The sequence below is a fragment of the Dermacentor variabilis genome, chromosome 11, assembly GCF_050947875.1.
Source record: "Dermacentor variabilis isolate Ectoservices chromosome 11, ASM5094787v1, whole genome shotgun sequence".
Taxonomy (NCBI): domain Eukaryota; kingdom Metazoa; phylum Arthropoda; class Arachnida; order Ixodida; family Ixodidae; genus Dermacentor; species Dermacentor variabilis.
In genome coordinates this window covers 11,944,714-12,016,802 of record NC_134578.1, presented here as the reverse complement: position 1 = coordinate 12,016,802, position 72,089 = coordinate 11,944,714, and the positions used below count along the sequence as shown (strand labels likewise).

General features: G+C 43.4%; 3 protein-coding genes and 1 long non-coding RNA gene across 4 annotated transcripts in view; 1 reads left to right on the top strand and 3 right to left on the bottom strand.

Annotated features, from left to right (window-relative positions):
* Positions 1 to 1,809, bottom strand: part of LOC142564762 (uncharacterized) — a 7,521-nt gene extending 5,712 nt beyond the window's left edge. Inside the window, exon 1 of the mRNA XM_075675911.1 lies at positions 1,662 to 1,809. Within this exon, the coding sequence (XP_075532026.1) occupies positions 1,662 to 1,772 (111 nt within the window). The 5' untranslated portion in view covers positions 1,773 to 1,809. The remainder of the gene's footprint in view (positions 1 to 1,661) is intronic.
* LOC142564764 (uncharacterized) overlaps positions 1 to 9,405 on the top strand; it is a 16,008-nt gene extending 6,603 nt beyond the window's left edge. The window contains exons 2-4 of the long non-coding RNA XR_012824671.1: positions 3,475 to 3,555; positions 3,895 to 3,977; positions 9,253 to 9,405. This is a non-coding gene — a long non-coding RNA (uncharacterized LOC142564764). The remainder of the gene's footprint in view (positions 1 to 3,474; positions 3,556 to 3,894; positions 3,978 to 9,252) is intronic.
* Positions 9,406 to 16,038: 6,633 nt separating this feature from the next.
* On the bottom strand, positions 16,039 to 22,229 carry LOC142564763 (uncharacterized). The gene is made up of 5 exons (XM_075675912.1): positions 22,110 to 22,229; positions 20,057 to 20,232; positions 18,948 to 19,021; positions 18,054 to 18,134; positions 16,039 to 16,289 (listed from the first exon to the last, which is right to left on the bottom strand). The coding sequence occupies exons 1-5, from the start codon at positions 22,218 to 22,220 to the stop codon at positions 16,114 to 16,116; spliced, it is 618 nt and encodes a 205-aa protein (XP_075532027.1). The 5' UTR covers positions 22,221 to 22,229; the 3' UTR covers positions 16,039 to 16,113.
* An 18,316-nt stretch (positions 22,230 to 40,545) lies between these two features.
* On the bottom strand, positions 40,546 to 47,454 carry LOC142563886 (uncharacterized). The gene is made up of 5 exons (XM_075674572.1): positions 47,323 to 47,454; positions 43,985 to 44,160; positions 42,860 to 42,933; positions 42,582 to 42,662; positions 40,546 to 40,804 (listed from the first exon to the last, which is right to left on the bottom strand). Exons 1-5 carry the CDS (start codon positions 47,440 to 47,442, stop codon positions 40,629 to 40,631), a joined length of 627 nt encoding a protein of 208 aa, XP_075530687.1. The 5' UTR covers positions 47,443 to 47,454; the 3' UTR covers positions 40,546 to 40,628.
* Between the last annotated feature and the right edge of the window lie 24,635 nt (positions 47,455 to 72,089).

Sequence of the window (72,089 nt, the reverse complement as noted above, 5' to 3'; positions counted from 1 at the left end):
GGGCGAAACATCCTCCAGAATCTCGGCATAAACTACGAGTCGATGCAAAGCATTAAAGTAGACATTTCTCACGATCAGAGGCGCCATCTCAAAATTAATCCACTCCCTAAAACATGCACCCCGAATTCCACAAGGAAAGGAGGGCCGAGCGGTCCAAAGCCCTACATCAGAAATTCCACTCCTTCAAAGACGTAGTCTATGTCGACGCAGCAGAATACATAGAACGCAACTGTATGTCCCTTGCAGTGGTGGACTCCTCAGGTCAAATACGCGCTGGTGGTTCAATTCGCACCAGAAGCTCCGAAACAGCGGAAGAGGCGGCTATCGCTCTGGCAATAGCCTGCACACATTGTCATTACATTATTAGCGATTCCAGAGCAGCAGTACGCAGTTTTGCGAAAGGTCGAGTCTCGGCTCCCGTAAAACACATAATAGACACAAACCAACACCCACGACCAATCCAGATCATTTGGGCACCAGCACACTCCTCCCTACCCGGCAACGATGCCGCCCACACCGCCGCTCGAGGACTCGCCAACCGAGCACCCGGACGGCTCACGCTAGGGTCAGGGAGGGATCGCATGGTCAGTTACCAGGAAATAACTCAGCACTACAGGTTAGCCAGGGCAGTGTACCCGCCAGCACAGAAATCGCTTAACAAGCGACAAGAAGTAGCTTGGAGACGACTTCAGACGAACACCTACCCCAACCCCGTAGCCTATCACTACTACTACCCGGACCAATACCCTAATACATGTAAGCATTGTAAGCAAAAAGCGGATCTATTCCATATTATGTGGTCGTGCCCAGCCGAAAATCACACAAATCACGAAATAAGTAGTACTGAGCAGTGGGAGGCCGTGTTGCTCAGCTCCGACCCTGACCTGCAGGCCAAGGTCATCGAGAGAGCTGAAGAAGCCGCCCGGGCCCAGGGGCTCGTGGCTGCCTAACAACAAGGTCATCCGTCAATACCTTGTTTTCAAATAAAGTCTTTACTCACTCTCACTCTGATTATAGGAGACGCGATTTGGATACCGCCCAGCGCCGGATGAATTTTAAATATATTTTTTGCCATTGAAGTGTGGTTCATACTAAGGCACACAGTTGTCCAAGTTCGCGTCAAAGTGGTTAATTGAAGAGAAGCAGATGGCCTATTGGCGCATGCCCAGTGACACAGGCCCAACGACCCAAGTTGACGTCAAGGAGGTTCGCTGCTGAAGAGCGGCAGATACCTAATGACCGAATTTGGTGTCTGGTTCACTGAAGAGCCACATACTACATTCAGCGACACATACGCCGTGCCATATACCCCGTGAACAAAGTTGTTGCAAAGGTTGGTTTCGAATCCCGTTCCATCAGCACAGCAGCCCGATGAGCTACTCAATATTGCATGGACTGCCCACTCCCAGTAACACAGGTTGGCGAGACACGGGTTCACTGATGAGTGGCGCGTGACCCAAATTTACTCGACGCTTGGTTTCAAACCGGTCTCCCTCATCACAGCTGAGCGATGGTATAACCACTACACCATGGACTGCCTAATGACTCAAGTTGGCGGAAAAATGGTCGAAGACATCGCCAAAGACACCGTCCCCGGGAAGTACACGAATGACTCCAATAACGCTAATCGCATAAAAGAAGAATAGAACGTCAGGACTTACGTTTTGGAATATTTCCAGTTGTGGCTGAATTTCCGGATATGATTGTAATGAGGTGCTCCGTTGCAGAGCAAATATAGATATGGTAACCAGAAAGACGGGAAGGGCAGACATTGTTACGGCCGGCCAGAGGAAACTGGTGAAGGCTCTCCACGATGGAATCCTTTTTATTTGCAATATCAGAGAAAGAGGGGAAGAGGGTAAAGCAGCTGAAATGAATATCGAGTGTTACCACTGCTCCCGGTATAATTTTAGCTGCCGTATGTCGTTGCTTAGTTTTTTATATGTTTATTTGTTTTTCGTAGGTCAGTGTCTGGTTCATTCGGCGCCGAGCTTTGGATGTAAGCCTCTCGAGTGACAGGAAAAAAAGAAGGATGGCTCAACAAGAGTTGGAAAGACAATATGGAGAAAGGTTTTGCCTATGCAATAAATTTGATTGATACACATTGTATGTTGGGGCTGAATAAAAAGAAATACGAAAGCGTTTTGTGCAGAAATGATCGACAATGATTGACATTGCAAGTGAGTAGCCGAACGCTCCAAGAATGCTGTGCATTAATAAAGGAACGGTGCTCTTGACGACACGTATCTGTTGGAGTCAGAATATATACATAGTGTTCGTTGTTTTGTATGTGTAATTCCGTAGCGAATAGATTCCTTAGCCAGCACTTCCTCGGCGGTAGTATAGGTAGACAGCGCGTGCTTTTCAAAGAACTACGACAATTGACTGTTGGCCCTAGCTCTCCTACGCACAACCTTTGCGATAGAGAATTGGGACCCCAGAAAGTATGGCCCGGGAGAGTGACGTGGCAGAAGGCGTCTCAGCTATCTCATTCGTTCGTATTCCCGATTGATTTGGAATACACTGAAGGCTGATGATGAGTGTGGGACGGGCGGGCCGGTGTTGGTTCAGTGTATTATTTAGGGTATGGAGAAAATTGCTGGATATGAGAGCGTGGCATGCAGCCTTACTGTCCCTGTGAATGCGCATTGTACGGGGGGTGCAAGGTGGACAAAGTGGCGACATTAGCAACGGCGACGAGTTTTCCTAGAGTGTTCTGAAGTTAAGTTGAATTGTTAACTCCGCGAGAGAAAACCAGTCTTGTCCCCAATTCCTGTCTGAAAACCTCGGCCTTACGGGCAACGGGACGCAACGTGTAGACGACCCATTCTTCTGGAGTGTTTGCTACGTGTAGCGCACGAGTTCTTCGTCTCTCGAGATTAGTGTGCGCTGCGTGTGACGCCGGATGGATTCAACTAGGATCTTGTAGAGCGTAGCCGTAGGGGGCTTGTGGCGGTGGACACTGAGAGAGTGGCCCCATTGCAGTTTCGTGAGGAAAGTGTGGCCTCGAAATGTGTTCATGGGTCGCATGAACTGAACTTCTTTATGCAATTGGAACAACTAGCTTACTTCTAATTTTAATTTGAAGTAGGCTAGTTGGCTTGTGTCTTAGTGATGATGGTAGGTAACAGTTGCTACATGGCTTGCGGAATAGCGAGAGCCATGCGGAGCAGTTGGTGCTCTTTGATGCTTCGGAGGCGTCGAGTAGTGGTTGTGAGAAGCCGATAGACCTAGAATAATTGTACCGTAATTTTTCTGTGCCATTCGTGCGGGTAACGGTTATCTTGTAGCCAGAAGCACAGGGCTTTGATATGGTGCTTTCTGGGTATGGATTTGAAACTCTGTCAAGAAGGTGTCAATTTCTGCGCATGGGTCTTGATCACCCGTCAAAACAAGCATCGCCCTCAAATGCAGTCAGATGACGATGAATGTTGATACGTTCACAACCTTCCACAATCATAAATTTAATTACAGCCCGCTGTTTCAACCGGACGCTACCACCGGACACCATGGATTGATTGATTTCTCTGGAGCAAGAACAGATAGGAAAGTGAGGCGAGTGACATTCTATACCTTAAACATCAGTGCGTTAATGGCAGACTTCAAAATGTTTGCAGTACTGTTGGAAAAGTAGGCGACTTGAAGGCATTACCTTCTGAATCGCCCACGTATAATAGCGCAGCCTGTCTCTCCTATACTTATGACGTGGCAGTATTGAATGCCTTATTCTTTCGAAATACAATTTCTTGGAAGTAAGCACTATCTGTGCTTGTGTTTTCTTTATCCTGGTCTTCGTGGGATCTTGAAATATTAAAGTGAATTATGCAGGGAAGCCCTACTTGCCATGTTTCGTGTAGTTTTCCTGACATCAAACTGCGACAAATCATTTTGCAGGCAGAAAACAAGCACATGGCTACAGCTATCAATGAAGAAATGATTTCATCTATGAGGGCCCGCCCTTGGACAAAAGAATGAAGGTACACAAAGGCATCACCAGCCTTGCCTGTGTCTTGGAACATTGGTTTGTGTAGCATGGCCACAAGACTTGTCACCACATACAAGTCTTAGTGCAAGATCTTAATATTGTACGGGAGGCTACAATGAACCTCCCTCCACGCAGTCACTCCTACTGTATGTGTGGTAAATAGAGACCATTTCAGGCAGAACACTCATTTCTGATGACGTGCTTTTTGTCAAAGTTGTTATGCCGTGCATTTGGGAACACATTACCTATTCTATGCAGACCATACACAACATTTCTGTGTGCTAGCCTGACTGTAGACTTACAAAACATACAATGAAGTGCATATGTACCTTTTACAGCACTCTGTACTTCAACACCCTTATAGCACGGGCTATTATAATGCTCATAGCAGCCTTACACCCGATAGGTGAATGGGTAATATATCCCTGGTTACACCCTTACGCCCCATGGGTCAAAGCGTAATATGTTGTTCAAAACACCCTGTTATTGGAAAATAGAACTGTCATAAGGGTGTAATTTCCAATAAAATCCAGCTTTTTCAAGGGTGCTAGGGGGTTAGTTATAGGCACTCAAAAAACCCTTAGAGTTGTAAATTATTTCACAGTACAATGCGGCGACCTGTAAGGTTTATGCCCGTCTAAAGCGTGTGCTGTACTTGAGCCGGAGTTATCCTAGGTTCCCTCAGGGTGCCGCCTTCTGTGTAGATGACGAAGTGTAGGTCTGTAACACCTCTAATTTGATCTTGAGGAAGTTTAAGGCTAGCTAGAATAGAGTAGGTGAGAGTATCGACAATTTGGGGACCACCTGCCGCCGGTATCTGACCTGGGCATCGGTCTCTTGCACCTGCACTGCAACTATTCGGTTGGCTAGGAAGTCAAGGATACAAGCATACATCATTTGCACTGGGCGTAGTGCCAGCATATCTTCGAGAATGACATCATGCGAGATGTTGACGGCAACTTTAATGCCCAAACGAACGATGGTGCGAAGTTCTGCCGTCCTGTGGTCATTGCGGAGTGCTTGTATGACGAACAGGGTGTCCTCCGTGCACGTGTGGTTGCGGAAACCAAGTACCTAGGGATCGACTGGTTGTGAAATCTCTTGCAACCACAGTAGGCTGTTGTGAAGCATCAGTTGCGTCACTTCACCAGCGCACTAAGTAAGTGATATACTGTGAAGGTTGGCATTTTATGGTGGTTACTGGTGTGGTTGAGGGATATGTAAGACCATGTCATGGTTGCCTGCCGCTGAAAAAACTACTTTTTTGTGGGCTTGATGGAGTCAAGTCAGAAAGGTAGCGGCGAATCAGATAAGTTTGTGAGCCCCTTGTTTGTGCTTCCACGGGGTTTTGGAACTTAAGCTTCCTTGCAATTTTTATTGAAGGGCTTAACGAGCTCAAACCCCGTGAATGTGGGTTTAGAAGTGCTTCGATGGGAGCTAGTCTGGTTGCTTGGCATGGCTTTATGTCACAAGTTTCGCGGCTTCAGTGACACACGCATGGGGACGCAAGACGTAAATGTGTCTTGGTCGTTTCTGTTTACGTGACAATGTTCATGTCTATGTGACGTGAGCTGCGCAACTTGCGCGATAAAGTTCGACAAGTGGACGGTAAATCTCTCTTGACCATGGCGCTCATACCCTTTGATATTGCGAAGAGTGAGCGTCTCAATAGCTACTTTCGAGGCCGATTTATGTGGTTTAATCTTGAGTAACAGAGACGCTCTATCGCACGTTGTCGGATTCCGGAATGATTTGTATCACCTAGGCTTCTGCGGTCGGCACCTAATGGTTCTAAAACGAGTGCCATTGCCCCAAGGTAGGCTGTGGGTGTCTAAGCAGTGGCCTCTGCCCTGTTTCCTATCTACTGAAACTAACATTAGTGATCATTATTAACGTTCAACACTACGGAGGAACCATGATTCAAGCGAAATTGCAAAGCCCCAGTATATAGAACAAAACATTTATTTTAATGACTCTGAGGAGAAGTTTCATTCTGAAATCGCTACGACGGGAACAATTCTTCAGTGCTTGGTCATTCCTTTCAGGATCCGTAGTCAACTGCTCGTGAGCCAAGCAGCCGGCTTCATGGTGGTTCATAGGCATAGTACTGTGGAGTACCGCCACAGAACACGTCGAAGATGAAGTTGCAGTAGTCGGTGCGTCGGTTCATAGTGTGCGACATAGGACGCCACATGGCGCAACCGTATCCTGCCGGGAAATAAATGAATGAACCTTATCGCATCTACCTGTTTCATACGATTAATTAGCTCAAAGAAATTATTTGATCACGCCTAATCGTGCCTACTACTTACCTTTCTAGGCGTATAAATCCTTCTTATAAGGTTACCACAGCGCATCAAAGCACTGTCACCTATTCCCATCTATTTCCTCTGAAATCTTTGCAACGAATGGAACCGCCTGTCCGACTCATCAGTCACTATAACCGACATTCACAGACTCTGCTCCGCACCCAGTAATCTCAGTATTGTCTGGAGAAGGGGAAATTTACCAAGTCATTCGGTTTTTTCGTTTTGATTGCTGTTGTGCGTATTGAGCAGCCAGTGTGGTAGATCTCATTTCGTGGCGCTCTATCCGGCGGCGATGAATGCTGCGCCCCATGTGTAGTGAAATTCTCGTGACACGCTTTACGTATATCTCGAAATTTTGTTAGCATGAATTTTTAAACACAGACGTATACTTGAATAACTGCTAGCGTACTCGGATGAAAGGCCGTATTTGCGGGGCATGCATCAGCAGTGTGTGCGCTGCCGTTATCACATAGTTTAAACGTAGCAGTCTTCTTAAGCTTCTTGGCAACCAATCTAAATAATTTTGGTTAGTTACACAAGCAAAACACGAGATTTGAAGAAATATCTAGCAGAAATATCTAGATTCACCCTATCTAAATATATGCAACCCCTAACGCTTTGGGAGCATGAAACCTGCGATAAGCTCAGTCTCTCGCACCTTAATTAGTCGCTATAAATTAGTCGCTGCGGGAAGCACATTCACAGGTTTCAAACTGAAGGCATTGCGTTTGACGGTAGTTAGAAGGTTTTCCTTGTCTATTTTATAAACAGTTTAGCAGCAGAAGTTATCTTTCGGGCTATATGAAAAGCGTTAAACGCCTTTCCATGCTTCGGCGTTATGCAGTTTACGTGCTGTTAATCCCTAGGCAGCTACTGGCGCATATTCGCATTGTGCCAGTCGTGCATGGTATAAAGCCCTTCAAGTGCGTAATAAGTTTTCAGGTTTTCATTACTGTTACATTTAGCGCCCACAGGCTGTATAATATATGCGCTGTACTAAAGAAAAAATGGCTAGGTTTTCCATTTGGTGGTGTTTTCTTAGTAGATAACGTACAGATTATTCAAATAATTTAGTGGATATTGCACTTGTTCTACCCTTAATAACACACCTAAGAGGTCGTAACATGTTTTAGTTGGTAAGTAACCTTATCACTACATCCCCATTCATGTGCATTATACTGAAAGTGTTGCAAATGTATTCATCTCGAAGTATGAGAAAAGAGACATTGCCGACTGTTCTAAGCAGAAATAGATTGCAATTATTAACATGATTGTTCATAACTGATGTCACTATGCCTAGCATTTCTTTCGGCACGGGCATATTGCATTAACACCGGAAAATTGTGCACAGTCTAGCCGTGTATCTTTGTTTCAACAATTATTATTATAGGAATCGTCTGGGATTCTCGCATTTCCTTTATTTTTATATGTACACTGCGTTCCACATGAACCTGTCTTGAAACGAAACGTACCGTTGCTTGAACCGGCGACCAGTACGGTTGTCTGACTGCTTATTGTACTGTAATATAACGAAACGTCATAATGGTACTGATTCATATTGCCATGTAATCTTTAGTCAGAGGTAAACAATGTTAACTAGAGGCAAAAGTGATGAGAGCAAATTATATAGAAAACTAGTATTGAACCGTAAAAATAACTCATTGAATAATTTTCCCTCACCTTGTTGCATTTGCTTTACGTTTGTGTCTCTGTGCCCTTGTCTTCCGTGTTGTACTCGTGTTTCCATCAATTACGAACTTGCCCAAGCCCTTGTCAGCTTTATTAAACACTGGATTCAAGTCAGTTGGATCTAATACTGCATGTCAAGTGACTGACCTGTTGTTCGTTTTATCTAAATACTGTGGACGGGTAGTACTTGGCAATCATTAAACCACAATATTTTTTATTGCACTTAAGCTGCAGGCGTAATAGATTGCAAGAAAAGTTTCATGAAGACAGCCAGGGAAGGCTTAGAAAAAGATCGGGAAATTTTAAAGTGACCGCATAGGTATGCTTTCTTGTTATATGTCATACAATGTTTCCATAGAATCTATCTGGTAAATATATTTTTAAAATGTTTCACCTCATAAGAATTTAAGGAAAATTTGTCCATTTATTGAAAAAAAAATGAAAGTCAGCCACACTACACAGGTATTTCTTACTGAATTTATCTTTTTTTGCGTTAACTAAAAGTCCTGAACCTCGAAACCCTAGAAAAAATTTCATCTTTGAAAGCGCCTTAAATAATTTACTGTGATAGAATTCATTCGAACTATAGTATCCGTTCCGTTTCCTAGGAGGTGCATGTCTGTCGTGCCATGACACAAAGTGCTCGCATGGTATTTCGGGTGCTGATGTGGTATTCCTAACTTGGAAACCTGTTAGCATGCCCAAGATGCCTTATTACCTGTAAGAAACTAAGTGACCATATCGATACAATCAATCCATCTGCTTTCCATTGAAGTTATAGCCCATGACCCATTTATTTAAGAGTAGGAGAAACACATTTAAATGTGTATTAAGCAAAATTAATTACAATATTTGGCATGATACTGTGAATACTCCAGTTACGTCTTCTGAGCACATCCCTCTGCACGGGCATACTTAACTACCAGCCAAAAAATGTCCAGACAGTCCAGCTGGTAACGTTTCAGCAATAAATATAGAGATCATTTGGCAGATGTACATTAATGCATCATATATAAATTTGTGATAAAAGGGAACATACTGTTGCTGGCACGAGCAGCAGTTGTGACTGTTTAATTGTTCACCATACCATAAAATAAAACATAGTATAATGGTACTGATTTGTACTGACAAGCCGCCATTAGTCATAGTTAAGCCTCATGAAGTATTGTCTTATATGATTTGAGCAAATATATTAAGCTGCTTAATGAACATACAAAGAATACACACTTTTAATTTTTGTCTAATATTGCTGCATCTACTTATTTGCAGCATACACCTGCATTACCTTTGGGTCTAATGACGCAAAGGTCAAGGCCAGCCTGGCTACCATGCTTGCCAAGGGGAAGTGCTGCAATTATTTAGCCTTTTCAATAATAGCATGAGACATGTATTTTAAGAAATTCATCTTTTATATCGTGCAATAAAAACAGTTAATTCATTGCCGGTGCATTTGTTTTCTTTTTTGCACTGCATAATTCCGCACTCAATTCTTTCTGTTTAAGCAACATATATGGACGTACAGCTGGTTCAAGAGCATTATTAATCTACTAACGTTAATGCATAAGTGCAGATGAAAAGTAACAGGTGCACATTCATAAATACATAAAAAATTTTTTGCTACCACATGAAAACAAAAATGTAAGCTAACTTGTATATAGTAGATTGCTATGGACTTATGGCCTTATGCACTCTTTGTAGACATGTCTATAAAATGTCTGTGTCGATAGACTGCCTATCGATTAATGAAAATTCGTGTTTACAAATATCTGCATAATGTCATAGAAGAAGATGTATAGGAATTCAAAGTTCTGTTTTTGTAGACTGAAGTCTATAGAATATCCATAGACTATCTATAGACATTTGTCTTTAGACATTCAATAAACTGCAGTCTGCAAATGTGGAACTGTAGATATAGTTCTACGTTTGCAGATTGAAGCGTTTAAAATGTCTATAGATGAATATCTATAGTCTATAGACATTTGTCTGTAGACATTCTATAGACTTCAGTCTACAAAAATAGAACTGTATGACGATATACACGTTTGTCTATAAACATTTTGCGGGCGTTTGTCTACAAGCTTGAATTTTCCTTGATCTATAGACAGTCTATCGACAGTCTAAGACACAGGCTTTTTATAGACTTGTCTGTAAAAAGTGTATGGCCAGAAGTCTATAGAGTGTCTATAGACTGGTCCATAGGAATAGTCTATAGATAGTCTATAAATATTTTTCTATAGACATTCTATAGACTTCAGTCTAGAAAAGTAGAATTCTAAGCCTACACACTTGTCTATAGACATGCTGCAGACAATTGTCTACAAACATGGATTTTCAATAATCTATAGACAGTCCATAGACAGTACCTAGACCGTCTATAGACTCAGACTTCTTATAGACTAGTATATGAAAAGTGTATGGCCATAAGTCTATAGACTAGTCTAAAGAAACGTCTATGGACAGTCTATAGACTTCATAGACAAATGTCAATAGAGAGCCTATAGACTTTCTCTAAATATTTTTTAAAGGCCCAGAAGGGGATGCGCACACAAAGCTCGGCCACACCTGTCACCGAGAGGGGATGAATGTCTAGGTGTCAGTCAAGCGTCCCTAGGCAAGAGGGGGGTCATGGTTCAGCGTAAAGAGCGGCTTTAGTTCCACGAGGGTCAAGGCGAAGCGGGTGGATTTAAAGAACGTTACATGCCTCTCCCGCGCATGCGCACAAATTTGACAGTGGTCCGAGTCGAGGCAAAGAGGTAGACCATCGCAATCTCCATCAGTTCCTTTGCGACGCCGGCGTGGTATCGTCGGTGCGTGTACGTGTTTGGTCACGTATTGTAGTAGCAATGTGGCTATTTGTGCCGCTATTTATGCTTATGCTGTGTTGTGGCTGATTCATCGATTCAAGTCAACCAGCAACGTGCTTGCGAAGCCCAGGGTGCTTTCTTCATTCCGTGATGTGAACGTTTCTGCAACTTCTGTGCCAGCTGCAATGCAGTGTCGTGTGAAGTGGTTTATTATTGGCACTGTCCTTGTTTTAAACTGGACACAGCAGAAATAGCGAACAGCTGTTCCTCAAGACAGCACTGCACCGAAGTATTGTCCATCTTCAAATTATAATAAAAGGTATGTTCGGTTCCATCATTTTTCATGAACATATTATTTTGATGTTATTTTGATTTCAGTTTTTGATGCCGCATTTTGGCAGGTTATTCTAGCGCGAACTGTAATGACGTGAAATGTTTTAAGAACAATTTTCTTACACACTAGAACTATGGTGCGTCATGCGGTTCGCTTGAAGTTGCTGTAAACACCAACTGTAGAAATACTTCGTTTTCACAGCGGTCGCAATGACCTAATATCTGGTAAATATTGTCTGATCATGAAGTCCTTCGTTGCTTTTTCCTACTCTGGCTGTACAGGATGAGAGATAGTGAAATATTGAGCGTATAGTTTCATGGTTCAGAATGACATATGTTTCAGGGAACGGATTCACAATGACATAGGTTGCACTGGGTAGACAAGTGCGAATGTGAAAGAAAATCATTCGCATTTGTTTAACCACTGCAGCCTATCATAAGAAGCGAACAAACCTGACACCAAGGTCCACATAGGGGAAATTACTTGTGCTTAATAAATGAAATAAAGAAACGATAAATTAATGGAAATTAAAGTGGATGAAAAAACAAATTGCCGCAGGTGAGAACCGAACCCGCAACCTTCGCATTTCGCGTGCAATGCTCTACCAATTGAGCTACCGCGGCGCTGTGTCCCCATCCACTTTCCTGGGTATTTATGTGTATTAGTAGAACCCTGGGAGTGTTAGCCAGCGCCACCACTCACATACATTGGCAGCGAAGATGGAATATCCTATTTGCCGTAGGCGTCACGAGAACGTGATCTTTTTGTGTGAAGGCAAAACCTTGCCTTCACCCAAAAGATTTCAATTGAATTTGGTAGGCTTTACAACAGCCTACCAACAGACATTGGATTTCAATTGTCTCTTGGTAGGCTCTAGACACAATAGTATAAAGGCAGTCTAAAAGTTGTTGCTAGAAATTTTTATGCAGCAAAGCTTCGTTTTACGCCGCGTCACTACGTCACAAGGCTACTACGTCACATTGCTAGCCGCGCTTTGTGGTTGGTTCAACGTGCGTAATGAGGTAAATTCAACAAATAATTTCACGGCAGTTACTTTGCCTCACAGACCACTTTAAGTGCAAGAACACAGAACTATACTTTGATGACGATTCTCTTCATATTTATAATATAAACATGTACTCTAAACTATGATCTAAGAAGTCTATTAATGTAATTAGATTTATTAGCAAATGAATTGCTTTAGATTTTTGTTCTGCGCTCTGGCCGCACGCTTGTTGCAGGGTATTGGCGGAGATTTTCGGCTTATGAGGTGAGGAACGAGAAAAAAAAGCCGCTGTTTTGATCCGAGACATCGCAAGTACAATAATGAACAGTAAGGGCTAATTAGTGTGGGTTAATTGGTTGCACAGGCTGAAACGAAACGTGCCACTCAGCCACGAGGAAGAACAACAAGTGGGCTATAGCGCGCTTGCACGTACTGCACGGGTTGTGTGCGCGTGCTTTCTGTCTCCTGCGTTCTCGGTGTTCAGTAGCGCGTTTCACTTCAACGCCTAGAAGGGATGAGAGAAAACTTTGTAATCACCCCGTAATAAAATGCAGATTTGAATTGGTTGGTATATATTTCAACGTGATAAACAGCTCAGAAACGAGGCCATAAGACAGAGCACTAACGAAGCGCCATCTTCTGTCCGTGGCGCATGTTTAAATCTCACCGGTTATCCTGTATAAGTATGCCTTGTTCGCCGAAATGTACTGAGAGAATATTTGATTTGCGTCACGTGTATGAAATTACACTGATAGAAGATGTTTGTTATTGGGTAATCTACGTTAGAGATACATAATATGTGCACTTCCTTGAAAATGATAGTTCATCCTTATCTATCTCACAGTAAAAATATCTTTATTCCGAAAACGGCCTGTAACCATCCACAACCATGAAGGGACGTGGTAAAGATATTACCATAACTAATTATGAATGTATTTCACGAAAATCTGTTTAAGTCTTTGAATCAAACCTGCTACCGTTGCTGTGCCAGGAAGGACATTCTGCTAACGAGTTAGCCGGGCGGTACAACTAATGTCCCTGTGCGATGGCCATGAAACATCCGAGAATGCGAATATCAGTGTTGGCATTGTAAGACCAGTTGTCTTTACGCTATATAACCCGTCGTGGTGGCGTAGTTGTTGTGGCGTTGCACTACGAAGCCCGAGAGCACGGGATGACATCCCGGCCATGGCGGCCGCATGTAGATGGGGGCGAAACGCAACAAAACGCCTTGTACCATGCATTGGAAGCGCGGTAAAGAACCCGGGATGATCAAAAACTTCTCTGTAGTCCCACACTACAGCGTGCCTTACAATAATATCGTAGTTTTGGTATGTAAAATCCCAGTACTTATTTTTTTCTGGCTATCTAGCTTTCTAGCTACCCGTCGAAAATGCGGGCCGATCCCGAAGACATTCAAATCTAAATATGTGGGCCAATGCCGAGGGTTGTGCATTCTACAATATGGGAGGTTCATGTGGGTATACGCCATAGGGTATGCACCCTTGGAGACACTCGACATATGCCACTTTGTATGTGGCGTTGTTGAATGAACCTCTTCGACGCGAACTTGGGTCACTGTGTGTGTGCCACTGACCGTGCGCGAACTTCACCAGCGGCGTAGCTTGTCGGGAAGCGCGACAGAGCAGACCGGCTGCAGTACACGCGTGATACATGACGCATTTCAGGTAGTCGCATACTTGGTTAGATGAGTTCCGTAAGACATGAAATGGGGAAAAGCGGCAAGAGAAGATCGCATACAAGTGGATTTAATCAAGAAGGAGGAGACATAATGCTAGAAAACTGGCGGCTCTCTATACGAAGTGTCTATCGACTGCGAGGGTCCCAGAAAACTGGAATAATGCAAACGTTATACAAACCCACAAAAAGGGAGACGTTAAAGAAGTGAAAAATTATAGGCCCATTAGCTTACTCCCAGTATTATATAAAATATTTACTAATATCCAATTAAATAAGGGCAGCACTGGACTTTAGTCAACCAAGGGAACAGGCTGGCTTAAGGAAGGGATACTCTACAATGGATCACATCCATGTCATTAATCGGGTTATCGAGAAATCCGCAGAGTCCCATGAGCCTCTCTATATGGCTTTCATAGAATATGAAAAAGCATTTGATTCAGTAGCGATACCTGCAGTCATAGAGGCATTGCGTAATCAAGGAGCGCTGATCGCTAAGTGTTTATTTTCCTGTTATAGCAACAATATATTCATTGGAACCAGGCATCGGCTTTCGCTGCATAAACAAGGATTTAAGAAAGTCTGTCGGCTGGAATGATAAGCAGGTTAGGACCACTGATGATATAAAACACTGAAAAAGCTCCGTGCCGAAAATCACTTGTTTACACTTACCCGTTATACGTCCAGTCACCATACAGTAGGTAGCCTTGCGATCTATTGACTCCATCTAAGTATCAGTTAATTCATTGGTTTTACTATCACCAGCGTGAGGGAGTAATTTATTCTTATTGCATTAGAAATGTTGGCCACTGTTGTGTCACTGGCTTTTCCGCAACGAACAGATCAACTAATGAGGAAAATATATTATTACGAGGTAGTATGAAAAACCAACCAACCAACGGTCCGGCATTAAAGCACATTTCGTAAGCATGCTTAAACAATAACAGTAAATATAGGAAAGGAAGCATCGCAGTAATCAGTCATGAACCCACACACAATATTGTGACATAACAACACACAAGGACATACAAACTGTTAATAGACGCATGTTAACAGATGTATGCATATGTACAACGTCACTTTCAGTAACGAAGAATAATAAAGCATTCAGAGCTGAGTGCCGTAATGATGCGTTATTTCATGGTGCAAGCAACTTTCTATGCTGAAAGGACGAGTATCAAGGGTCATTAATGTTGCCTTGAAAACACGGCTTTGCAGTTCAAACTTACGACAGCTTAATAGAATATTGCCAACGTTCTCTCATGAATGATCGCATGTGCAACAAGGCATGTCTGAACGACGTATACGATAAGAAGAGCTAAGATCATGGAGACGCACTAAGGCTATGAAAGACACCGAAATCCTCTGCATGACACCCTTCCTTTTCATTGTTAGGTTACGAAGCGTATGAACATGCCAACTAGAGCGTCCACGACGAAAGGATAACTTCGCACGTTTCATACAATTCTAAGAGTGGACATGTCTCCATCAATAATGTTTTGTTTGCCCCGGTGACTCACTGTAAGTATTACTAGAAAACTTAATGAAAGTGAATCCCGAGAAGGTGGGTTTAAAAGGGCTTCCACGGGGACTAGTGGGCATGACTTGACTTTATTGTGAAGGCGCATGAATCCGCTTCGGAGACTCACATGCAGGGACAGAGCCAATGAAAGTGTCCCTGTCCGTTTGTGTTTACATGGCGATGCTCTAAGATTACTGAAAATGATGGTATATTCGCTGCCAACACAACAAAGCGAGCCGCGAACAAGCAGAGTAAGACATTGCAAACCGATAAGAAGGGTATGCGTTGGGAGTAAGGGAGAGTTGAGGCTGTTGAAATTAAGAATGTTAGATTAGTAGATATTGTAACGACGTGGAATCAAAGAGGATGCGGAGCAGCACCATCAAGAAATACACTTTATCAGTCGTCAAAGAAAAACAAACAACGCCTTCTTCGTCTACACGCTTAATGTAAAGACCCGCGCCACTTCAACGTCCTCCCTACTGGCACATGCCTGAGGCAATATAGTTGTGCCCAAATGTAGTTGTGTCAATATATACTACTGGTTTGTTTTACGAGTACAGCAGTTGTGGATATATAAGTGCTTCCTTTGTCTCGCGTTGTTGTAATCCAGACTGCTGTTGACAATGGCAAATAATTTTCAATGAACACAGCATCGATGATTTGAAAAGAACAGAGGAGAGTGAACAGAAAGGAAGCTTTATTTCAGTAAGCGTGCTGGTCTGTTACATGCTCGGGAGAGGGTCAATAACTCGTCCGCAACAGATTAATTCTCCTGCCAGCCAATGTTGGAGGTACCGTTCAGGCCGAGCACCCTGCCGCATGAGTCATCGTACATCTGGTACGAGGGAGTGCCGCCGCAGAACAGGTGGAAGATGAAGTCGCAGTACTGGGCACGGCGGTTAAACGACGACACACGACGCCACATGGCACAGCCATATCCTGCCAAAAAAAGACAGGTTGTTTTGATGATTACTACACTCTTAACGTCGATCTATATAAATTTTACTAAGTCAAACATATTAGCAGAATGGTCCTCTTACAAAATTCAAGCTATGTGGAACGAATATCCTTGAGCGGCAGCTCTTCCTTCTGTCGCGCTTCTTGTCACGGCTGCTGAATATAGCTCTTGATATTTTAAACATTAGATTCAACAAGTGGAATGTCTTAATTTCGTTTCACGCAAGTTTCATTACGAATTGGAACATATTTGCAAGCATCTTCCATTTTTGGGGGTCCTAACAGCGCATAAAACGACGACGACTGGAGAAATGAGAGCACACACCACAAAGGGCTTCGGTGTTCGTCTTTATATTGTAGTCGTCCATCATGAACCACTCGCATACATCAATTCAGCGAAATACATCAAAAGTAATGCTGAGCTGGAGCGTATTGCTTATGGAATACGATTTCAATGAGGAGTACATTTGAGGCAGCGACAACATGGTGCACATTAATCAGTCGAGTGCAGATGTGAAAATGTTCTGGGCTGTACATTTCTTGGCTAAAATTCCCCGTTGCTAAAGAGTTCCACACTGACTGTGCTCGTAGTATATATCCCTCATATACTGTGCTCGTGTGTGAGAAAAGTAGTTTCACGGAAAACAATGACGGAGACCAGTGAGCGGTGGCCCAGTGGGGCTTGCTAGCGCTGGTGTGTATACGAGTGACGAGGCTAAATGGTGTGTTGGCGGGGAAGGAGACGCGAAGGCGGTGACATTAATACATGGAGATCCGACGCAGCTGATGACCCCCAGACAGCTGGGCACCGCTGAGCAGGAGTGGGGTCCAGGGCCGCTTTGCGTTCCAGCACTACCGGAGACTTGTTGGTCAGATTGAGGGCGGCTGGTCGAACAATGGTTGCTGAACGCCAGGTCTAGGGCAAGTGTGGACGCCTGGGCTACCCGCTAGACAGTCCTATCCCGCGACCCGGTAGGTGGCGTCACCCCAGTGTACGCCTCCCACGCCTCCATTACGCCCTTTCAGCTTCCATCAGGCAAAACCAACGGCAACAGCAGCGACTTCACCATGTCGGTCAGTTGAAGCTCTTACGGAGCAACAGCACCGTGTGAATGACGCGTTGTTATTGACTTGTAAGTCGCTTTAGTGTTTAAGGCTTAGCGTATATGTTAGCTGTTGCCGAGGGGACTTTCGCACTTTGCACAGTGGTTGAGGCCACGTCAGCTGCTCAGAGTGCGTGTTCTGGTGTGCACTTTGTCACATTTTCTTTTTGTGTTTGAAAATGTATTTGCATGTTCTGCTATGGCGCTCGTGTCTTTTTTGTTCCTTTCTAAATTCACTGCACGTCTGTAAGCGTGACGAGCGTACGGTAAACAACTGCACGATAACAACTTTACGATGCACACAAGGAAATTCCCAGGAATTTGGAGGCATAAAATGATCTACAGCGGGTGTACAAGAGATGTCACTGATATTATTTCTGATAGTATTGTACAACATTTCTAGCTTTGTTTCCTCTCTTACTGCAACCTGAAGTGGCGACTCCCGGTAATAGTCCCCAGGGGAATATAGCTAGCCATTTTTTGTGTCAAATATACATCGAAAGTAACATATACTGCGTATCTGAAAAAGTACTTCGATAACAGTTACCTTTTAGTGAACAAGAAGCCTAATTTGGCTCTAAAAAGCCACATATAATTACAATTCGTGACGGTGGTAATACTAGGAAGTTCTTGGTAAACATACCGTTAAGAGCATGGAAGTAACGCCCAATGAAACAAGTGTGGCAATCTTTGAAGACCGTAAGAAATTGTAAAGTGCCCGCACCTGGAAAAAAGAAAACGGGGCTCAAGTCGCATTAACACTTCCAAATGAGCCTTAAATGCCGTAAAATGGCGTTGAAAGCTCTCGAAATGCACGGACAAACATTGATAATGAAATAAATAATATTACCACATGAATACCTATATCTCAAGGTAAGACACTGCATTAGAAAATCCACACCTACCAAAACGACAATTACCAGATGGCAACTCTGATGTTTTCCATTTGCTCTAGATTCATGGGACCACGTTGTTGCGGTAAGGCGTAAGTACGGTTGGAAATAACTGGAAATAGGCTGTACTTGCTGAGCAGTACGCAGTATACGAGTTGGCGGACAACGCAGATAGTGCGCCAGTATAGCCGGCGAAGCATTTACTTTTGTAAACTTGACATAAAGCCATACGTCACTCAGTGCAAACAAAATGTGGCGAACATTCGCAGTGGCGGCTGAGTGGGCTTTCCGAAGGAACTGCTTACTTTTGTGCTCCAGATGAGAAGCAGTATCCAACCAACATCCCAGAAATTTTATCGAAGAGAACTGCCTCTCTTCAAAGCGCTTGTGGCCGCGACGATGTAACCATTCTATTCCAAATTTTTGCATTCACCTGCTTCGTCAGTCGACCTGTGCCTTATCACCCTATGCGATTGCTAGCTCATAACAGGTTGGTGATAAGAGAGGAGTAAAATCGAGCGAAAGGAATCCTCAAATTTCACCAGCCGTGTTCAACTAAAATCATTATATTTCAAATAGAATTATATTGTGAGATTTCGTGGTGCTTTCGCTAACCGTGACTCATCGCTTTTGTACTGACTTACCTTTGAAGGAGAAAAAGTTGTACAGATTCCCTGCGCGGTATCCTGGCGTATTAGTGAGAACGTGACGGCCGACACTGCAAAAGAAATTAGCTCGTTTAAAGCCAATTTCGATAATATTTACGGCGGCATGCGCGGAAGAATCACTGAGTTGCATACGTCTGTGCACAATAAAGCACTTTCGTAATAAAAAGCCTTTGCGTTTTCACTTAAAGCTCCTTCTCCTGTGACTTGCTGAAAGGTCGCATTGAACGCAAGTGAGCACCATCCTCTGTGGCGTTGTGAGACTTATATATTGAAGTTTTAGCTGGTGAGTAATGATTACTTCCTCATAATTGGCACAATATAATACTAAACGAAATACTGCATATAATTATTTATTTATTTATATATAAGTGCGTGTTAATTATTATTGTAAGATATAGTAAAATTCAGAACGAAACAGCAAAATGACATGTCTTCGTCTTTTTTAGTGCTTGTCTTTTTCACGCTTAACCTCATAGCGGGAGCTGTGGTGGCGCAGGAAGGCAAGAGGGTAATTTGATAATTTGAATTTTTAACATATGTTTTTAACGCAACTGATAATTACAATACGCAATGTTTAACGTTTCCCCAGTGAAAGTTGGTATAAATGCCTTGTTCAACTTCGCAGCAACAATGCACCCATTCCTGTAACTGTCATCGCATTGATTCAATGCACAGCACATCAGGTACGAAAAAAAGCAAACTTGGCATTTTGAGTCTGTTTAGCAACTGCTTTACGCAGCTGCTTCTTAGAGCTCATGTTATATTTGGTGCCGCTAAGTTACTATTAAAGGTACGCAGACGTCTAATTTTATATCGCTTTATGCACAATATAACATTTGAATATCGTTTTGAGGCGCTAATATATCGCATTTCATTCAAACGTCATTTCGAACATTCTTGTTTCCACAATAATTTTCTGACGCATACTAAGTGAGTGAGGTGTGCGTCCCGTTATAACTTTGCCTCGTGACCACTGGTGTCTGCACAAATATTCATGAAGATGCTGTAGCCGCTGTGTAAATTCATATTTCGGTCACTGAACTTATGCACATGCAGCTTTCTTTCTGGAAATTGTCAAGTGTTACCTTGATCCGTATCCACGTCCGGAACCATCCTGACACCAAGAGTACCTTACGTTCATGCTGTTACCAATGACCGGTCCAATTCTCTCATATTTCACGCATCTAGCGCTTCCGCCGTGGAATGGATCGTAGGGATAATTTCTCTTGACCATGAACCAGATGCCGCGGTCGGGATAGCACTAAACATGGGAATGAAAAAGAAGCGTATTAACAGTCTTTGCTTGCAGCATTTGCAAATAGCATAAAACTTGACTAGTATATTTGTGTTGTAAAACTTGAGTAAAACAGTAACCAATGTAACTTTTGTTGTTGCCTGGGGCCTGACCACATTCGCCCAAAATGCCTGAGAGGCCGCAACACATGATCCAACACCGGCTCCTTGTACATCGGACTGTCCATTTAACTGGAATATTGTCTGGTTTGTTGTCAAGACGTCTTTATCTTAACCTTGCACAACTGTATACACTTTCTGAAATGTAGATCCCTTACTCCTCATGACTATGATCATCATCCCCATCATCTTGAGCAGCGTTAAAGCATGAACATCAACAACCCGTTTAAGATAACTTTAGCACTAAGGCTTCTCAGTGAATTTCCAATTACTATTCTACTCCCCATCATATGTCTTCCACTTCATTAATTTCTATTATTACCAAACACTTTTACCTCATTTTTTTCTTTGGGCAGAAAATCAGTAACCAATATTATGAATGCCCTCAGTTTTTTGTTGTAGTTTTTACATAAACTGCCCAACTTATACTCTAGCTTTTATTTTAAACTTCGTTATTCGCTACTGAAGCCTTCTTTTAGTGCCAATTGCCATTTTCCCATCTTATGTGGGGAATAGGTGCCACAAGTTGTCATTGTGCTTACATTGTTCGGGAATCCTAGGCTACGGTGAATGGAGGCATCATGTAGATAATTGCCAAAACGAAGTTTATGCTGCTCACTTGGTTTAGATTTATGCAGTCGCTCATTATCTTTGTTTATGTCGCCACAAAGTGCTTCGACTATACGAGGAACTGTGTCCACCAGGCCACCTGAATGATACGCGGGATGGAGCGTTCCCATGCAACATTGGAACTACTAGAGGCGATATATAGTGAACTTCGGTATAATGTTGTAAGATCTTAGGTGTTCCTAATTGGCGCAATAATTCGAGGAGACCAACATTTTTATTTGGTGTTCACAGCCGAAGCTCAGCATGACGGCTTGGACGCTATCTTACGATTATCGTGAAACAATGCTGCAGCGCATTGTATAGCCCCCACAGAGACGCGTCATGTATGGGGCGAGCACTCAGTCTGGCTGCTCTGGAGCGGTTTCCTCTGTACACACATAATCTCTCGGCTGTGGCTTCGGGAAGTCCACTCGGAGTGCAGACATGTTTGTCTGATTTTAAGAGACGCGATTTGGATACCGCCCAGCGTTGGAACAATTTTAAATATATATTTTTTGCCATTGAAGAGGGGTGCGTACTTAGGCACAGAGTTGTCCAAGTTGGCGTCAAAGTGGTTAATTGAAGAGAAGCAGATGCCTATTTGCGCATGCCCAGTGGCACAGGCCCAACGACCAAAGTTGACGTCAAGGAGGTTCGCTGCTGAAGAGCGGCAGATACCTAATGACCGAATTTGGTGTCTGGTTCACTGAAGAGCCACATACTACATTCAGCGACACATACGCCGTGCCATATACCCCGTGAACAAAGTTGTTGCAAAGGTTGGTTTCGAATCCCGTTCCATCAGCACAGCAGCCCAATGAGCTACTCAATATTGCATGGACTGCCCACTCCCAGTAACACAGGTTGGCGAGAAACGGGTTCACCGATGAGCGGCCTGTGACCTAAATTTGCTCGACGCTTGGTTTCGAACAGGTCTCCCTTATCACAGCTGTGCGATGGTATAACCACTAGACCATGGACTACCTAACTACCTAACGACTCAAGTTGGCGAGAAAATGGCCAAAGACATCGCCAAGGACACGTTCCCCGGGACGTACATGAATGACTAGAATAACGCTTATCGCATTAAACGAAGAATAGAACGCCAGGACTTACGTTTTGGAATATTTCCAGTTGTGGCTGAAGTTCCGGATATGATTGTAATGAGGTGCTCCGTTGCAGAGCAAATATATATATGGTAACCAGAAAGACGGGAAGGGCAGACATTGTTACGGCCGGTCAGAGGAAACTGGTGAAGGCTCTCCACGATGGAATCCTTTTTATTTGCAATATCAGAGAAAGAGGGGAAGAGGGTAAAGCAGCTGAAATGAATATTGAGTGTTCCCACTGCTCCCGGTAAAATTTTAGCTGCCGTATGTCGTTGCTTAGCTTTTTATATGTTTATTTATTTTTCGTAGGTCAGTGTCTGCTTCATTCGGCGTCGAGCTTCGGATGTAAGCCTCTCGAGTGACAGGGAAAAAAGAAGGATGGCTCAACAAGAGTTGGAAAGACAATATGGAGAAAGGTTTTGCCCATGCAATAAATTTGATTGATACACATTGCATGCTGGGGCTGAATAAAAAGAAATACGAAAGCGTTTTGTGCAGAAGCCATCGACAATGATTGACATTGCAAGTGAGCAGCCGAACGCTCCAAGAATGCTGTGCATTCATAAAGGAACGATGCTATTGACGACACGTATTTGTTCGAGTCAGAATATATAGGTAGTGTTCGTTGTTTTGTTTACGTAATTCCGTAGCAAATAGATTCGTTAGCCAGCACTTCTTCGGCGGTAGTATAGGTAGACAGCGCGTGCTTTTCAAAGAACTACGACAATTGATTGTTGGCCCTAGCTCTCCTACGCACAACCTTTGCGATAGAGAATGGGGACCCCAGAAAGCATGGCCCGGGAGAGTGACGTGGCAGATGGCGTCTCAGCTATCTTATTCCTCCGTATTCCCGATTGGTTTGGAATACACTGAAGGCTGATGATGAGTGTGGGACGGGCGGGCAGGTGTTGGTTCAGTGTATTATTTAGGGTATGGAGAAAATTGCTGGATATGAGAGCGTGGTATGCAGCCTCACTGTCCCTGCGAATGCGCATTCTCCGGGGGGTGCAAGGTGGACAAACTGGCGGCATCAGCAACGGCGACGAGTTTTCCTAGAGTGTTCTGAAGTTAAGTTAACCGGCGAGAGAAAGTTAATTGTTAACCCCGCGAGAGAAAACCAGTCTTGTCCCTAATTCCTGTCTGAAAACCTCGGCCTTACGGGCAACGGGACGCAACGTGTAGACGACCCATTCTTCTGGGGTGTTTGCTACGTGCAACGCACGAGTTCTGCGTCAATCGCGATTAGTGTGCGCTGCGTGTGACGCCAGATGGATTCAACTTGGATCTTGTCGAGCGTAGCAGTAGGGGCTTGTGGCCGTGGGCACTGAGAGAGCGGTCCCATTGCAGTTTCGTGAGGAAAGTGTGGCCTCGAAATGTGTTCATGGGTCGCATGAACTGAACTTCTTTATGCAATGGGAACAACTAGCTTACTCCTAATTTTAATTTGAAGTAGGCTAGTTGTCTTGTGTCTTAGTGATGATGGTGGGTAACAGTTGCTACATGGCTCGCGGAGTAGCGAGAGCCACCCAGAGCTGTTGGTGCTCTTTGATGCTTCGGAGGCGTCGAGTAGTGGGTGTGAGAAGCCGATAGACCTAGAATAATTGTACCGTAGTTTTCCTGAGCCATTCGTGCGGGTAACGGTTATCTTGTAGCCAGAAGCACAGGGCTTTGATATGGTGCTTTCTGGGTATGGATTTGAAACTCTGTCAAGAAGGTGTCAATTTCTGCGCATGGGCTTGATCACCCGTCAAAACAAGCATCCCCGTCAAATGCAGTCAGATGCACAACCTTCCACAGTAATAAATTTATTTACAGCCCGCTGTTTCAACCGGACGCTACCACCGGACACCATGAATTCATTGATTTCTCTGGAGCAAGCAGAGATAGGAACGTGAGGCGAGTGACATTCTATAACTTAAACATCAGTGCGTTATTGGCAGACTTCAAAATGTTTGCAGTACTACTGGAAAAGTAGGGGACTTGAAGGCATTACCTTCTGAATCGCCCACGTATAATTGCGTAGCCTGTCTCTCCTATACTTATGGCGTGGCAGTATTGAATGCCTTATTCTTTCGAAATACAATTTCTTGGAAGTAAGCACTATCTGTGTTTGTGTTTTCTTTAACCTGGTCTTCGTGGTATCTTGAAATATTAAAGTGCATTATGCAGGGAAGTCCTACTTGCCATGTTTCGTGTAGTTTTCCTGACATCAAACTGCGACAAATCATTCTGCAGGTAGAAAACAAACAGATGGCTACAGCTATCAATGAAGAAATGACTTCATCAATGATGGCCCGCCCTTGGACATTGGAATGAAGGTACACAAAGGCATCTCCAGCCTCGCCTGTGCCTTGGAACATTGGTTTGTGTAGCATGGCCACAAGACTTGTCACCACATACAAGTCTTAGTGCAAGATCTTAATATTGTACGGGAGGCTACAATGAACCTCCCTCCACGCAGTCACTCCTACTGTATGTGTGGTAAATAGAGACCATTTCAGGCAGAACACTCATTTCTGATGACGTGCTTTTTGTCAAAGTTATTATGCCGTGCATTTGAAAACACATTACCTATTCTATGAAGACTATACACAACATTTCTGTGTGCTAGCCTGACTGTAGACTTACAAAAGATACAATCAAGTACATATGTACCTTTTACAGCACTCTATACTTCAACACCCTTATATCACGGGCTATTATATTGCTCATCGCAGCTTTACGCCCGATAGGTGAATGGGTAATATATCCCTGGTTACACCCTTACGCCCCATAGGTCAAAGCGTAATATGTTGTTCAAAAAACCCTGTTTTTGGAAACCCTCTTTGGAAAAGGGGACGCCAAAGACTTGAAAAATTATAGACTGATCAGCTTACTGTCCGTTGCCTACAAAGTATTTACTAAGGTAATTGCAAATAGAATCAGGAACACCTTAGACTTCTGTCAACCAAAGGACCAGGCAGGATTCCGTAAAGGCTACTCAACAATAGATCATATTCACACTATCAATCAAGTGATAGAGAAATGTGCAGAATATAAGCAACCGTTGTATATAGCTTTCATTGATTACGAGAAAGCGTTTGATTCAGTCGAAACCTCAGCAGTCATGGAGGCATTACGGAATCAGGGTGTAGATGAGCCATATGTAAAAATACTGGAAGATATCTATAGCGGCTCCACAGCCACCGTAGTCCTCCATAAAGCAAGCAACAAAATCCCAATAAAGAAAGGCGTCAGGCAGGGAGATACGATATCTCCAATGCTATTCACAGCGTGTTTACAGGAGGTATTCAGAGACCTGGATTGGGAAGAATTGGGGATAAAAGTTAATGGAGAATACCTTAGTAACTTGCGATTCGCTGATGATATTGCCTTGCTTAGTAACTCAGAGGACCAATTGCAATGCATGCTCACTGACCTGGAGAGGCAAAGCAGAAGAGTGGGTCTAAAAATTAATATGCAGAAAACTAAAGTAATCCTTAACAGTCTCGGGAGAGAACAGCAATTTACAATAGGCAGCGAGGCACTGGAAGTCGTAAGGGAATACATCTACTTAGGGCAGGTAGTGACGGCGGATCCGGATCATGAGACGGAAATAATCAGAAGAATAAGAATGGGCTGGAGTGCGTTTGGCAGGCATTCCCAAATCATGAACAGCAGGTTGCCGTTATCCCTCAAGAGAAAAGTATATAATAGCTGTGTCTTACCAGTACTCACCTACGGGGCTGAAGCCTGCAGGCTTACGAAAAGGGTTCTACTCAAATTGAGGACGACACAACGAGCTATGGAAAGAAGAATGATAGGTGTAACGTTAAGGGATAAGAAAAGAGCAGATTGGGTGAGGGAACAAACGCGAGTTAATGACATCTTAGTTGAAATCAAGAAAAAGAAATGGGCATGGGCAGGACATGTAATGAGGAGGAAAGATAACCGATGGTCATTAAGGGTTACGGACTGGATCCCAAGGGAAGGGAAGCGTAGCAGGGGGCGGCAGAAAGTCAGGTGGGCGGATGAGATTAAGAAGTTTGCAGGGACGGCATGGCCACAATTAGTACATGACCGGGGTTGTTGGAGACGTATGGGAGAGGCCTTTGCCCTGCAGTGGGCGTAACCAGGCTGATGATGATGATGATGATGATGATAAGGGTGTAATTCCCAATAAAATCCAGCTGTTTCAAGGGGGCTAGGGGGTTAGTTATAGGCACTCAAAGAACCCGTAGGGTTGTAAATTATTTCACAGTACAATGCAGCGAGCTGTAAGGTTTATGCCCGTCTAAAGCGTGTGCTGTACGTTTGCCAGAGTTATCCTAGGTTCCCCCAGGGTGTCGCCATCTGTGTAGATGACGAAGTGTAAGTCTGTAACGCCTCTAATTTGATCTTGAGGCAGTTTAAGGCTAGCTAGAATAGAGTAGGTGAGAGTATCGAAAATTTGGGTACCACCTGCCACCGGTATCTGACTTGGGCATCGGTCTCTTGCACCTGCACTGCAACTATTCGCTTGACTAGGAAGTCAAGGATACAAGTATACATCGTTTGACCTGGGCGTAGTGCTAGCATGTCTTCGAGAATGACATCATGCGAGACGTTGACGGCAACTTTAATGTCCAAATCAACGATGGTACGAAGTTCTGCCGTCCTGTGGTCATTGCGGAGTGCTTGTATGACGAACAGGGTGTCCTCCGTGCACATGTGGTTGCGGAAACCAAGTACCTAGGGATCGACTGGTTGTGAAATCTCTTGCAAGCACAGTAGGCTGTTGTGAGCCATCAGTTGCGTCACTACACCGGCGCACTAAGTAAGCGATATATTGCGAAGGTTGGCATTTTCTAGAGGTTACTGGTGTGGTTGAGGGATATGTAATACCATGTCATGCTTGCCTGCCGCTGAAAAAACTACTTTTTTGTAGGCTTGATGGAGTCAAGTCAGAAAGGTAGCTGCGAATCAGATAAGTTTGTGAGCCCCTTGTTTGTGCTTCCACGGGGTTTTGGAACTTAAGATTCCCTGCAATTTTTATTGAAGGGCTTAACGAGCTTAAACCTCATGAATGTGGGTTTAGAAGTGCTTCGATGGGAGCTAGTCTGGTTGCTTGGCATGGCATCATGTTACAAGTGGCGCGGCTTCAGTGTCACGCGCATGGGGACACAGAGACGTAAATGTGTCTTGGTCGTTTCTGTTTACGTGGCAAAGTTCCTGTCTATGTGACGTGAGCTGCTCAACTTGGACGATAAAGTTCGACAAGTAGACTGTAAATCTCTCTTGACCATGGCGCTCATACCCTTTGATATTACGAAGAGTGAGCATCTCAACAGCTACTTCGAGGCCGATTTATGTGGTTTAATCTTGAGTAACAGAGACGCTCTATCGCACGTTGTAGGATTCCGGAATGATTTATATCACCTAGGGTTCTCCGGTCGGCACCTAATTGTTCTAAAACGAGTGCTATTGCCCCAAGGTAGGCTGTGGGTGTCTGAGCAGTGGCCTCTGCCCTGTTTAGTATTTACTGAAGCTAACATTAGTGATCATTATTAGCGTTCAACACTGCGGAGGAACCATAACTTAAGCGAAATTGCAAAGCCTCTGTGTATTGGATGAAAAATTTATTTTAATGACCCCGAGGAGAAGTTTCACTCCGAAATCGCTACGACGGGAACAAATCTTTAGTGTCTGGTCATTCCTTTCAGAATCCGTAGTCACCTGCTCGTGAGCCAAGCAGCCGGCTGCATGGCGGTTAATAGGCATGGTACTGTGGAGTACCGCCACAGAACACGTCGAAGATGAAGTTGCAGTAGTCGGTGCGTCGGCTCATAGTGTGCGACATAGGACGCCACATGGCGCAACCGTATCCTGCCGGGAAATAAATGAATGAACCTTATCGCATCTACCTGTTTCATACGATTAATTAGCTCAAACAAATTATTTGATCACGCCTAATCGTGCCTACTCCTTACCTTTCTAGGCGTATAAATCCTTCTTATAAGGTTACCACAGCACATCAAAGCACTGTCACCTACTTCCATCTATTTCCTCTGAAATCGTTGCAACGAGTGGAACCGCCTGTCCGTCTCATCAGTCGCTATAACCGACATTCACTGACTCTGCACCGCACCCAGTAATCTCAGTAATGTCTGGCGAAGGGGAAATTTACCAAGTCATTCGGTTTTTTCGTTTTGATTGTAGTTGTGCGTGTTGAGCAGCCAGTGTGGTAGATCTCAGTTCGCGGCGCTCTAGCCGGCCGCGATGAATGCTGCGCCGAATGTGTAGCGAAATTCACGTGACACGCTTTACGTATATATCTCGAAATTGTGTTAGCACTAATTTTCAAACAGAGACGTATACTTGAATAACTGCTAGCGTACTCGGATGAAAGGCCGTGTTTTCGGGGCATGAATCAGCAGTGTGTGCGCTACTGTTTTCGTATAGTTAAAATGTAGCAGTCTTTTTAAGCTTCCTGGCAACCAATCCAAGTAATTTTGGTTAGTTACCGCAAGCAAAACACGAAACTTGAAGAAATATCTAGCAGAAATATCTAGATTCACCCTATCTAAATATATGCAACTCCAAAAGCGCATGAAACCTGCGATAAGCTCAGTCTCTCGCAGCTTAATTAGTCGCTATAAATTAGTCGCTGCGGGAAGCACATTCACAGGTTTCAAACTGAAGGCATTGCGTTTGACGGTAGTTAGAAGGCTTTCCTTGTCTATTTTATAAACAGTTTAGCAGCAGAAGTTATCTTTCGGGCTATATGAAAAGCGTTAAACGCCTTTCCATGCTTCGGCGTTATGCAGTTTACGTGCTGTTAATCACTAGGCAGCTACCGGCGCAGATTCGCATTGTGCCAGTCGTGCATGGTATAAAGCCCTTCAAGTGCGTAATAAGTTTTCAGGTTTTCATTACTGTTACATTTAGTGCCCACAGGCTGTATAATATATGCGCTGTACTAAAGAAAAAATGGCCAGGTTTTCCATTTCGTGGTGTTTTCTTAGTAGATAACGCACAGATTATTCAAATAATTTAGTAGATATTGCACTTGTTCTACCCTTAATAACACGCCTAAGAGGTCGTAACATGTTTTAGTTGGTAAGTAACCTGATCAATACATCCCCATTCATGTGCATTCTACTGAAAGTGTGGCAAATGTATTCATCTCGAAGTTTGAGAAAAGAGACATTGCCGACTGTTCTAAGGAGAAATAAATTGCAATTCTTAACATGATTGTTCATAACTGCAGTCACTATGCTGAGCATGTCTTTCGGCACGGGTATATTGCATTAACACCTGAAAATTGTGTACAGTCCAGCCGGGTATCTTTGTTTCAACAATTGTTATTGTGGGAATCGTCTGGGATTCTCACATTTCCTTTATTTTTATAAGTACAATATGTTCCTCATGAACCTGCCTTTAAACGAAACGTTCCATTGCTTGAACCTTCGACCAGTACGGTTGTCTAACTGCTTATTATACTTTAATATAACGAAACGTCATAATGGTACTGATTCATATTGCCATGTAGTCTTTAGTCAGAGGTAAACAAAGTTAACTAGAGGCAAAAGTGATGAGAGCAAATTATATAGAAAACTACTATTGAACCGTAAAAATAACTCTTTGAATAATTTTCCCTCACCTTGTTGCATTTGCTTTACGTGTGTGTCTTTGTGTCCTTGTCTTCCGTGTTGTACTCGTGTTTCCATCAATTACGAACTTGCCCAAGCCCTTGTCAGCTTTAATAAACAAGGGATTCAAGTCAGTTGGATCTAATACTGCATGTCAAGTGACTGACGTGTTGTTCGTTTTATCTAAATACTGTGGACTGGCAGTACTTGGCAATCATTAAACCACAATATTTTTTATTGCACTTACGCTGCAGGCGTATAGATTGCAAGAAAAGTTTCATGAAGCCAGCCAGGGAAGGCTTAGAAAAAGATCGCGAAATTTTAAAGTGACCGCATAGTTATGCTTTCTTGTTATATGTCATACAATGTTTCCATAGAATCTGTCTGGTAAATATATTTTTAAAATGTTTCTCCTCATAAGAATTTAAGGAAAATTTGTCCATTTATTGAAAAAAAATGAAAGTCAGCCATACTGACATGGTATTTCTTACTGAATTTATCTTTGTTTTTTGCGTTAACTAAAAGTCCTGAACCTCGAAACCCTACAAAAATTTTTCATCTTTGAAAGCGCCTTAAATAATTCACTGTGCTAGAATTCATTGGAACTATAGTATCCGTTCTGTTTCCTAGGAGGTGCATGTCTGTCGTGCCATGACACAAAGTGCTCGCGTGGTATTTCGGGTGCTGATGGGGTATACCTAACTTGGAAACCTGTTAGCATGCCCAAGATGCCTCATTACCTGTACGTAACTAAGTGACCATATCGATACAATCAATCCATCTGCTTTCCATTGAAGTTATAGCCAATGACCCATTTATTTAAGAGTAGGAGAAACACATTTAAATGTGTATTAAGCAAAACAAATTACAATCTTTGGCATGATACTGTGAATACTCTAGTTACGTCTTCTGAGCATATCCCTCTGCACGGGCATACTTAACTACCAGCCAAAGAAATCCAACTGGTAACGTTTCAGCAATAAATATAGAAATCAGTTGGGATAAGTACATTAATGCATCATATATAAACTTGTCATAAGAGGGAACATACTGTTGCTGGCACGAGCAGCAGTTGTGATCGTTTAATTGTTCACCCTACCATAAAATAAAACATTGTATAATGGTACTGATTTGTACGGACAAGCAGCCATTAGTCATAGTTAAGGCGCATGAAGTATTGACTTATATGGTTCGAGCAAATATATTAAGCTGCTTAATGAACATAAAAAGAATACACACTTTTTATTTTTGTCTTATATTGCTGGATCTACTTATTTGCAGCATACACCTGCATCACCTTAGGGTCTCATGACGCAAAGGTTAAGGCCAGCCTGGCGACCATGCTTGCCAAGGGGAAGTACTGTAAATATTTAGCCTCTTTCCATAATAGCATGAGACATGTATTTTAAGAAATTCAGCTATTACATCGTGCAATAAAAACAGTTAATTCATTGCCGGTGCATTTATTTTCTTTTTTGCACCGCATAATTCAGCACTCAATTCTTTCTGTTTAAGCAACATATATGAAAGTACAGCTGGTTCAGGAGCAATAATAATCTACTAACGTTAATGCATAACTGCAGATGAAAAGTAACAGGTGCACATACATAAATACATTAAAATTTTTTGCTACCACATGCAAAGAAAATGTAAGCTAACTTGTAGATAGCAGATAGCTATGGACATATGGCCTTATGCACTCCTTGTAGACTTGTCTATAAAATGTCTGTTTCGATAGACTGCCTGTCGATTAATGAAAATTCGTGTTTGTTGACAAATATCTGCACAATTTCATAGAAAAAATGTATAGTAATTTAAAGTTCTGTTTTGCAGACTGAAGTCTATAGAATATCTATAGACTATCTATAGACATTTGCCTATAGACATTCAATAGACTGCAGTCTGCAAATGTAGAACTGTAGATATAGTTCTACTTTGGAGATTGAAGTGTTTAAAATGTCTATAGACGAATGTCTATAGTCTATAGACATTTGTCTATAGACATTCTATACACTTCAGTCTGCAAAAATAGAACTGTATAACCATATACACTTTTGTCAATAAACATTCTGTGGGTATTTGTTTACAAACGCGAATTTTCATTGATCTATAGACAGTCTATAGACACTCTAAGACTCAGACTTCTTATAGAGTAGTCTATAAAAAGTGTATGGCCATAAGTCAATAGACTAGTCTAAAGAAATGTCTATAGACAGTCTATAGACTTCATAGACAAATGTCAATAGACAGTCTATAGACTTTCTATAAAAGTTTTTGTAAAGGCCCAGAAGGGATTCGCCCACAAAGCTCGGCCGCACCTGTCACCGAGACGGGATCAACGTCTAGGTGTCAGTCAAGCGTCCCTAGGCAAGAGTGGGGTCATGGTTCGGCGTAAAGAGCGGCTTTAGTTCCACGAGGGTCAAGGCGAAGCGGGTGGATGTAAAGAAAGTTACATGCCTCTCGCGCGCATGCGCACAAATTCGACAGTGGTCCGAGTCGAGGCAAAGAGGGAGACCATCGCAATCTCCATCAGCTCCTTTGCGACGCCGGCGTGGTATCGTCGGTGCGTGTAGATGTTTGGTCGCGTATTGTAGTAGCAATGTAGCTATTTGTGCTGCTATTTATGCTTATGCTGTTTTTTGGCTGATTCATCGATTAAAGTCAACCAGCAACGTGCTTGCGAAGCCCAGGGTGCTTTCTTCATTCCGTGATGTGAGCGTTTCTGCAATTTCCCTGCCAGCTGCAATGCAGTGTCGTGTGAAGTGGTTTAATATTGGCACTGTCTGTGTTTTAAACTGCACAATGCACAAATAGCGAACAGCTGTTCCTCAAGACAGCACTGCGCCGAAGTTTTGCCCATCTCCAAATTATAATAAAAGGTATCTTCGGTTCCATCATTTTTCATGAACATATTATTTTGATGTTATTTTGATTTCAGTTTTTGATGCCGCATTTTGGCAGGTTATTCTAGCGCGAACTGTAATGACGTGAAATGTTTTAAGAACAATTTTCTTACACACTAGAACTATGGTGCGTCATGCGGTTCGCTTGAAGTTGCTGTAAACACCAACTGTAGAAATACTTCGTTTTCACAGCGGTTGCAATGACTTAATATCTGGTAAATATTGTCTGATCATGAAGTCCTTCTTTGCTTTTTCCTACTCTGGCTGTACAGGATGAGAGACAGTGAAATATTGAGCGTATAGGTTCCCTGTTCAGAATCACATATATTTCAGGGAACCGATTCACAATGACATAGGTTGCACTGGGTAGACAAGTGCGAATGTGAAAGAAAATCATTCGCATTTGTCTAACCACTGCAGCCTATCATAAGAAGCCAACAAACCTGACACCAAGGTCCACATAGGGGAAATTACTTGTGCTTAATAAATGAAATAAAGAAACGATAAATTAATGGAAATTAAAGTGGATGAAAAAACAACTTGCCGTAGGTGAGAACCAAACCCGCAACCTTCGCACTTCCCGTGCGATGCTCTACCAATTGAGCTACCGCGGCGCTGTTTCCCCATCCACTTTCCTGGGTATTTATGTGTATTAGTAGAACCCTGGGAGTGTTAGCCAGCGCCACCACTCACAAACCTTGGCAGCGAAGGTGGAACATCCTATTTGCCGCAGGCGTCACGAGAACGTGATCTTTTCGGGTGAAGGCAAAACCTTCCCTTCACCCAAAAGATTTCAATTGAATTTGGTAGGCTTTACCAACAACCTACCATCAGACAATTGGATTTCAATTGTCTATTGGTAGGCTCTAGTAACAATAGTATAAAGACAGTCTAAAAGTTGTTGCTAGAAATTTTTATACGGGCAAGCTTCATTTTACGCCGCGTCACTACGTCACAGGGCAACTACGTCACATTGCTAGCCGCGCTTTGTGGTTCATCGTGCGTAATGAGGTAAATTCAACAAATAATTTCACGGCAGTTACTTTGCCTCACAGACCACTTTAAATGCAAGAACACGGAACTATACTTTGATGACGATTCTCTTAATATTTATAATATAAACATGTACACTAAACTATGATCTAAGAAGTTTATTAATGTAATTATATTTATTAGCAAATCAATTGCTTTAGATTCTTGTTCTGCGTTCTGGCCACACGCTTGTTGCAGGGTATTGGCGGAGATTTTCGGCTTATGAGGTGAGGAACGAGAAAAAAAAGCCGCTGTTTTGATCCGAGACATCGCAAGTACAATAATGAACAATAAGGGCTAATTAATGTGGGTTAATTGGTTGCACAGGCTGGAACGAAACCTGCCAGTCAGCCACGAGGACGAACAACATGTGGAATATAGCGCACTTGCACGTACTGCATGGGTTGTGTGCTCGTGCTTTCTGTCTCCTGCGTTCTCGGTGTTCAGTAGCGCGTTTCACTTCAACGCCTAGAAGGGATGAGACAAAACTTTGTAATCACACCGTAAAAAAATGCAGATTTGAATTGGTCGGCATATATTTGAACGTGATAAACACCTCAGAAACGGGGCCATCAGACAGAGCACTAACGAAGTGCCATCTTCTGTCCGTGGCGCATGTTTAAATCTCACCGGTTATCCTGTATAAGTATGCTTCGTTCGCCGAAATGTACTAAGAGAAAATTTGATTTGCTTCACATGTATGAAATTACACTGATAGAAGATGTTGTTATTGGGTAATCTACGTTAGAGATATATAAGATGTGCACTTCCTAGAAGATGATTGTTTATCCTTATCTATCTCACAGCACAAAAAAACCGTGTGTTGAGAAAATTGCACAAACAGGCCTGGAGTGCGGCCTGATCCCGGTGACCAGAACCGGTAACGCACTCTCTCACCAGAGCAGGATTGGCCACCCTGGTGCAGTACTTGGCCACAACCTCCTATATGAATACAACAATCAAACCCCGGCCCTCAGTCCCCAGCAGCCGCGAAGCAACTGACCACGGCGGCGGTCAGATCTGTGACGCTGCTGAGGGTGCTAAGAATACCTGGCTCCGGACAGGCCGCCATTGGAATCTGAACCTGGCAACGTTTAACGTTAGAACGCTATCTAATGAGGCGAGTATAGCAGTGTTATTGGAGGAATTAGAGGGTAGTAAATGGTATATAATAGGGCTCAGTGAGGTTAGGAGGACAAAAGAAGCATACACAGTGCTAAAAAGCGGGTATGTACTGTGTTACTGGGGCTTAGCGGAGAGGCGAGAACTAGGAGTCGGATTCCTGATTAATAAGGAAATAGCTGGTAACATACAGGAATTCTATAGCATTAACGAGAGGGTGGCAGGTCTTGTTGTGAACCTAATAAGAGGTACAAATTGAAGGTGGTACAAGTCTATGCCCCTACATGCAGTCATGATGACCAGGAAGTCGAAAGCTTTTATGAAGACGTGGAATCGGCGATGGGTAAGGTCAAAACAAAATACACTATACTGATGGGCGACTTCAATGCCAGGGTAGGCAAGAAGCAGGCTGGAGACAAGTCAGTGGGCGAATATGGCATAGGCTATAGGAATAGCAGAGGAGAATTATTAGTAGAGTTTGCAGAACAGAATAATATGCGGATAATGAACACCTTTTTCCGCAAGCGGGTTAGTCGAAAGTGGACGTGGTGGAGCCCGAATGGTGAGAGTAGAAATGAAATCGACTTCATACTCTGCGCGAACCCTGGCATCATACAAGATGTAGACGTACTCGGCAAGGTACGCTGCAGTGACCATAGGATGGTAAGAACTCGAATTAGCCTAGACTTGAGGAGGGAACGGAAGAAACTGGTACACAAGAAGCCAATCAATGAGTTAGCGGTAAGAGGGAAACTAGAGGAATTCCGGATCAAGCTACAGAACAAGTATTCGGCTTTAACTCAGGAAGAGGACCTTAGTGTCGAAGCAATGAACGACTATCTCATGGGCATCATTAAGGAGTGCGCAATAGAAGTCGGTGGTAACGCCGTTAGAATAGCTAGAATAGAACTGGCAGAACTTTCTAAGTTAATCAACAAGCGTAAGACCGCGGACATCAGGAACTATAATATGGATAGAATTGAACAGGCTCTCAGGAACGGAGGAAGCCTAAAAACAGTGAAGAAGAAACTAGGAATAGGCAAGAATCAGATGTGTGCGTTAAGAGACAAAGCCGGCAATATCGTTACTAACATGGATGAGATAGTTCAAGTGGCTGAGGAGTTCTATAGAGATTTATACAGTACCAGTGGCACCCACGACAATAGTGGAAGAGAGAATAGCCTAGAGGAATTCGAAATCCCACAGGTAACGCCAGAAGAAGTAAAGAAAGCCTTAGGACCTATGCAAAGGGGGAAGGCAGCTGGGGAGGATCAGGTAACTGCAGATTTGTTGAAGGATGGTGGTCAGATTGTTCTAGAGAAACTGGCCACCCTGTATACGCAATGCCTCATAACCTCGAGCGTACCGGAATCTTGGAAGAACGCTAACATAATCCTAATCCATAAGAAAGGGGACGCCAAAGACTTGAAAAATTATAGACCGATCAGCTTACTGTCCGTTGCCTACAAAGTATTTACTAAGGTAATCGCAAATAGAATCAGGAAAACCTTATACTTCTGTCAACCAAAGGACCAGGCAGGATTCCGTAAAGGCTACTCAACAATAGACCATATTCACACTATCAATCAAGTGATAGAGAAATGTGCAGAATATAACCAACCCTTATATATAGCTTTCATTGATTACGAGAAAGCGTTTGATTCAGTCGAGACCTCGGCAGTCATGGAGGCATTACGGAATCAGGGTGTAGATGAGCCATATGTAAAGATACTGGAAGATATCTATAGCGGCTCCACAGCCACCGTAGTCCTCCACAAAGAAAGCAACAAAATCCCTATAAAGAAAGGCGTCAGACAGGGAGATACGATATCTCCAATGCTATTCACAGCATGTTTACAGGAGGTATTCAGAGGCCTGGAGTGGGAAGAATTGGGGATAAAAGTTGATGGAGAATACCTTAGCAACTTGCGATTCGCTGATGATATTGCCTTGCTTGGTAACTCAGGAGACCAATTGCAATGCATGCTCGCTGACCTGGAGAGGCAAAGCAGAAAGGTGGGTCTCAAAATTAATCTGCAGAAAACTAAAGTATTGTTTAACAGTCTCGGAAAAGAACAGCAGTTTACGATAGGTAGCGAAGCACTGGAAGTGGTAAGGGAATACATCTACTTAGGGCAGGTAGTGACCACGGATCCGGATCATGAGACTGAAATAACCAGAAGAATAGGAATGGGCTAGGGTGCGTTTGGCAGGCATTCTCAAATCATGAAGAGCAGGTTGCCACTATCCCTCAAAAGGAAAGTGTGTAACAGCTGTGTGTTACCAGTACTCACATATGGGACAGAAACCTTGAGGCATACGAAAAGGGTTCTACTGAAATTGAGGACGACGCAACGAGCTATGGAAAGAAGAATGATGGGTGCAACGTTAAGGGATAAGAAAAGAGCAGATTGGGTGAGGCAACAAACGCGGGTAAACGACATCTTAGTTGAAATCAAGAAAAAGAAATGGTCATGGGCCTGACATGTAATGAGGAGGGAAGATAACCGATGGTCACTAAGGGTTACGGACTGGATTCCAAGGGAAGGGATGCGTAGCAGGGGGCGGCAGAAAGTTAGGTGGGCGGATGACATTAAGACGTTTGCAGGGACAACATGGCCACAATTAGTACATGACCGGGGTAGTTGGAGAAGTATGGGAGAGGCCTTTGCCCTGCAGTGGGCGTAACTAGGCTGATGATGATGATGATGATGATCTCACAGTAAAAGCATATTTATTCCGAAAATGGCCTGTAACCATCCACAACCATGAAGAGACGTGGTAAAGATATTACCATACCTAATTATGAAAGTATTTCACGAAAATCTGTTTAAGTCTTTGAATCAAACCTGCTACCGTTGCCTTGCCAGGAAAGACATCCGGCTAACGAGTTAGCCGGGCGGTACAACTAATGTTCCTGTAGGATGGCCATGAAACATCCGAGAATGCGAATATCAGTGTTGGCATTGTCAGACCAGTTGTCTTTACGCTATATAACCCGTCGTGATGGCGTAGTTGTTGTGGCGTTGCTCTACCAAGTCCGAGAGCACGGGATCACATCCCGGCCATGGCGGCCGCATGTAGATCGGGGCGAAATGGAACAAAACGCCCGTGTACCATGCATTGGATGCGCGGTAAAGAACCCGGGATGATCAAAAACTTATCTGGAGTCCCACACTACAGCGTGCCTTACAATAATATCATACTTTTGGTATGTAAAATCCCAGTGCTTATTTTTTTCTGGCTATCTAATAGCTTTCTAGCTACCCGTCGTGAATGCAGGCCGATCCCGAAGACACTCAAAACTAAATATGTGGGCCAATCCCGAGGGTTGTGCATTCTACAATATGGGAGGTTCATGCGGGTATACGCCACAGGGTATGCACCCTTGGAGACACTCGACATATGCCACTGTGTATGTGGCGTTGTTGAATGAACCTCTCCGACGTGAACTTTGGGTCACTGTGTGTGTGCCACTGACCGTGCGCGAACTTCACCAGCGGCGTAGCTTGTCGGGAAGCGCGACAGAGCAGACCGGCTGCAGTACACGCGTGATACATGACGCATTTCAGGTAGTCGCATACTTGGTTAGATGAGTTCCGTAAGACATGAAACGGGGAAAAGCAGCAAGAGAAGATGGCATACAAGTGGATTTAATCAAGATGGAGGAGACATAATGCTAGAAAACTGGCGGCTCTCTATACGAAATGTCTATCGACTGCGAGGGTCCCAGAAAACTGGAAGAATGCAAACGTTATACAAATCCACAAAAAGGGAGACGTTAAAGAAGTGAAAAATTGTAGGCCCATTCGCTTACTCCCAGTATTATATAAAATATTTACTAAAATAATCTCCAAATAAATAAGGGCAACACTGGACAGTAGTTAACTAAGGGAACAGGCTGGCTTCAGAAAGGGATACTCTACAATGGATCCCATCCATGTCAATAAGTGGTTTATCGAGAAATCCGCAGAGTCCAATAAGCCTCTCTATATGGCTTTCATATATGACGAAAAGCATTTGATTCAGTAGAGATACCTGCAGGCATAGAGGCATTGCGTAATCAAGGAGCGCTGAGCGCTAAGTTTTTATTTTCTTGTTAGCGCAAGAATGTATTCATTGGAACCGGGCATCGGCTTTCGCTGCATCAAAAAGGCATTTAAGAAAGTATGTCGACTGGAATGACGAGCAGGTTAGGACCACAGATGATATAAAACATCGAAAATAACTTAATTACACTTGCGCGTTATGCGTCCAGTCACCATAGACTAGGTAGCCTTGCGATCTATTGACTCCATCTAAGTGTCAGTGAATTCATTGGTTTTACTATCACCAGCGTGAAGGAGTGATTTATTCTTATTGCATTAGAAATGTTGGCCACTTTCGTGTCGCTGGGTTCTCCGCAACGAACAGAGTGTCTAATGAGCAAAATATATTATTACGAGGTGATATGAAAAACCAACCAATCAACGGTCCGGCATTAAAGCACAATTCGTAAGCATGCTTAAACAATAACAGTAAATATAGGAAAGGAAGCATCGCAGTAATCAGTCATTAACCTACACAGAATGTTGTGACACAACAGCACACAAGGACATACAAAGTGTTAATAGACGTATGTTAACAGATGTATACATATGTACAACGTGACTTTCACTAACGAAGATTATTAAAGCATTCAGAGCTGGAGTGCTGTAATGATGCGTTATTTCATGGTCCAAGCAAATTTTCTATGCTGAAACGACGAGTGTCAAGGGTCATTAATGTTGCCTTGAAAGCTCAGCTTTGCAGTTCAAACTTAGGACAGCTTAATAGAACATTACTCTACGTTCTCTCATGAATGGTCGCATGTGCAACAAGGCATATCTGAACGACGTATACGATAAGAAGAGCTAAGATCATGGAGACGCACTAAGGCTATGGAAGACAGCGAAATCCTCTGCATGACGCCCTTCCTTTTCATTGTTAGGTTACGAAGCGTATGAACATGTCAACTAGAGCGTCCACGACGAAGGGATATCTTCACACGCTTCATACAATTCTAAGAGTGGACATGTCTGCATCAATAATGTTTTGTTTGCCCCGTTGACTCACTGTAATTAATACTAGAAAGCTTAATGAAAGTGAATCCTGAGATTGTGGGTTTAAAAGGGCTTCCATGGGGTCTAGTGGGCATGACATGACTTTATTGTGAAAACGCATGAATCTGCTTCGGAGACCCACATGCAGGGACCGAGCCAATGAAGGCGTCCCTGTCCGTTTGTGTTTACATGGCAATGCTCTAATATTACTGAAAATTATGGTATATTCGCTGCCAACACAACAAAGCAAGCCGCGAACAAGCAGAGTAAGACATTGCAAACCGATAAGAAGGGTATGCGTTGGGAGTGAGGGAGGGTTGAGGCTGTTGAAATTAAGAATGTCGTATTAGCACATGTAACGACATGGGATCGACGAAGATGCGGAGCAGCACCATCAAGAAATAAACTTTATCAGTCGTCAAAGAAAAACAAACAACGTCTTCTTCGTCTCCACGCTTAACCTAAAAGCCCGCGCTACTTCAACCTGCTCCCCTCTGACAAATGCCCACGGCAATACAGTTGTGCCCAAATGTAGTTGTGTCAATATAGACTACTCGTTTGGTTTACGAGTATAGCAGTGGTGGATATATAAGTGCTTCCTTTGTCTCGCGTTGTTGTAATCCAGACTGCTCTTGACAAAGGCAAATAATTTTCAATGAACACAGCATCGATGATTTGAAAAGAACAGAGCAGAGTGAACAGAAAGGAAGTTTTATTTCAGTAAGCGTGCTGGCCTGTTACATGCTCGGGAGAGGGCCAATAACTCTTCCGCAACAGATTAATTCTTCTGCGAGCCAATGTTGGAGGTACCGTTCAGGCCGAGCACCCTGCCGCATGAGTCATCGTACATCTGGTACGAGGGAGTGCCGCCGCAGAACACGTGGAAGATGAAGTCGCAGTACATGGCACGGCGGTTAAACGTTGACACACGACGCCACAGGCCACAGCCATACCCTGCAAAAAAATGACAGGTTGTTTTGATGATTACTACACTCTTAACCTCGATCTATATAAATTTTACTAAGTGAAACATATTAGTAGATTGGTCCTCTTACAAAGTTCAAGCTTTGTGGAACGAATATTCTTGAGCGGCAGCTCTTCCTTCTGTCGCGCTTCTTGTCACGGCTGCTGAATTTAGCTCTTAATATTTTTACGCGTTAGATTCATCAAGTGGAACGTCTTAATTTCATTACGAATTGGAACATATTTGGAAGCATCTTCCATTTTTGAGGGTCCTAACAGCGCATAAAAGGACGACGACAGGAGAAATGAGAGCACACACCACAAAAGACTTTGGTGTTCATGTTTATATTCTAGTCGTCCATCATGAACCACTCGCATACATCAATTCAGCGAAATACATCAACAGTAATGCTGCTCTGGAGCGTATTGCTTATGAAATACGATTTCAATGTGGAGTACATTTGAGGCAATCACAACATTGGTGCACATTACTCAGTAGAGTGCAGATGTCAAAATGATCTGGGCTGTACATTTCTTGGCTAAAATTCCCTGCTGCTAAAGAGTTCCACACTGACTGTGCTTGTAGTATGTATCCCTCATATACTGTGCTCGTGTGTGAGAAAAGTAGTTTCACGGAAAACAATGACGGAAACCAGTGAGCGGTGGCCCAGTGTGGCTTGCTAGCGCTGGTGTGTATACGACTGACGAGGCTAAATGGTGTGTTGTCGGGGAAGGAGACGCGAAGGTGCTGACATTAATACATGGAGATCCGAAGCAGCTGATGACCCTGGGGTTTCCCAACGGTGCGGAGTCAGCCAGGTGGGCACCGCTGAGCAGGAGTGGGGTCCAGGGCCGTTTTGCGTTCCGGCACTACCAGCGACTTGTTGCTCAGATTGAGGGCGGCTGGTCGAACAATAGTTGCTGAACGCCAGGTCTAGGGCAAGTCTGGATGCCTGGGCTACCCGCTGGACAGTCCTATCCCGCGACCCGGTACGTGGCGTCACCGCGTCTACGCCTCCCATGCCTCCATTACGCCCTTTCAGCTCCCATCAGGCAAAACCGACGGCAACAGCAGCGACTTCACCGTGTCGGCCAGTTGAAGCCCTTACGGACCAACAGCACCATGAGGATGACGCGCTGTTATTGACTTGAACGTCGCTTTAGTGTTTAATGCTTAGCGTATATGGTAGCTGTTGCCGAGGGGACTTTCGTACTTTGCATAGTGGTTGAGGCCAGAGTGTGTATTCAGTTGCTCAGAGTGTGTATTCTGGTGTGTACTTTGTCACATTTTGTTTTTGTGTTTGGAAATACATTTGCATGCTCTGCTATGGTCCTCGTGTCTTTTTTGTTGCTTTCGAAATGTGCCGCACGTCTGTAAGCGTAACGAGCGTATGGTAAACTGTACGATAAGAACTTTACGATGCACACAAGGAAATTCGCAGGAATTTGGAGGCATAAAATGATCTAAAGCGGGTGTACAAGAAATGTCACTGATATTATTCGTGATTGTCTTGTACAATATTTCTAGCTTTGTTTCTTCTCTTACTGCAATCTGTAGTGACGACTCCCGGTAATAGTCCCCAGGGGAATATAGCTAGCCGTTTTTTGTGTCAAACGTACATCGAAGATAACATGTACTGCGTATCTGAAAAAGTACCTCGATAACAGTTACCTTTTAGCGAACAAGAAGCATAATTTGGCTCTAAAAAGCAACATATTATTACAATTCGTGAAGGTGGTAATATTAGGAAGTTCTTGCCAAACATACCGTTAAGAGCATGGAGATAACGCCCAACGAAACAAGTGTGGCAATCTTTGAAGATCGTAAGCAATTGTAAACTGCCCGCACCTGGAAAAGAGAAAATGGGGCTCAAGTCGCATTAACACATCCAAATGAGCTATGTTCAGTGGGTATTCAAGTTTCACGTAATAGCCAATTTCACTAGCCGTGTTCAACTAAAAATTATTATATTTCTAATAGAATTATATTGTGAGATTTCGTGGTGCGTTCGCTAACCGTGACTCATCCCTTTTGTACTGACTTACCATTGAATGTCAAAAAGTTGTACAGATTCCCTGCATGGTATCCTGGCGTAGAAGTGAGAACATGACGGCCGGCACTGCAAAAGAAATTAGGTCGTTTAGAGCCAATTTCGATAATATTTACGGCGGCATGCGCGGAAGAATCACTGAGTTGCATACGTCTGTGCACAATAAAGCACTTTCGTAATAAAAAGTTTTGCGTTTTTTTAAAGCTGCTTTTCCTGTGACTTGCTCAAAAGTCACTTTGAACGCAAGTGAGCGCCATCCTCTGTGGCGTTGTGAGACCTATATGTTAAATTTTTAGCTGGTGAGTAATGATTACTTCCTCATAATCGCAACAATATAATACTTAAAGAAATAATGCATATAATCATTTATTTATTTATTTATAAGCGCGTGTTAATTGGTAATGTAATATATAGTAAACTTCAGAATGAAACAGGAAAATTACATGTCTTCGTCTTGTTTAGGGCTTGTCTTTTTCACGCTTTACCTCATAGTGGGAGCTGTGGTGGCGCAGGAAGGCAACAGGATAATTTGATAATTTGAATTTTTTAACATATGTTTTTAACGCAATTGATAATAACAATACGCAATGTTTAACGTTTCCCCAGTGAAAGTTGTTAGAAATGCCTTGTTCAACTTCGCAGCAACAATGCACATATTCCTGTAACTGTCATCGCATTGATTCAATGCACAGCACATCAGGTACAAAAAAAAAACAAACAAAACAAAAGCAATACTTGGCGTTTTGAATCTGTTTAGCAACTGCATTACGCGGCAACTGCTTAGAGCTCATATTATATTTGGTGCCGCTAAGTTACTAATAAAGCTACGCAGACGTCTACATTTATATCACTTTATGCGCAATATAAAATTTGAATATCTGTTGAGGCGCTAATATATCGCATTTCATTCAAACGTCATTTCGAACATTCTTGTTTCCACAATAATTTTCTGACGCATACTAAGTGAGTGAGGTGTGCGTCCCGTTATAACTTTGCCTCGTGACCACTGGTGTCTGCACAAATATTCATGAAAATGCTGTAGGCACTGTGTAAATTCATATTTCGGTCGCAGTATTTCTGCACATGCAGCTTTCTTTCTGGAAATTGTCGAGAGTGTTACCTTGATCCGCATCCACGTCCGGAACCATCCTGACACCAAGAGAACCTTACGTCCATGCTGTTACCTATGACCGGTCCAATTCTCTCATATTTCACGCATCTAGCGCTTCCGCCGAGGTATGGATCGTAGGGATAATTTCTCTTGACCATGAACCAGATGCCACTGTCGGGATAGCACTAAACACGTGAATGAAAAAGAAGCGTATTAACAGTCTTGCAGCATTTGCAAATAGCACAAAACATGTCTAGTATATTAGTGTTGTCAAACTTCAGTATAAAAGTAACCAATGTAACTGTTTTTGTTGCCTGGGGCCTGACCACATTCGCCCAAAATGCCTGAGAGGCCGCAACACACGATCCAACACCGGCTCCTTGTACATCGGACTGTCAATTTAACTGCATTATTGTTTCGTTTGTTGTCAAGTCGTCTTTATCTTAACCTTGCAAAACTGTATATACTTTCTGAAGTGTACATCCCCTACTGCTCATGACTACGATCATCATCCCTATCATCTTCTGCAGCGTTAAAGCATGGACATCAACAACCCGTTGAAGATAACTTGAGGACTAAGCCTTTTCAATGAATTTTCAATTACTATTCTACTCCCCATCATATGTGTTCAACTTCATTAATTACTATAGTTACCAAACACTTCTACCTCATTTTTTTCTCTGGGCAGAAAATCAGTTACCAATATTATGAATGCCCGCAGTTTTTTGGTGGCCTTTTTACATAAACTGCCCAACTCATACTCTAGCTTTTATTTTAAACTTCGTTATCCGCTACTGAAGCCTTCTTTTAGTGCCAATTGCCATTTTCACATCTTATGTGGGGAATATGTGCCACAACTTGTCGTTGGGCTTACGTTGTTCGGGAACGCTCGGCTACGGTGAATGGAGGCCTGCTGTAGATAATTGCCGAAACGAAGTTTATGGTGCTAACTCGGTTTAGATTTATGCAGTCGCTCCTTATCTTTTTTATGTCGCCACAAGGCACTTAAACTATACGAGGAACTGCGTCCACTAGGCCACGTGAATGGAATGCGGGATGGAGCGTTCCCAAGGAACATTGGAACTATTAGAGGCGATATATAGTGAACTACGGTATAATGTTGTGAGACCTTAGGTGTTCCTAATTGCGCGCCTAAATTCGAGGAGACCAACATTTTTACTTTAAACTCCACCAGAACGTGGTCCCCATATCTGAGATTGGTCTTCACAGCCGAAGCTCAGCACGACGTCTTGGGCGCTATCTTACGATTATCGTGGAAGCAATCCCGGTGGTGACCACCATCCGTGTGCTAGGCCTCCTCATGCAAGCTCACGGGCGCAACAGCAACACAATTCATAAACTGGAAGCATGCGTTCAGCAGACGATGCGACTCATTTCAAGAATTGCCAACCGACACTCTGGCATGAAAGAAGCCAACCTCATAAGGTTGGTGCAAGCCTTCGTTCTCAGCCGCATCACCTACATCACCCCGTACCTCTGCCTCAAAGCGGCTGAGAGAGAGAAAATAGAGGGGATTATCCGGAGGGCCTATAAACAGGCTCTTGGGCTACCTATAAGAACGGCCAACGCTAAATTGCTAGCCCTAGGTGTGCACAACACCCTCGATGAACTAGTAGAAGCGCACCTTATATCTCAATACGAAAGGCTAGCTCAGAGTGCCGCCGGGCGAAACATCCTCCAGAATCTCGGCATAAACTACGAGTCGATGCAAAGCATTAATGTAGACATTTCTCACGATTAGAGGCGCCATCTCAAAATTAATCCACTCCCTAAAAACATGCACCCCGAATTCCACAAGGAAAGGAGGGCCGAGCGGTCCAAAGCCCTACATCAGAAATTCCACTCCTTCAAAGACGTAGTCTATGTCGACGCAGCAGAATACATAGAACGCAACTGTATGTCCCTTGCAGTGGTGGACTCCTCAGGTCAAATACGCGCTGGTGGTTCAATTCACACCAGAAGCTCCGAAACAGCGGAAGAGGCGGCTATCGCTCTGGCAATAGCCTCCACACATTGTCATTACATTATTAGCGATTCCAGAGCAGCAGTACGCAGTTTTGCGAAAGGTCGGGTCTCGGCTCCCGTAAAACACATAATAGACACAAACCAACACCCACGACCAATCCAGATCATTTGGGCACCAGCACACTCCTCCCTACCCGGCAACGATGCCGCCCACACCGCCGCTCGAGGACTCGCCAACCGAGCACCCGGACGGCTCACGCTAGGGTCAGGGAGGGATCGCATGGTCAGTTACCAGGAAATAACTCAGCACTACAGGTTAGCCAGGGCAGTGTACCCGCCAGCACAGAAATCGCTTAACAAGCGACAAGAAGTAGCTTGGAGACGACTTCAGACGAACACCTACCCCAACCCCGTAGCCTATCACTACTACTACCCGGACCAATACCCTAATACATGTAAGCATTGTAAGCAAAAAGCGGATCTATTCCATATTATGTGGTCGTGCCCAGCCGAAAATCACACAAATCACGAAATAAGTAGTACTGAGCAGTGGGAGGCCGTGTTGCTCAGCTCCGACCCTGACCTGCAGGCCAAGGTCATCGAGAGAGCTGAAGAAGCCGCCCGGGCCCAGGGGCTCGTGGCTGCCTAACAACAAGGTCATCCGTCAATACCTTGTTTTCAAATAAAGTCTTTACTCACTCTCACTCTGATTATAGGAGACGCGATTTGGATACCGCCCAGCGCCGGATGAATTTTAAATATATTTTTTGCCATTGAAGTGTGGTTCATACTAAGGCACACAGTTGTCCAAGTTCGCGTCAAAGTGGTTAATTGAAGAGAAGCAGATGGCCTATTGGCGCATGCCCAGTGACACAGGCCCAACGACCCAAGTTGACGTCAAGGAGGTTCGCTGCTGAAGAGCGGCAGATACCTAATGACCGAATTTGGTGTCTGGTTCACTGAAGAGCCACATACTACATTCAGCGACACATACGCCGTGCCATATACCCCGTGAACAAAGTTGTTGCAAAGGTTGGTTTCGAATCCCGTTCCATCAGCACAGCAGCCCGATGAGCTACTCAATATTGCATGGACTGGCCACTCCCAGTAACACAGGTTGGCGAGACACGGGTTCACTGATGAGTGGCGCGTGACCCAAATTTACTCGACGCTTGGTTTCAAACCGGTCTCCCTCATCACAGCTGAGCGATGGTATAACCACTACACCATGGACTGCCTAATGACTCAAGTTGGCGGAAAAATGGTCGAAGACATCGCTAAAGACACCGTCCCCGGGAAGTACATGAATGACTACAATAACGCTTATCGCATTAAAAGAAGAATAGAACCTGAGGACTTACGCGGCTTGCGTTTTGGAATATTTGCAGTTGTGGCTGAAGTTCCGGATATGATTGGAATGACGTGCTCCGCTGCAGAGCAAATATACATATGGTAACCAGAAAGACGGGAAGTGCGGACATTGTTACGGCCGGCCAGAGGAAACTGGTGAAGGCTCTCCACGATGGAATCCTTTTTATTTGCAATATCAGAGAAAGAGGGGAAGAGGGTAAAGCAGCTGAAATGAATATCGAGTGTTCCCATTGTTTCCGGTATAAGTTTAGCTACCGTATGTCATTGCTTAGCTTTTTATATGTTTATTTGTTTTTCGTAGGTCACTGTCTGGTTCATTCGGCGCCGAGCTTCGAATGTAAGCCTCTGGAGTGACAGGAAAAAAAGGACGGCTCAACACGAGTTCGAAAGACAATATGGAGAAAGGTTTCGTCAATACAAAAAGTTTGATTTGTACACATTGTATGTTGGGGCTGAATAAAAAGAAATACGAAAGCGTTTTATGCAGAAACCATCGACAATGATTGTCATTGCAAGTGAGTAGCAGAACGCTCCAAGAATGCTGTGCTTTAATAAAGCAACGATGCTCTCGACGATACATATTTTTTGCAGTCAGAACTGTTAGGTAGTGTTCGTTGTTTTGTTTACGTAATTCCGTAGCAAATAGATTCGTTAGTCAGCACTTCTTCGGCGGTAGTATAGGTAGACAGCGCGTGCTTTTCAAAGAGTTAGGACAATTGACTGTTGGCCCTAGCTCTCCTACGCACAATCTTTGCGCCAGAGAATAGGGACCCCAGCAAGCATGGCCCGGGAGAGTGACGTGGCAGATGGCGTCTCAGCTATCTTATTCCTTCATATTCCCGATTGATTGGGAATACACTGAAGGCTGATGATGAGTGTGGAACGGGCGGGCAGGTGTTGGTTCAGTGTATTATTTAGGGTATGGAGAAAAATGGTGGATATGAGAGCGTGGCATGCAGCCTTTCTGTCCCTGAGAATGCGCATTTTACGGGGGTGCAAGGTGGACAAACTGACGGCATTAGCAACGGCGACAAGCTTTCGTGGAGTGTTCTGAAGTTAAGTTGAATTGTTAAGCCCTCGAGAGAAAGCCAGCCTTGTCCCTAATTCCTGTCTTAAAACATCGGCCTTACGGGCAACGGGACGCAACGTGTAGACGACCCATTCTTCTGGGGTGTTTGCGACGTGTAGCGCACGAGTTCGTCGTCTCTCGAGATTAGTGTGCGCTGCGCGTGACGCCGGATGGATTCAACTAGGACCTTGTCGATCATAGCCGTAGGGGCTTGTGGCGGTGGGCACAGAGAGAGGGTTCCCATTTCAGATTCGTGAGGAAAGTGTGGCCGCGAAATGTTTTCATGGGTCGTATGAACTGAACTTCTTTATGCAATTGGCACAACTAGCTTACTTCTAATTTTAATTTGAAGTAGGATAGTTGGCTTGTGTCTTAGTGATAATGGTAGGTAACAGTTGCTACATGGCTCGCGGAATAGCGAGAGCCACCCGGAGCAGTTGGTGCTCTTTGATGCTTCGGAGGCGTCGAGTAGTGGGCGTGAGAAGCCGATAGACCTAGAATAATTGTACCGTAATTTTTCTGAGCCATCCGTGCACGTTACGGTTATCTTGTAGCCAGAAGCAGAGGCCTTTGATCTGATGCTTTCTCGGTATGGATTTGAAGCTGTGTCAAGAAGGGGTCAATTGCTACGCCTGGGTCTTGATCGCCCGTCAAAACAAGCATCCCCATCAAATGCAGTCAGATGGCAATGAATGTTGATAAGCGTACAACCTTCCACAGTCAGAAATTTAATAACAGCGCGCTGTTTCAACCGTACACCACCCCCGGACACCATGGAGTGATTTATATCTCCGGAACAAGAAGAGATAGGAAAGTGAGGCGAGTGACATTCTATAACTTAAACATAAGTGCTTTAATGGCAGACTTCAAAATGTTTGCATTACTATTGGAAAAGTAGGGGACTTGAAGGCATTACCTTCTGAATCGCCCATGTATAATTGCGTAGTCTGTCTCTCCTATACTTATGATGTGGCAGTATTGAATGCTTTATTCGTTCGAAGTACAATTTCTTGGAAGTAAGCACTATCTGTGGTTGTGTTTTCTTTATCCTGGTTTCGTGGGATCTTGAAGTATTAAAGTGAATTATCAGGGAAGCCCTACTTGCCATGTTTCGTGTACTTTTCCTGACATCAAACTGGGATAAATCATTTTGCAGGTAGGAAACAAGCACATGGCTACAGCGATCAATGAAGAAATGACTTCATCTATGATGGCCCACCCTTGGACATTGGAATGAAGGTACACAAAGGCATCACTAGCCTCGCCTCCGCCTTGGAACATTGGTTTGTGTAGCATGGCCACAAGACTTGTCACCACATACAAGGCTTAGTGCAAGATCTAAATATTGCACAGGTGGCTAGAATAAACCTCCCTCCACGCAGTCACTCCTACTGTATGTGTGGTAAATAAGGACCATTGCAGGCAGAACGCTCATTTCTGATAACGTGTTTTGTGTCAAAGTTGTTATGCCGTGCATTTGAAAACACATTACCTATTCTATGCAGACCATACACAACATATCTGTGTGCTAGCCTGACTGTAGACTTACAAAACATACAATGAAGTGCATATGTACCTTTTACAGCACTCTGTCCTTCAACACCCATATAGCACGGGCTATTATATTGCTCATCGCAGCCTTACACCCCGATAGGTGAATGGGTAATATATTCCTGGTCACACCCTTACGCCCCATGGGTCAAAGCGTAATATGTTGTTCAAAACACCCTGGTTATAGAAAATAGAACTGCCATAAGGGTGTAATTCCCAATAAAATCCAGCTTTTTCAAGGGTGCTAGGTGGTTAGTTATAGGCACTCAAAAAACCCTCAGGGGTGTAAATTATTTTATAGTACAATGCAGCGACCTGTAAGGTTTATGCCCGTCTAAAGCGTGTGCTGTACGTGAGCCGGAGTTATCCTAGGTTCCCCCAGGGTGCCGCCATCTGTGTAGATGACGAAGTGTAGGTCTGTATCGGCTCTAATTTGATCTTGAGGCAGTTTACGGCTTAGCTAGAATAGAGTAGGTGAGAGTATCGACAATTTGGGGACCACCTGCCGCCGGTATCTGACTTGGGCATCGGTCTCTTGCACCTGCACTGCAACTATTCGGTTCACTAGGAAGTCATGGATACAAGTATACATCATTTTACCTGGGCGTAGTGCCAGCATGTCTTCGAGAATGACATCATGCGAGATGTTGACGTCTACATTAATGCCCAAACCAACGATGGCGCGAAGTTCTGCTGTCCTGTGGTCATTGCGGAGTGCTTGTATGTCGAGCAGGGTGTCCTCCGTGCACATGTGGTTGCGGAAACCAAGCACCTGGGGATCGACTGGTTGTGAAATCTCTTGTAACCACAGTAGGCTGTTGTGAGCCATCAGTTGCGTCACTTCACCGGCGCTCTATGTAAGCGATATGCTGCGAAGGTTGACATTTACTAGTGGTTACTGGTGTGGTTGACGGATTTGTAATACCATGTCATGCTTGCATGCCGCTGAAAAAAACTGCCTTTTGTAGGCTTGATGGAGTCAAGTGAGAAACGTAGCATCGCATCAGGTAAGTTTGTGAGCCCCTTGTTTGTGCTTCCACGGGGTTTTGACACTTAAGATTCCCTGCTCTTTTTTATTGAAGGGCTGAACGAGCTTAAACCCCGTGAATGTGGGTTTAGAAGTGCTTCGATGGGAGCTAGTCTGGGTGCATGGCATGGCTTTATATTACAAGTTGCGCGGCTTGAGTGACGCCCACATGGGGACACAGAGACGTAAATGTGTCTTGGTCGTTTCGTGTTTACGTGGCAATGTTCCTGTGTATGTGACGTGAGCTGCCCAACTTGCGCGGTAAAGTTCGACAAGTGGACGTTAAATCTCTCTTGACCATTGCGCTCATACCCTTTGATATTACGAAGAGTGAGCGTCTCAATAGCTACCTTTGAGACCGATTTATCTAGATTAATCTTGAGTAACAGAGACGCTCTATCGCACGTTGTAGGATTCCGGAATGATTTATATCACTTAGGGTTTTCCGGTCGGCACCTAATGGTTCTAGAACGAGTACTTTTGCCCCAAGGTAGGCTGTGGGTGTCTGAGCAGTGGCCTCTGCCCTGTCTCGTATTTACTGAAACTAACATTAGTGATCATTATTAACGTTATACACTGCGGAGGAACCATGAGTTCAGCGAAATTGCAAAGCCTCAGTGTAAAGGACGAAAAATGTATTTTAATGGCCCTGAGGAGAAGTTTCACTCTGAAATCGCTACGTCGGGAACAAATCTTCAGTGTCTGGTCATTCCTTTCAGGATCCGTAGTCACGTGCTCGTGACTACAGATCCGGCTGCAGGGCGTTTCATAGACATGGTGCTGTGGAGTACCGCCACAGAACACGTCGAAGATGAAGTTGCAGTAGTCGGTGCGTCGGTTCATAGTGTGCGACGTAGGACGCCATATGGCGCAACCGTATCCTGCCGGGAAATAAAAATTAATAAATGAAACTTATTGCATCTACCTCTTTCATAGTATTTATTAGCACAAAAAAATTCTTTGAACACGCTTAATCGTGCCTCCTTTTTACCTTTCTAGGCGTATAGATCCTTCTTATAAGGTCGCCACAGCGCATCAAAGCACTGTCCCCTACTCCCATCCATTTTCTCTGAAATATTTGCCAGGAGTGGAACCGCCAGCGAGATTCATCAGTCCCTATAACCGACTGTCACTGACTCTGCACCACACCCAGTAATCTCAGTAATGTCTGGCGAAGGGGAAATTTACCAAGTCATTTGGTTTTTTCGTTTTGATTGCAGTTGCGCGTGTTGAGCAGCCAGTGTGGTAGATCTCAGTTCGTGGCACTCTATCCGGCCGCGATGAGTGCTGCGCCGAATGTGTAGTAAAATTCTCGTTACATGCTTTACGTATATATCTCGAAATTGTGTTAGCATGAATGTTCAAACCGAGACGTATACTTGAATAACTGCTAGCGTACTCGGATGAAAGGCCGTGTTTGCGGGGCATACAACAGCAGTGTGTGCGCTAGCGTTTTCGTATAGTTTAAATGTAGCAGTCTTTTTAAGCTTCCTGGCAAGCAATCTAAATTATTTTGGTTAGTTACCGCAAGCAAAACACGAGACTTGAAGAAATATCTGTCAGAAATATGTAGATTCACCCTATCTAAATAAATACAACCACAAACTCTTTTGGAGCATGAAACCTGCGATAAGCTCAGTCTCTCGCAGCTTCGCAACTTAGCCGAAAAAAATTAGAGAACACTATAAATTAGTCGCTCCGGCAAGAACCTTCACATGTTTCAAACTGAAGGCACTGCGTTTGACGGTAGTTAGAAGGTTTTTTTTGTCTCTTTTTTTAAACAGTTTAGAAGCAGAAGTTATCTTTCGGGCTATATGAAAAGTGTTAAACGCATTTGGATGCTTTGACGTTATGCAGTTTACGTGCTGTTAATCACTAGGCAGCTGCTGGCGCAGATTCGCATTGTGCCAGTCGTGCATAGCATGAAGCCCTTCTCGTGCGTAATAAGTGTTCAGGTTTTCATTACTGTTGCATTTATTACCCACAGACTGTATAATATATGCGCAGATATTCAAATATAACGCGCAGATTATTCAAATGATTAAGAGGATGTTGCGCTTGTTCTACCCTTAATAACACACCGAAGAGGTCGGAGCATGTTTTAGTTGGTAAGTAACCGTATCAATACGTCCCCATTCATGTGCATTCTACTGAAAGTGTGGCAAATGTATTCATCTCGAAGTATGAGAAAAGAGACATTGCCGAGTGTTCAAAACGGAAATAAATTGCAATTCTTAACATGATTGTTCATAACTGCAGTCACTATGCTGAGCATGTCTTTCGGCACGGGCATATTGCATTAACACCTAAAAAATGTGAACAGTCCAGCCGGGTATCTTTGTTTCAACAATTATTATTATAGGAATCGTCTGGGATTCTCGCATTTCTTTTATTTTTATAAGTGCACTGTGTTTGACATGAACCTGTCTTGAAACCAAACGTACCGTTGCTGGCACCCGCGACCATTACGGTTGTCTAACTGCTTATTATACGGTAATATAACGAAACTTCATAATGGTACTGATTCATATTGCCATGTAGCCTTTAGTCAGAGGTAAACAAAGCTAACCAGAGGCAAAAGTGATGAGAGCAAATTATATAGAAAACTACTATTGAACCGTAAAAATAACTCATTGAATAGTTTTCCCTCACCTTGTTGCATTTGCTTTACGTTAGTGTCTCTGTGTCCTCGTCTTCCCTGCTGTACTCGTGTTGCCATCAATTACGAACTTGCCGAAGCCCTTGTCAGCTTTACTAAACGAGGGATTCAAGTCAGTTGGATCTAATACTGCATGTCAAGTGACTGACGTTAAACCACAATATTTAAACCACAATATTTTTTTATTGCACTTAAGCTGCAGGCGTAAGAGACTGGCAGAAAAGTTTCTTGAAGACAGCCAGGGAAGGCTTGGAAAAAGATCGGGAAATTTCAAAATGACCGAATAGGTATGCTTTCTTGTTATATGTCATAGAAAGTTTCAGGAGAATCTCTCTGGTAAATATATCTTTAAAACGTTTCACCGCATAAAAAGTTCAGGAAAATTTGTACATCTATTGAAAAAAAAATGAAAGTCAACCATACTGACATGGTATTTCTTACTGAATTTATCTTTTTTGCTTTAACTAAAAGTCCTGAACCTCAAAACCCTGGAAAAAATTTTCATCTTTGAAAGCGCCTTAAATAATTTACTTTAATAGATTGCATTCGAACTATAGTTTTCATTCTGTTTCCTAAGAGGTGCATGTCTGTCGTGCGATGACTCAAAGTGCCCGCGCGGTATTTCGGGTGCTGATGTGGTATACCTAACTTGGAAACCTGTTAGCATGCCCAAGAGGCCTCATTACCTGTAAGAAACTAAGTGACCATATTGATGCAATCAATCCATCTGCTTTCTATTGAAAGTTATAGCCAATGACCCATTCATTTAAGAGTAGGAGAAAGACATTTAAAAGTGTATTAAGCAAAATAAATTACAATGTTTGGCATGATACTGTGAATACTCCAGTTACGTCTTCTGAGCATATCCCTCTGCACGGGCATACTTAACTACCAGCCAAAATATGTACAGACAGTCCAACTGGTAACGTTTCAGCAATAAATATACAGATCATTTGGGATAGGTACAACAATGCATCATATATAAACTTGTCATAAAAGGGAACATACTCTTGCTGGCACGAGAAGCAGTTGTGACTGTGTAATTGTTCACCATACCATAAAATAAAACATTGGATAATGGTACTGATTTGCACTGACATGCAGCCATTAGTCTTAGTTAAGCCGCATGAAGTATTGACTTATATGGTTTGAGCAAATATATTAAGCTGCTTAATGAACATACAAAGAATACACACTTGTTTTTTTTGTCTCATATTGCTGCATCTACTTATTTGCAGCATACACCTGCATCACCTTTGGGTCCAATGACACAAAGGTCTAGGCCAGCCTGGCGACCATGCTTGCCAAGGGGAAGTACTGTAAATATTTAGCCTGTTTCCATAATGGCATGAGACCTGTATTTTAATATATTCATCTATTATATCGTGCGAAATAATAGTTAATTCATTGCCGGTGCATTTGTTCTTTTTTTGCACTGCATAATTCAGCACTGAATGTTTTCTGTTTAAGCAACATATATGAAAGTACAGCTGGTTCAAGAGCATCAATAATCTGCTAACGTTAATGCATAAGTGCAGATGAAAAGTAACAGGTTCACAGACATAAATACATTAAAAATTTTTTGCTACCACATGTAAACAAAAATGTAAGCTAACTTGTAGATAGCAGATAGCTATGGACTTATGGCCTGATACACTCTTTGTAGACTTGTTTATAAAATGTCTGTGTCGATAAACTGCCTATCGATTAATGAAAATTCGTGTTTGTTTACAAATATCTACAGAATGTCATAGAAAAATATGTATAGGAATTTAAAGTTTTGTTTTTGTAGACTGAAGTCTATAGAATATTGAAAGAATATCTATAGACACTTGTCTATAGACAAGCAATAGACTGCAGTCTGCAAATGTAGAACTGTATATATAGCTCTACTTTTGCTGATTGAAGTGTTTAAAATATCTATAAACGAATGTCTATAGTCTATGCACATTCTATGGACTTCAGTCTACAAAAATAGAGCTGTATCACCATATACACTTTTGTCTATAAACATTCTGCGGGCATTTGTCTACAAGCGTGAATTTTCATTGATCTACAGACAGCCTATAGACAGTCTAAGACTCAGACTTTTTATAGACTAGTCTACAAAAAGTGTATGGCCATAAGCCTGTATACAGTCTCTAGGCTAGTCTATAGGAATAGTCTATAGATAGTCTATAAACATTTGTCTGTGGACATTCTATAGATTTCAGTCTACAAAAGTAGAATCCTAAGCCCGTACACTTGTCTATAGATATGCTGCAGACAATTGTCTAAAAACATGAATTTTCAATAATCTATAGAAAGTCTATAGACAGTATCTAGACAGTCTGTAGACTCAGACATTTTATAGACTAGTCTACAAGATGTGCATGGCCATATGTCTATAGACTAATCTAAAGAAATGTCCATAGACTGTCTATAGACTTCATAGACATATGTCAATAGACAGCCGATAGACTTTCTATGAAAATTTTTGTAAGGGCCCAGAAGGGGATGCGCACGCAAAGCTCGGCCACACCTGTCACCGAGTGGCGAAGAATGTCTAGGTGTCAGTCAAGCGTCCCTAGGTAAGAGGGGGGTCATGGTTCGGCGTAAAGAGCGGCTTTAGTTCCACGAGGGTCAAGGCGAAGCGGGTGGATGTAAAGAACGTTACATGCCTCTCGCGCGCATGCGCACAAATTGGTCCGAGTCGAGGCAAAGAGGGAGACCATCGCAATCTCCATCAGTTCCTATGCTACACCGGCGTGGTACCGTCAGTGCGTGTAGGTGTTTGGTCGCGTATTGTAGTAGCAATGTAACTATTTGTGCCGCTATTTATGATTATGCTGTGTTGTGGCTGATTCATCGATTCAAGCCAACCAGCAACGTGCTTGCGAAGCCCCGGGTGCTTTCTTCGTTCCGTGATGTGAACGTTTCTGCAACTTCTCTGCCAGCTGGAATGTAGTTTCGTGTGAAGTGGTTTAATATGGGCACTGTCCTTGTTTTAAACTGCACACAGCAGAAATAGCGAACAGCTGTTCCTCAAGACAGCACTGCGCCGAAGTTTTGTCTGTCTCCAAATTATAATACAAGGTATGTTCGGTTCCATCATTTTTCATGACCATATTATTTTCATGTTATTTTGATTTCAGTTTCTGATGCCGCATTTTTGGAGGTTATTCCTGCGCGAACTGTAATGACGTAAAATGTTTTAAGAACAATTTTCTTAGATACTTCAACTATGCTGCGTCATGCGGTTCCCTTGAAGTTTCTATAAACACCAAGTGTAGTAATACTTCGTTTCCACAGCGGTCGCAATGACTTAATGTCCGGTAAATATTGTCTGATGATGAACTCTTTTTTTGCTTTTTCTTACTCTGGCTGTACAGGATGAGAGAGAGTGAAATATTGAGGGTATAGTTTCACGGTTCACAATGACATATGTTTCAGGGAACCGATTCACAATGACATAGGTTGCACTGGTTAGACAAGCGCGAATGTGAAAAATAATCATTCGCATTTGTCTAACCACTGCAGTCTATGTCATTGTGTACCGGTATTTTTTGACATTGACAATTTGTTTTCGAGTAAAAATAAATGAACACGTTAAATTACAGAAGCGTTCCCTATATTAAGGCGCGCTTAAAAAGAGATCAGTCAGCCATTGGTTGCTATCACTGACAAAGAATTTGTATTCTTAATGCTGCTTCAAGCTCCGTAATCTGTTTATACAAAAATGGATGACACGGTTTGGACATGCTCGGTGCAGCTAACTGGCGCTTTTACGTTCTGTGTCTTTCCAAAAATGAACAGTTGTGAGTAAGCGCTCGCGTGTCCATCTGCTCTGCGTTCATGTCTATAGTGCTCGCTACAGATTTGACCATGAATGAACCATGTAATTGATTTTTTGAGTGAACAAATTATTTATGCAAATAACTGGTTAAAAACATTTTGGGAAACTGAAATTATTTAGGCCACAACTTCGGGGGCTATAACAAAAGTTTTAGGCTGTTCGCCTTCTTTTTTTTGCGGAAACGGCCTTGCACACTTTCCTAATTTTAATGACACTGAGTGAACACAACGGAGCAAAGGATATGCATTGCAAAATGCATATCCTTTGCCATTTCCTTTGCCATTTCCTCTTTGCCATTTCCTCTGCAAGTATACAGGGATGATGAATACAATTTTAGAATTCATGTGAACTTGCATGTGAACCTTGTTAAAAAAGCTGTTCCATATACGATTATATGTGATGTGCTAACCTGAACATGGTGTTAACACTTCCAATCTTGTTTCTTTTCAGGGTTCACTCTGCAAACATTCTCGGAGACATCAACTCTGAATGTAAAAAAAAACATGATAATCTATGCTTGCTAGAGATTATGCGACAGCTGCCACGCCGTAATCAACTAAGTCATTATTTCCTTATGATTTTTATTAATTTCTCTATTACTTTCCTCACATTCCTGCGTAAATAGTCTTGTGTGAATAAACTTCTTTTGGTACAAACTTGCATATGTTTTCCATGTACACGCACCTTCTAGGTTGCATACTGCCTTTTACCATGTTCACACATACTGACAAATATTTACACTACGCTACTAGGTCGTATGTAGGAGAAATGCTACTAGGGGGATAGTAAGACGTCAGTAGCAAGTACATAAGCACATGTAAGTAAAATATTGCCACAGTGTTACTAGAGAGCCTAAGGACTTGTGTTCGTTGACGGTTACTAGAACGTTTACAGACCATCTATGAACGTGCTTCAGTTGATGTACGGTGGCCAATTCTTCATAGGATGTTACTAGGGTGTATAAAGACAAATGTTAATAGGTGATTAGTAGGAAGATGGCAGAACATTAACAAACATTCTTCTATTGGAAGAACGTAATAGGTGGTTGGTCGGAAGTTGGCAGAAGATATATGAACATCATTCTTTTGAAAGAATGTTACTAGGGTACATAAAGACAAACGCTCATATCAAATTGTTAAGAAGTTTAAGGACATCCTATGAACACGCTTCTATTGGGATTTGGTGGCCAATTGTTTCGAGGGTGTTACTAGAGCGTTGTTAGGATGTATAAAGACAGTTTATAGGATTTCAATCGTCTGTTGGTAGGCTCTAGTAACAATAGTATAAAAACATTTTAAAAGTTGTTGCTAGAAATCTTTATACAGGCAAGCTTCATTTTACGCCGCGTCACTACGTCACAGGGCCACTACGTCACATTGCTAGCCGCACTTTGTGGTTGATCGTGCGTAATGAGGTATATTCAACAAATTATTTCGCGGCAGTTACTTTGACCTAGTGACCACTTTAAATGCAAGAACACGGAACTATACTTTGATGACGATTCCCTTGTTATTTATAAGATAAACATCTACTCTAAACTATAAACTAAGAAGTTTATAATGTAATTAGATTTATCAGCAAATGATTTCTCTTAGATTTTTTTTGGGGAAGTGATGTGCGCTTGGGCCGACAATTTACTTGTAGTGGCGTAATTCGAGGAAGTATTGTGGCGTGCTACTGCGAGTTCTCTGCTCAGAATTTGACTGCCATAAGGTCACCATCAGATGCGTTTCATTTATTTTCACCTCTATTGATTCATTTCACCTTTATTCATTTTCACATTTATTTATTGTTACCAGAATATCAGCAGTTGTGATTTTTTAGTCATTTGTTTCTCCTTATTCTGTGTTCTAGCCGCACGCTTGTTGCAGGGTATTGGCGGCGATTGTCGGTTTATGAGGTGAGGAACGAGAAATAAAAGCCGCCATTTTGATCCGAGACCTTGCATGTACAATAATGAACAATACGGGCTAATTAGTGTGGGTTAATTGGTTGCACAGGCTGAAACGAAACGTGCCACTCAGCCACGAGGACGAACAACATGTGGACTATAGCACGCTTGCACGTACTGCATGGGTTGTGTGCGCGTGCTTTCTGTCTCCTGCGTTCTCGGTGTTCAGTAGCGCGTTTCACTTCAACGCCTAGAAGGAATGAGAGAAAACTTTGTAATCGCACCGTAAGAAAATGCAGATTTGAATTGGTTGGCATATATTTGAACGTGATAAACAGCGCAGGAACGGGGCCATAAGACAGAGCACTAACGAAGCGCCATCTTCTGTCCGGGGCGCATGTTTAAAGCTCACCGGTTATCCTGTATAAGTATGCTTTGTTCGCCGAAATGTACTGAGAGAAAATTTGATTTGCGTCACGTGTATGAAATTACACTGATAGAAGATGTTTCTTATTGGGTAATCTATGTTAGAGATATATAAGATGTGCACATTCTAGAAAATGATTGTTTATCCTTATCTATACCACAGTAAAACATGTTTATTCCGAAAATAGCCTGTAACCATCCACAACCATGAAGGGACGTGGTAAAGATATTACCATACCTAATTATGAAGGTATTTCTCGAAAATCTGTTAAAGTCTTTGAATCAAACCTGCTACCGTTGCTGTGCCAGGAAGGACATCCTGCTAACGAGTTAGCCGAGTGGTACAACTAGTGCGCCGTTACGACGGCCATGAAACTTGCGAGAAGAATAAAGTGTATTGAGAGGCTCAATATTTAATGCGATATTCAGTGTTGGCATTGCCAGACCAGTTGTCTTTACGCTATATAACCCGTCGTGGTAGCGTAGTTGTTGTGACGTTGCACTAGCAAGCCCGAGAGCACGGGATGATATCCCGGCCGCGGCGGCCGCATGTAGATCGTGGCGAAATGCGAAAACACCCGTGTACCATGCATTGGATGCGCGCTAAAGAACCCCGGATGATCAAAAACTTGACTCGGCATGCCTTACAGTAGTATCGTGGTCTTGGTATAAAAAATTCCCGTCATTATTTTTTTCTGGCTATCTAGCTTTCTAGCTACCCGTCAAAAAATGCGGGCCGATCCCGAAGACACTCAAAACTAAATATGTGGGCCAATCCCGAGGGTTGTGCATTCTACAATATGGGTCGTTCTTGCGGGTATACGCCATAGGGTATGCACCCTTGGAGACACTCGACATATGCCACTGTGTATGTGGCGTTCTTGAATGAACCTCTTCGACGCGAACTTGGGTCTATGTGTGTGTGCCACTGACCGTGCGCGAACTTCACTGGCGGCGTAGCTTGTCGGGAAGCGCGACAGAGCAGACCGGCTGCAGTTCACGCGTGATAGATGACGCATTTAAGGTAGTGGCATACTTGGTTACATGAGTTCCGTAATACATGAAACGGGGAAAAGCAGCAAGAGAAGATGGCATACAAGTGGATTTAATCAAGATGGAAGAGACATAATGCTAAAAAAAAACTGGCGGTTCTCCATACGAAGTGTCCATCGGCAAGGGTCCCAGAAAACTGGAAGCATGCAAACATTATTCTAGTCCACAAAAAGGGAGACGTTAAAGAATGAAAAAATTATAGGCCAATGAGCTTACTCCCCGTATTATTTAAAATATTTATCTAAATAATTTCCAATAGAATAAGGGAAACGCTGGACTTTAGTCAACTAAGGGAACAGGCTGGTTTTAGGAAGGGATACTTTACAATGGATCATGTCCATGTCGTTAATCAGGTTACCGATCAATCCGCAGAGTACTATAAGCCTCTCTATATGGCTTTCATAGATTACGAAAAAGCATTTGATTCAGTAGCGATACCTGCAGTCATAGAGGCATATCGTAATCAAGGAGCGCTGAGCGCTAAGTGTTTATTTTCCCGTTAGCGCAACAATGTGTTCATTAGAACCAGCTCATCGGCTTTCGCTGCATAGACAAGGGATTTAAGAAAGTCTGTCTAGAAGATTGACAAGCTGGTTAGGACCACAGAGGATATAAAACACTCAAAAAGCTCCGCGCCAAAAATAACTTAATTACACTGGCCCACTATAAGTCCAGCCACCATACAGTAGGTAGCCTTGCGACCCATTGACTCCATCTAAGTCTCAGTTAATTCATTGGTTTTACTATCACCAGAGTGAGTGAGTAATTTATTCTTACTACATTAGAAATGTTGGCCACTGTTCTGTCGCCGGCTTGTCCGCAATGAACCGATTGTCTAATGTGCAAAGGATAATAATACGAGGTGGTAGGAAAAGAAACCAACCAACGGTGACGACATTAAATCACATTTCGTAAGCATGCTTCAGCAATAACGGTAAATATAGGAAAGGAAGCATCGAAGTAATCAGGCATGAACCCACACAGAATGTTGTGACATAACAACACACAAGGACATACAAAGTGGTGATTTGCCCCGGTGACTCACTGTAATTATTACTAGAAAGCTTAATGGAAGTGAATACCGAGATTGTGGGTTTAAAAGGGCATTAAAGAGGGGAGTGGTTAAAAAACAGAAATTCATAAATAAATACAATGCATATTACAGAACAAGTATTATCATCTTCCTGTTATACAATGTTAGCTACTGCAGAACAAAAATTTGTCAAGTATGTTGACTATATCTGCGGGAAGGCGGTTCCATTCGCGTGATGTGCGAGGCAAGAAAGACTGAAATGCAGTTTTAGTGTTACATGTTTCAATGCCAACTTTGTGACGATGGTCAATGCGATTTGACACGTATCTGGGGGACGAAATGAGGGAGTCGCGTAGCATGGGGTGATGGTATAGTTTATGAAAAAGGCTCAAACGACTTGTCTGCAGGCGGGATGCTAGAAGAGGTAAAGAAAGATTAGCTTTCATGCTTGTTACACTTGCGGTATGGTTAAAGTTGGACAGGATAAAAGGAGCAGCGTTATTTTGAACCAGCTCAAGTAAAGTTATCAGTTTTTCATGATGCGGATCCCATATCACAGCGGCATATTCCAGATTAGAACGTATTAGTGTTTTATAAAGCAGTTTTTTCAAAGAAGATGGAGTTTTGGAAAAGTTACGGCGCACGTAGCCCAACATGCGGTTAGCTTTGTTAGTAATGTATTCAATATGGCGCGTCCAGTTAAGGTCAGTAGAAATACGAACACCCAGGTATTTATATGAAGTAACCGCTTCTAATGCAACGTTATTTATGTAGTGTACAGGCGGGGAGTTTGCACTCTTTGATATTCGCATATCATCATCATCATCATAATCATCATCACCAGCCTAGTTACGCCCACTGCAGGGCAAAGGCCTCTCCCATACTTCTCCAACTACCCCGGTCATGTACTAATTGTGGCCATGTTGTCTCTGCAAACGTCTTAATATCATCCGCCCACCTAACATTCTGCCGCCCCCTGCTACGCCTCCCTTCCCTTGGAATTCAGTCCGTAACCCTTAATGACCATCGGTTATCTTCCCTCCTCATTACATGTCAGGCCCATGCCCATTTCTTTTTCTTGATTTCAACTAAGATGTCATTTACCCGCGTTTGTTGCCTCACCCAATCTGCTCTTTTCTTATCCCTTAACGTTACACCCAGCATTCTTCTTTCCATAGCTCGTTGCGTCGTCCTCAATTTCAGCAAAACCCTTTTCGTAAGCCTCCAGGTTTCTGCCCCATATGTGAGTACTGGTAACACACAGCTGTTGTACACTTTCCTTTTGAGGGATAATTGCAACCTGCTGTTCATGATTTGAGAATGCCTGCCAAACGCACCCCAGCCCATTCTTATTCTTCTGGTTATTTCAGTCTCATGATCCGGATCCGTGGTCACTACCTGCCCTAAGTAGATGTATTCCCTTACCACTTGCAGTGCCTCGCTACCTATCGTAAACTGCTGTTCTCTTCCGAGACTGTTAAACATTACTTTAGTTTTCTGCAGATTAATTTTCAGACCCACCCTCCTGCTTTGCCTCTCCAGGTCAGTGAGTATGCATTGCAATTGGTCCCCTGAGTTACTAAGCAAGGCAATATCATCAGCGAATCCCAAGTTGCTAAGGTATTCTCTATCAACTTTTATCCCCAATTCTTCCCACTCCAGGTCTCTGAACACCTCCTGTAAACATGCTGTGAATAACATTGGAGAGATCGTATCGCCCTGTCTGACACCTTTCTTTATTGGGATTTTGTTGCTTTCTTTGTGGAGGACTACGGCGGCCGTGGAGCCGCTATAGATATCTTCCAGTATTTTTACATATGGCTAATCTACACCCTGATTCCGCAATGCCTCCATGACTGCTGAGGTTTCGACCGATTCAAACGCTTTCTCGTAATCAATGAAATCTATATATAAGGGTTGGTTATATTCTGCACATTTCTCTATCACTTGATTGATAGTGTGAATATGGTCTCTTGTTGAGTAGCCTTTACGGAATCCTGCCTGGTCTTTTGGTTGACAGAAGTCTAAGGTGTTCCTGATTCTATTTGCGATTACCTTAGTAAATACTTTGTAGGCAACGGACAGTAAGCTGATCGGTCTATAATTTTTCAGGTCTTTGGCGTCTCCTTTCTTATGGATTAGGATTAAGTTAGCGTTCTTCCAAGACTCTGGTACGCTCGAGGTTATGAGGCATTGCGTATACACGGTGGCCGGTTTCTCTAGAACAATCTGACCACCATCCTTCAACAAATCTGCAGTTACCTGATCCTCCCCAGCTGCCTGGTAGCGTTAGTGAATAATTGGGTAAGTGAAAAAACAGAGCATAAATCAAGAAAATCACTGGAATCGGATGAAAATGGAGATAGGGTGGGAGGCTGGGTAAGCCAAGAAATATTCGGAAAGTTAAACTCACCTAGTAAAAACAAGGAAGCCGATGGTAATCTGGTGTGTATTATGTTAAGTTCGTCATGAAGGTCGTTAATAAACGAGCGTGGCGAAGAAGGAGGACGACAGCATACGCCGAATATTATTTTCTGATGGTCAAGAGTAACTAATGCCCAGACAGTTTCCAAGACGCTATTAGTGTAGATGCATGATGACGGTATGTCTTTCGAAATAGCAAGGAGTACGCCGCCTCCACGTTGATTAGTTCGGTCATGGCGATATACTGCGAAGCAGTGTGCGTTGTGAAAGAGTTCGTTATCGTGAACTTGAGATGATAGCCAAGTTTCAGTGAGTGCGATGATATGCGCAGAACAGGTGTCGATTGCCGAAGAAAGAGAAAGAAAAGTTTTCTTATTGAAGATACTTCTGATGTTAGTATACAGAATCGTAACATCAGATGGCGATGATGAATGAGCACTGCCCTCTCGCGCCCCTAGGACGCCCCATGTGACGAAGCGCTTGATCCTTGAGGCGCGTGTTCGGATGGCTGCTCGATTTCATCGATTGTGTCGTTAGAAGGATTGTACATGAAGCATTTGCTACGTATGCATAGCTTATTGTACCGAAGGCGAAATTTGGGTGATCCCGAATGGCCAATTCCAAATTCGGTTAGTTTCCGTCTCTCAGTTCGAGTGGCGGGTGAAAAATCTTCGCTTATTAAAATTTTGTGTTCCTTGAAATCATTGCGATGTGATAGGATTAATTCTTCTATTTTGTAGTTGGCAAACTTCGCAATGATGGGTCTGCATTTATTAGCGGAAAATATACCTAAACGATGAACACGCTGAAATGGATCGTTTGGTAGCGAGTCAAGAACCTTCTTTAGTGCATTGATCAGTGTGCTTTCAGTTTGTTGCCAAGTTCAGATGAATCTGTTAGTCCATGGAAAATCAAATTATCGCGGCGTGACCTGTCCTCCATATCATCTAGGCGCTTTCGTAAAAATTTATTTTGTGAAGTTAAGCTGTCAATACATTATTGCATGCCTGCAAACTCATGGCTGAAGGTATCAAGAACTTTCCCTTTCTCTTCTAGTTCATCCAGACGCTTCTGAACGTTGGTTATTTTTGTTTCGATGCTTTTCTGCCCAGCCTTAATGGATTTATTGTCTGCGGTCAGCTCATGTTGTGCCTTCGAACTTTGTAATGAGCGGGAGTGAACATCTTTGAGCAGTTGAAAAATTAGTCATCTGTTCTGCATGGTCCTCAGGGAGTGATTCAATTTCCAATAGGGATTCGGATCGAGTGGTGGGGCCGGGGTTCGTTTCTATGTCGCCGGAGCACAAGAGTAGGAAAGCCATAGAAAAGCAATCATGCACAGTTTCCCACGGCACCCCTGGGCACGGGAACAGCAATAAGCAGATGTCATCGCTTTCTTGAGCGTACAAGGAAAACGTACACACCTGCATCGGAGCAAAGTGAAAATGAGGAGCCATGCTTCTTGCAATGTTCCCGTGCCCACTCAGCGGATAGTAAATTTAGGAAAGGAAATATCGTAGTAATCAGTCTGTAACCCACACATTATGCTGTGACATAACAACACACAAGGACATACAAAGTGTTAATACACGTATGTTAATAGATGTATGCATATGTACAACGTCACTTCCACTGACGGAGATTATTAAAGGAATCAGGGCTGAGCGCTGTAACAATGCGTTATTTCATGGTCCAAGTAACTTTTCTACGCTGAAAGAACGAGTATCCAGGGTCATCAGTGTTGCCTTGAAAGCACAGCTTTGCAGTTCAAACTTAGGACTGCCTAATAGAACGTGCTGTACGTTCTCTCATGAATGGTCGCATGTGCAACAAGGCATGTCTGAACGACGTATACGATAAGAAGAGCTAAGATCATGGAGCCCCGCTGAGGCTATGAAAGCTAACGAAATCCTCTGCATGACGCCTTTAGGCTGTTTCACATGGCGCGATTTTCAGTCAGCGACACAGCGAATTCCTTCGCTCAGCGACCGCCGCAACTACGTGGGCTCTCCGCGATTGGATTCTAACAAGTTGGTTGCGCAGTCGCCGGGTCACAGCGATCGGCGTGATGTAGGAGGGGCAATGTGTGACGAAACAAAGTGCCGTCAAAATAGGTGCTTTCCTCTTTTACCGCGGGGGGGTAGCTCTGTGGAGCAATGTCGCGCGCCAGTTTTAGTTATGTTGTAATAGGGCGTACATACCAGCGTTTGCGGCTTAGGAGCTTGGTAAACACTTTTCTTTTCTTCCGCTTACACAATTCGTTTAAAAGAAGAAGATGCACGCTTTTCAGGTGGAGAGAAGGACGCTGCTTCTATATAAGCCACGTACCCGCTTGATCGCTACCGTCGTCAGCCTCTTCACCGCTGCTATTTGCGCCAGCTGCTTATATATATGCAGACTCAATAGTAACTTGTTCTTCGGCAAAAGCAAATACTCATCCAGGAAAAAAAAATGTGGCTTCCATAGTAACAGCTAAACTACAGTGTGCTGAACGGAACTACCCCACCGACACCACACAAGCCGCACGCTCACACTTGCGGTATTGTGCAGCACCTCACTCACCGAATCTGCAAGCTGTCGTAAAGTCTCAACGCTTTTAACCGTTAAAAAATGGTGTACCTAATCTATTATCCAATAATAATAGGAAAATTCGAATATTTCACTAGTTTCCATGTTGTTTTTATTTAACAATGCTGGCATGGATACTTCCTGAGCAAGAGGCAACCTTGGGCATCGCTGCGACAGAAATCGCGCTGCCGCAAACGCATGTGAAAGCGTTCAGCGAAAATCGCTCTACGACGTGCGCGGCCGAACAATTTTTTTCGCCCCTATAGCGCCATGTGAAACAACCTTTTCCCTTTTAAAGCGAAAGCTTTACTAGCCACGAACTTGCGATTTCGCCATGGTGATGCTCCTAGGAGGCACATGATTCATGTTTCTCTCTCGCTCCCTAGTCACTACTGCGCACGCGCCACTAGTAGCACCGAGCCACAGGCGTTTCTCCGCCGCCGTTTGGTATGACGTCACGCCGCGTTCCTCGTCGTTCCGCTCGCCAGCGCTCGCTTCTCCAGCTTCGTCGCATGCCTTATAACATGTCGCATGATTAAAAAGGAGCTCGCGTGCGCCGCAACCACAGTTGAGGCGGCAGTATGGACGGCGACAATTCTGATAAGCAGGTGGAGGCATGGAAACATCGGAACGACATGAAGAGGAAACGAATAGCCCAGGAAACAGAGGAACAGCGTGTCGAATGACTGGCTAAACGCCGCAACATAGCTAGACAACCAGACTAACCTGGACTTGCAATCAACATTAGCCAAGGCTAACCATGCAATGCCTTAGTTTTCGCTACGTATATCCTGGCATAGCCGAGCTAAGCCACTGCCAATTTTTATTATTAGGTTACGAAGCGTATGAACATGTCAACTAGAGCGTGCACGACGAAGGGATAACTTCGCACGCTTCATACAATTCTTAGCGTGGACATGTCTGCATCAATAATGTTTTGTTTGCCCCCGTGACTCATTGTAATTATTAATGGAAAGCTTAATGAGAGCGAATCCAGAGAAGGGGTTTAAAAGGGCTTCCATGGGGTCTAGTGGGCATGACATGACTTTATGGGGAAGGCGCATGAATCTGCTACGGAGACTCACACACAGAGACAGAGCCAATAAAAGCGTCCGTGTCCGTTTGTGTTTACATGGCAATGCTCTAAGATTACTGAAAATGATGGTATATTCGCTGCCAACACAACAAAGCGAGCCACGAACAAGCAGAGTAAGACATTGTAAACCGATAAGAACGGTATGCGTTGGGAGTAAGGGAGAGTTGAGGCTGTTGAAATTAAGAATGTTGAATTAGTAGATATTGTAATGACGTGGGATCGAAGAGGATGCGGAGCAGCACCGTTAAGAAATACACTTATCAGTCGTCAGAGAAAACCAACAACGTCTTCGTCTCCAGGCTTAACCTAAATGCCCGCGCTACTGGCACATGCCCTGGCACCACTGGCACATGCCCGCGGCAATATAGCTATGCCCAAATATAGTAGTGTGAATATAGACTAGCGGTCTGTTTTACGAACGGCTATAGCAGTTGTGAATATTGAAGTGCTTCCTTTGCCTCGCGTTGTAATCCAGAGTGCTGTTGACAACGGTATATAATGTTCAATGAACACATTATCCATGATTTGAAAAGAATAGAGCAGAGTGAACAGAAAGGAACTTTATTTCAGTAAGCGTGCTGGGCTGTTACATGCTCAGGAGAGGGTCAGTAACTCGTCCGCAACATATTAATGCTTCCGCCAGCCAATGCTGGAGCCACCGTAAAGGCCGAGCGCCCCGCCGCATGACTCATCGTACATCTGGTACTGAGGAGCACCGCCGCAGAACAGGTGGAAGATGAAGTCGCAGTAGCTGGCACGGCGGCTGAGCGTTGGCGACACACGACGCCACATGGCACAGCCATATCCTGCCAAAAAATTACAGGTTGTTTTGATGATTACTACACTGTTAACCTCCACCTATATAAATTTTACTAAGTAAAACATATTTGCAGAATGGTCCTCTTACAAAGTTCAAGCTATGTGGAACGAATATTCTTGAGCGGCAGCTCTTCTGTCTGTCGCGCTTCTGGTCACGGCTGCTCAATATCGCTATTATTATTTTTACACAAAATATTCATCAAGTGGAATGTCTTCATTTCATTTCACATAAGTTTCATTACGAATTGGAAAATATTTCCAAGCGTCTTCCATTTTGGAGGGTCCTAACAACGCATAAAACGACGATGACAGGAGAAATGAGAGCACACACCACAAAGGGCTTCGGTGTTCGTTTTCATATTGTAGTCGTCCATCATCAACCGCTCGCATACTGTGTTCGTGTGTGAGAATAGTTTCACGGAAAACAACGACAAATACCATGAGCGGTGACCCAGTGGGGCTTGCTAGCGCTGGTGCGTAGCGATTGACGAGGCTAAATGGTGTGTTGGCGGGGAAGGAGACGCGAAGACGGCAGACATGACATTCATACATGGAGATCCGACGCAGCTGATGACCCTGGGGTTTCCCAATGGTCCGGAGCCAGCCAACTGAGCACCGCTGAGCAGGAGTGGGATCCAGGGCCGCTTTGCGTTCCGGCACTACCGGAGACTTGTTGCTCAGATTGAGGGCGGCTGGTCGAACAATAGTTGCTGAACGCCAGGTCTAGGGCAAGTGTGGACGCCTGGGCTACCCGCTAGACAGTCCTATCCCGCGACCCGGTACGTGACGTCACCCCCGTCTACGCCTCCCATGCCTCCATTACGCCCTTTCAGCTTCCACCAGCCAAAACCAACGGCCACAGCAGCGACTTCACCGTGCCGGCCAGTTGAATCCCTTACGGACCAAGAGCACGGTGGGAACGACGCGCTGTTATTGACTTGTACGTCGCTTTAGTGTTCAAGGCTTAGCGTATATGTTAGCTGTTGGTGAGGAGGCTTTCGCCCTTTGCACAGTGGTTGAGGCCACGTCAGTTGCTCAGAGTGCGTGTTCTGGTGTGCACTTTGTCACATTTTCTTTTTGTGCTTGGAAATACATTTGCATGCTCTGCTATGGTGCTCGTGTCTCTTTTGTTCCTTTCTAAATTCACTGCACGTCTGTAAGCGTGACGAGCGTACGGTAAACAACTGCACGATAACGACATTACGATGCACACAAGGAAATTCACAGGAATTTGGAGGCATAAGATGATCTACAGTGGGTGTGCAAGAAATGTCACTGATATTATTTCTGATAGCCTTGTACAATATTTCTAGCTTTGTTTGTTCACTTACTGCAATCTGTAGTGGCGACTCCCGTTAATAGTCCTCAGGGGAAAATAGCTAGCCGTTTTTTGTGTCAAACATACATCGAAGATAACATGTACTGCGTATCTGAAGAACTACTTCGATGACAGTTACCTTTTAGCGAACAAGAACCCTAATTTGGCTCTAAAAAGCAACATATAATTACAGTTCGTGACGGTGGTAATATTAGGAAGTTCTCGTCAAACTTACCGTTAAGAGCGTGGTGATAACGCCCAACGAAACAAGTGCTGCAGTCTTTGTAGATCGTATGCATTTGGAAATTGCCCGCACCTGGAAAAAAGAAAATCGGGCTCAAGTCGCATTAACATTTCCAAATGAGCCTTAAATGCCGGAAAATAGCGTTGAAAGCTCTCGAAATGCACGCACAAACATTGATAATGAAATAAATAATATTACCACATGAATACCTACATTTCAAGGTAAGACACTGCATTACATGATCCAGACCTACCAAAACGACGATCACCAGATGGCAACTCTGATGTTTTCCATTAGCTCTAGATTCATGGGATCACGGTGTTGCGGTAAGCCGTAAGTACGTTCTTGGGTAATTTTTCTCTTGTTAGATTTTAAGAAAAGCCATAAGCGTTCTGGATTGTGGTGGCACGTATTGTGTGAGAAGTTTGGCGGTTATTGTCTATCATGTAGTGCGAAAAAAATTTAAAAGGCAGATTAAGTCAACGTGCCTCGGCAGATTCTGAAGCGACGGGCTACCTGGAAAGAAAGAACTTTAGAAAGGAGAAAGTGAGAGTTGCTATGGCCAGTGGGCATTCAGGCTGCGCTGAAAGCCTTTGGAATTTTTATATAAGGTCAGAAAAATTGGCTGTACTTGTCGAGCAGTATGCCGCATACGAGTTGGCGGACAACGCAGATAGCGCGCAAGTATAGCCGGCGAAGCATTTACTTTGGTAAACTTGACCTGAAGCCATACTTGACTCAGTGCAAACAAAATGTGGCAGTTCCTTCCGAAAGGCCACTCAGCGGCCACTGCGAATGCAGTGGCCGCCGCTGAGTGGCCTTTTCGAAGGAACTGCTTCCTGTAGTGCTCCAGGTGAAAAGCAGTATCCAACCAACATCCCAGAAATTTTATCGGAGAGAACTGCCTCTCTTCAAAGCACCTGTGGCCACGAAGATGTAACCATTCCATTTCAAATCTTTGCATACACCTGCTTCGTCAGTCGACCTGTGCCGTATCACCATATACGATTGCCTGCTCATAACGGGTTGGTGATAAGAGAGGAGTAAAATCGAGCGAAAGGAATCCTCGCATTTCACTAGCCGTGTTGAACTAAACATCATTATATTTCTAATAGAATTATATTGTGAGATTTCGTGGTGCTTTCTCTAATCGCGACTCATCGCTTTTGCACTGACTTACCATTGAAGGCCAAGAAGTTGTACAGATTCCTTGCGCGGTATCCTGGCGTAGAAGTGAGAACATAACGGCCGACACTGCAAAAGAAATTAGCTCGCTTAAAGCCAATTTCGACAATACTTACGGCGGCATGCTCGGAAAAATCACTGAGTTGCATACGTCTCTGCACAAGAAAGTACTTTCGTAATAAAAAGCCTTTGCGTAGTTATTTAAAGCTGCTTTTTCTGTGACTTGCTCAAAGGTCGCATTGAACGCAAGTGAGCGCCATGCTGTCCAGCGTTGTGAGGCTTATATCTTGAATTTTTAGCTGGTGAGTAATGATTACTTCCTCGTAATCGGCTCAATATAATACTCAACGAAATAATGCATATTTTTATATGCATTATTGCATCTACGTATTTTTATATTGTTAATGCGTATTATTTTTTTATTTATAAGCGCGTGCTATTTAATATTGTAATATATAGTAAACTTCAGAACGATACAGGAAAATAACATGTCTTCGTCTCGTTTAGGGCTTGTCTTTTCACGCTTAACCTCATAGTGGGAGCTGTGGTGGCGCAAGAAG

Excerpts from the sequence above, each read along its gene's own strand:
- LOC142564763 (XM_075675912.1), bottom strand. The coding sequence starts at position 22,220 with ATGTCTGCCCTTCCCGTCTTTCTGGTTACCATATATATATTTGCTCTG. Across the intron at positions 20,233-22,109 it reads AACTGGAAATATTCCAAAAC|TGCTATCCCGACCGCGGCAT; the intron begins GTAAGTCCTGGC and ends TCCCATGTTTAG. Across the intron at positions 19,022-20,056 it reads GGACGTGGATACGGATCAAG|TGTCGGCCGTCACGTTCTCA; the intron begins GTAACACTTGAC and ends TTTCTTTTGCAG.
- LOC142563886 (XM_075674572.1), bottom strand. The coding sequence starts at position 47,442 with ATGTCCGCACTTCCCGTCTTTCTGGTTACCATATGTATATTTGCTCTG. Across the intron at positions 42,663-42,859 it reads CAACTTTTTGACATTCAATG|GTGCGGGCAGTTTACAATTG; the intron begins GTAAGTCAGTAC and ends TCTCTTTTCCAG. Across the intron at positions 40,805-42,581 it reads TTATCTCCATGCTCTTAACG|GGTATGGCTGTGGCCTGTGG; the intron begins GTATGTTTGGCA and ends ATTTTTTTGCAG.